The sequence below is a fragment of the Chaetodon trifascialis genome, chromosome 19 (assembly GCF_039877785.1).
Source record: "Chaetodon trifascialis isolate fChaTrf1 chromosome 19, fChaTrf1.hap1, whole genome shotgun sequence".
NCBI lineage: Eukaryota > Metazoa > Chordata > Actinopteri > Chaetodontiformes > Chaetodontidae > Chaetodon > Chaetodon trifascialis.
Genome location: NC_092074.1, coordinates 1735164 through 1807252, shown reverse-complemented (window position 1 = coordinate 1807252; position 72089 = coordinate 1735164). Strand labels below are relative to the sequence as shown.

Here is a 72089-nt window from a genome sequence, read left to right as displayed (position 1 = left end):
CATTGTACAGACTAGCTGTTCTTGATCAATGTATTATGAAGGGTTTATGACATGTGCTATTCCTGTTATTCCTACATATATCATTCAAATTGATTTATAGATTTATTTTTCTTTAGACTGCCTGTGAATATTCTCATTCATCCAGGTCATTGTAAGCTGTGAACGATTGAATGCCCTGAAGCTTTCTTTAGACTCTTCACTAATGCCCTGATGGCAAACTTCAACATGAAGGGCAAGGGGAAAAAGGGCAAAACAACCTTTGGAAAAAACAAAGGTTTACAGAGCAATACAAGGTAAGCCCATATTTCATGTTAAAGGGACGAAAATTTTGCTTGTGCCAATCTCTAAATAATGACTTGATTGGACAAAACATTTCCTTCCCTGTTGACATTTAAAATACAATGCCAACTGCCTACCATGGCTGATTTTGTATTAATACAGAATTGGTAGTTGCATATAGGCAACATATTTTTGCTTAGATATGCAGACTCGGTGTATGACTGCAGTTTGACATTGCGTATTTCTTATCATTTGTCTTTTTCTACTTGTGCAGATGGAGTCATGCAATTTGACAACACGGCAAGTGAGGACTTCATAAGGACACATGCTTCAGAGCATTTAAAGCATGCGCCACAAAGAAGTGGAGATGGGGGGTTCACAATCACTGAAGACTGACTTTTTGATTTTCATTTGTTTATTTGATTTGTTTGTTTATTTTAATTAGTCAGCCCTTTACTTTTTCTGTGTTCAGTTGGATTTTTTATATATATATATATATATATGTGTGTGTGTGTGTGTGTGTGTGTGTGTGTGTTTTTGCAATAAAGACAGGGAAAAAAACAGTCAGGACTTTATTGTGATTTATTGTAAATCTGACTGTAGTCCCATGTGTCAAGAAGGTGGGCCTGTTTCCTGTACCAGTTAATTTTCCTGTAGCTTCATTTGGCCCAGCAGCAGGTTTGAAGTGGAAATGTATAACGCCTGTATGCATTTCCAGTTAACATCTGCTGCTGAGAAAATCAAATGAAGCTATAGGAAAATGAATTGGAACAGTATGCCACCTTCTGAAATGGGGCTACAGTCATACACAAAAATTAGAACCAATGTAAAAACAATGTCTAAAATGAATTTTAATTTGACGTAGAAAAGACGTCCACAAAGACCACATTTGGACTACAACTAGCTCCTTTACGGAGGCACTGTGGACGTTATTAATGACCGTTCACTAGACGTCAGAAAAAAGATGTCGTCGGGAGTAACAGTCTTCACCTTCAATTCAATTCAATTCAATTCAATTTTATTTGTATAGCGCCAAATCACAACAGAAGTTGTCTCAGGACACTTTCCATATAGAGCTGGTACAGACCAAGCTCTTTTATCTACAAAGAAACCAACAATTCCCCCATGAGCAAGCACTTGGCGACAGTGGCGAGGAAAAACTTCCTTTTAACAGGCAGAAACCTTGAGCAGAACCAGACTCTGGGTGGGCGGCCATCTGCCTCGACCGGTTGGGTGAGAGAGGAAGAGCAAGAGAGGGAGAGTGAGACAGACAGACAGACAGACAGACAGACAGACAGACAGACAGACAGACAGACAGACAGACAGACAGACAGACAGACAGACAGAAATGCAGTCAGAGAGAGAGCGAGAGAGAGAGAGAGAGAGAGAGACAGAGAGACAGACATGCAGTCACAGTAACAGTGACAGTGGATGTAATAACAGCAGTAGCAGTTGCAGTGGATGTCAGGCAGGGCCAAGGCAGGAGATGCAGCTGAAATCCACAATCCAGATTCAGCCACTGTCCATGGGAACCTGCAAGATGACAAAGCACAGAGACTCCGGGGAAGGAGCTAAGTTAGTAACACGCCGTGGTAGGACATGAGAGCGTGCGGATGGAGAGGGACAGAAGGACAGAGGAGCTCGGTGTATCTTTGGATGTCCCCCGACAGTCTAATCCTATAGCAGCATAACTAGGGGCTGGTCCAGGACAAGCCTGAGCCAGCCCTAACTATAAGCTTTATCAAAAAGGAAAGTTTTAAGCCTACTCTTAAATGTAGAGACAGTGTCTGCCTCCCGGACAAAGACTGGAAGATGGTTCCACAGGAGAGGAGCTTGATAGCTAAATGCTCTGACTCCTGTTCTGCTTTTTGAGACTTTAGGAACCATAAGTAGACCTGCATTCTGGGAACGCAGTGTTCGAGTAGGGCAATAAGGTACTATGAGCTCTTTAAGATAAGAAGGTGCCTGGCCATTTATGGCTTTGTAAGTAAGGAGGAGAATTTTAAACTCTATTCTAAACTTTACAGGGAGCCAGTGCAAAGTGGCGAGTATTGGAGAAATATGATCTCGCTTCCTGGTTTTTGTCAGAACATGTGCAAAATTAGACGTGCAGAAATGACATTGAAAGACATTGTTTGAACGTGCCTTTGCGCAGTTGATTTGAGACTTGCATATCGGTACAAATTTTATTTAACTTTCTTATATTTACTTAATAAAACTCCAGGAAGATATTTATTTATTTAAATTTCCATTTAACTTTTTAAGACATGCTGCTGAGCCTGGGAGCTCCCTGCACTTTTTGTTAGAATTTTGAAACAAAGATGTCTATTGTCTAAGATAAAAAATCTTTAATATGTTGCAAATCTGAAAAGTTAAATAAACATATACTTAAAGGCATTTAAAAGAAGTTAAGTGTTGGAGTTCATATTAAACAAAATTTTGACGCCAATATTTTCACTTTTACTGCAAATGAATTTCGGCTCCAAATATCAGTTATCTGCCTTCTTTACTACTAGCAATCGGTATTGGTATCGGCCCTGAAAAAACCATATCGGTCAATCTCTAATTTGCACCAATATTAATATTGTCATTATAAACCAGTACAAACAAAATACAATTTTTCATTCATTCATGTATTCATTCATACATTTTTTTCCACTTTGAGACCTGAACCCTCAATATTGACTAAACATCATAACCTATGTTAACCTATGTTAACCCCCCCCCCCCCCCCCCCCCACACACACACACACACACACACATTAATACAGTAATAGCTGGTCACAAGTTTGATTCTTGGCTGAGAATTTACCCAACAGCAGCAGCAGACCTTAACACTAGACAACTAAAAGTACTGTCACATGTCCAGTAGATGGTGGTGTTTATCTATATAGCCAGGAAATCTTGGTTACCAGCTTGAGGCAGCAGGGGGCATATCCATCCTATAGTGTAGCTGCATTTGTCATAGTAGATCCATTAAGATGAAAGGCATAATTTATACGCTAATGTTATGCGTACCTCTATGCCAGAGGCTGCAATATGATTATGAGCTTTTAGGTATATTTCTGTGAAACAAAGACCTTCAGTGCTCTTTTCTTAAAAAGTATGATTGACCAATTGAAGATCCGCTATTCTTCCAAGGAATTATCTATCTGTGGTATTTATACAGTTCATTGTGGTGTCAGGTTATGGTAAATGGACTGTATTTATATGGTGCTTTTCTGGTCTGACAACCACACAAAGCACTTTTCCCAAAACCTCTGCATTCACCCATTCACACACATTCGTACAGCAGCCACCTCCTCATTATGAGTGTTATCCAATCACACACACTCACACACTGATGGCACAGGATAGGGAGCAATTTGGGGTTCAGGATCTTGTGTGTTATTTGATGACATGCTATGTCATCAAATTATCTAAAATTAACTGCTGTGTCAATAAAAGAGGAACAGCTTCATTTTTAGATTCAGATATGGAGGCATCACATCAATTTTGACAATAAGCAGTAACACATTTCTAACATTATTTGAAGTGTGTGTGTGTGTGTGTGTGTGTGTGTGTGTGTGTGTGTGTGTGTGTGAGTGACCAGGTATTCATCACGTGGTGGGGACAAAAATCTCTTTACACAGTCACGTTGTGGGGACTCACCTGCCTTATGAGGACAAAATGCAGGTCCCCTTGATGTAAATCATTAAATTTTAGGGTGAAGACTGAAGGTTAGGTTGAGTATAGGGTTAGGAATAGGCAAATAGTGGTTATGGTTAGGGTTAGGGTAAGTCTCCAGGAAATGAATGTAAGTCTATGTAACAAGTGATGAAAACACAACGTGTGTGTGTGTGTGTGTGTGTGTGTGTGTGTGTGTGTGTGTGTGTGTGTGTGTGTGTGTGTGTGTGTATTTACAAACACACAGAGCAGAAATGGTCACTGAGTCCAGGTTTTTGTTCTGAATTAACAATTAAAACATGATGAGAGACATAATGAATGAGCTGGCTCCTGTTCACAATGCCCGAGGGAATAAAAGACATGTATTGGTTTTCTGCCACTACAGTAAAGCCTATAAGCTGCACTTTATCAGTTAAAAGACCAGTGTCACTGACAATCTCTGAGATGTTTGCACACTGGATTTGTGTGGCAAAGAGGCAGTTATTGTATCTGTCCGCAGCAAACAGAATCCTTTCTGCTTCGCTTTAAGCACCTTTCCCTCACCCCTTTTTTTACTAACCCACACACACACACACACACACACACACACACACACACACACACACACACACACACACACACACATATCTATGTGTATATTAATAATATATTAATAATTTTATTAATACCAATGCAGTTTTTGGTATCAATACAATAATATCAATAATATCTTCTAATGACCAAAACTGCTTCTACCAGATCCCAACATGTAACATGATGAATCCTTTCAGCCTGCAGGTTGATTGGCTTCTCTGTAAAGAGAAGGAGAGCACTTTCTTTATAGAGCTGAAAGTGTCCAAGCCAAGCCTGGAAGTTTGGGGTAGGGTAGCAGAATGCTAGAAGGGTAGAGGAATTTGTCCAAACTAAACATGCCTTGAGGTTCACTGTCAGTGTAGGGAGTACTGTGTCCTATATGAAGTGAGGTAGAAAGTTTGGAAGTAGGGGTGAGAGTCTTTCCATAATCTTACCCAATTTTCTTTTTTGTAAGCTCGTGGCTGCAGTCAAATCAGTATCATGTGAGTATTTCACAGCGATTACAATGTCTGTATCTGCATACAGTATGTGACACACATGACAAGAAAATACACAATATGAGAGGGACAGAAGTTCTCCATCATCTCTACTCCTTTCCCTCTCTCTTACTCTCTCCTCCTGTAGCTCAGTCCCTGTTCCAGCGCGTCAAGTAAAATTTGGTCATCATTTTTGTTGTCGATAATTATCAAACGCAAACTCCGTGTAAACAGATGGAGCCGGCAGTTGCTGTGCCGCTGCAGACACGCGGATGAGACACAGGATATGTGAACAGGAACACGCGCAAGAGACGCAGCAGCTCAGCAACGCCATACACAAGCTCTAGGCGTGCTGTGTGGCCCCGACTTCACTCCACTTTTATGCTTATATTAACTGCCACTCATGTTTAGCTTAGTCCGTAAAAATGCTCCACCTAGCTTGCACTCTGTTGACAAATGACTGATGATGACGTGTTGGACGGTTGATGATGATTTTACCCAAAATACACTTGGAGACAATATCGGTGATCCACTTGTAAATTTGTACGTAATGAAGTTAAATGTGAGTGAAAATACAGCCAGTCATGCAGCACGTCATTTTATTCATATTTTACACCTAACTACATCACTAAAGTCAGTCTTGTAAAGTTTTTATTAACCATGACTCATCCTGACTGTGTCAACATATATAAGCCCACACATATCCCACAAACAAAAATGTTGTAGGGAAAAGGCCCGATGCCTCCTGCTTGGAACAGAGATCTTTCTTTTCCGCCCCGCCCCGGCCAAGGGCGCGTCGACCTCCCAGCCCCCCCGGAAGCTCTGCCCCTGGATGTATGGATGGATGTTTGTTGTACTGCATCAGGATTTACAACAATTTTAACCAATCATGACTGACTTCAGATCTCAGAAAGTTGAGGGCGTTCTGATGCCAACCACTCGTTAATTTGTTGTGGATAACTTATTTAAAGTTGTCTCCTCTCCGCATCAACAACAATTGAAATGCGCAATATAAAATGCAGGTGGCTTATATTTATATTAGGTTGCAGACAAACGCTCAAATGTGTGCCAATCAAGAGTGACATGCACACACACACACACACACACACACACACACACACACACACATACATACTGTAGTTTATTTTAAGTCAGTCTTACACACAGGCACACTGTCCTGCTGCCATCACTAGCACCAGACATTCATTCATCCACAGCAGAAAACAGCCCCAAACAAATTCTTTGAGCAATATTCTGTAAAAACTACAGCAAGCAGCTGTATAAAGAAATTACAGATTATTCTTTAAGAGTGAAAATATGCGTGTGTATGTGTATGTATGTGACGCTTCACAACTGCATGTCTGATGTGGTTGTTTGCAGCACGGAGGCTCCACAGGGGGCAGTGCTCTCCCCTTTCCTCTTCACCCTCTACACATCGGACCTCAGACACCAACAGCTGCGACATCCAGAAGTTCTCCGATGATACAGCCATCGTTGGATGTGTATCAGAGGGGAATGAATTGTAATACAGGGAGGTTGTCACCAACTTCGTCGACTGATGTGGACTGAACCATCTGCATAAAAACACCAGCAAGACAAAGGAAATGGTAATGGATTTCCAAAGAAATGTACCACAGACTACACCAGTGAACATCCAGGGCTCGGACATTGAAACCGTGGGGGATTATAAATACCTGGGTGTTCACCTCAACAACAAATTGGACAGGACAAATAACACAGATGCCCTGTAGGAGGGGCCAAAGTCGACTGCGCCTGCTCAGAAGACTGAGGTCCTTTGAAGTTTGTAGGACATTGTTAAAAACATTTTATGACTCTGTGGTGGCGTCTGCCGTTTTCTATGCAGTGGTCTGCTGGGGCTGTGGGAGCTCTGAGAGGGACAGGAAAAGACTTAAAAAACTGGTCAGGAGAGCTGGCTCTGTCCCGGACTGCCCTTTGGACATCAACGAGGAAGTGGGTGAGAAGAGGATGTTAGCCAAGCTGACATCGATCACGGAGAACCCATCCCACTCCCTGCATGAGACAGTGGGGGGCTTAAGCAGCTCCTTCAGTAGCAGACTGTTGCATCCAGTCTATAAGAAAGAACGCTACCACAGGTCCTCAGTCCTACATCTGTCAGACTATTTAACTCCAGCATCATGTGATGTAGCACTGTCCTTCTTTCTTAATTTCTTAATCCATTTCACCTGGTACAATCTCTAAATTTCTAAAGCTGGATACTTCTCTCAGCTGTGCAATAACACTATTTATTACCCATATCGGCAACTGTATAGTGTGTACTTATAAACTGTATATATTGTGCATTTACATAGACCCAGTATTTCCCAGGTGCAATATTATTTTAATCAGGTGCAATGGAATTCTCAATACTTTTTTATGGCAGTAGATTTCTTTTGGCATTTACTATTTTTAAGAACCTGTACAAATGTATATAGACATAGTTGCTTTTTTTTCTATCCTGTATTTTTGTGATCTTTTATATTTTTATTTTTTAACCTGTTATGCCACTGTGCCTGCTTTCTTTAACCTGCTTACTGTAACAACTAAATTTCCTATCTATCTATCTATCTATCTATCTATCTATCTATCTATCTATCTATCTATCTATCTATCTATCTATCTATCTATCTAGATGAGCGTCTTCAGTGCCACAGACAGGGTCAGATGGCGCTGAGAAATACAAGCCCTCTGTCCTCCCAACATGAAAAGTCCCTCTTCATTCTGCTAACATTTCGGCTACTTCTTACCGGGCTGACAGTAGCTATTCTGACCTCCTCAATCTGTCCCTGCTGGGTCATGTCTCTCTCCTCCTCCTCCGAATCAACCTGAATAGCTACTTCTCCTTCCTCTATTTTACGACTCTGTTGCACATTAGAGCTGTGTACCTCTCCGACAGCCTTTGCACCAGGGACTGCTTCTGCACTTCATGTCAGCGGCCCCACTGCTGCAGTGCACTGCTTATGGCCGCAAACATGTTTGTGATTTTGGCACATTTCGCTGCGTCCACTTGTAGGCTTTTGAGCCTCTTTTCTCGCACCTTCTCTGTGCCCCCCTTGCACGTTTGTGTTTTAGGCCTATCCATTTCCACAGACGGACACTCACTTCTCTCTAACTCCGGTCGAACTCCAATGGCAAAATTTGATAACCTTGCCTGAAGGGGAAGGGCAGGCGAAGGAGGGAGGGGAGGGCTGAGAAATTTCATTGGACTAACCCATTGTCCTTCAAGAAAATCAACCAATGGGCCACATTTCGTGTCTCAAATACCGTTGCGGCCAATAAAAAAGAGTATATATATACAGTCGTATGAAAAAGTTTCGGCACCCCTGATCATTTTCAAGATTTTCCTTTATAAATCATTGGTTGTTCGAATCAGCAATTTCAGTTAAGTATATCATATAGCAGAAAACCACAGTGATATTTGAGAAGTGAAATGACATTTATGGATATACAGAAAGTGTGCAATTATTACTTAAACAAAAGTAGGCAGTTGCATAAATTTGGGCACCCTTGTTGTTTTATTGATTTGAATACCTGTAGCACTAATTATTGGAACTCAAAATTTGTTTGGTAAGCTCATTGACCCTTGACCTACATACACAGGTGAAGCCAATCATGAGAAAGGGTATGTAAGGTGGCCAGTTGCAAGTTGTTCTCCTCTTTGCATCTTCTCTGAAGAGCGGCAACATGGGAGCCTCAAAACAACTGTCAAATGACCTGACAGCCCCAGCCCAAAAATGTGCGTCGGCCATTGTGTGTACCGGGCATGTCCATGTCCTGTCCATGCCTGGGCTGACAGCAAAGGTTTGAATAATAAAAGGAATTATTTTTACAAAAGAATGGAAAATGATCACTGGTAGATGTTCCGTGTAGACCCACAAAGGAGTTGGCAGGTAGGTAAAGTGAGTCAGCAGGTTCTAAAGGTGGTGGACTGAAGCTTGGCTGACTTGGCAAATTTGAGAAACAAGGAGCGCTGATCCTGAAACACAAGAGGAGCAGACTAAGTTACTTGAAAAGATGGCTGAAAGAGACTGGTTTTACTTGGGAGACATGGTAAGTGGGATGAACCCTCATGGATTTGGGTAATGGGAGTCTTACTGCTGACTGATTGATGATGCTGGGTGTAGAATCAAGCAAGAATTTTGAAAAAAGATGAGAAAAATGAGGAAGTTACGTACGCACCTAAATGAGGAAGTCACATACTGTAAGGTGTGATGAGTGGGCTGTACAAGCCCCACTCCTGTTGGTAGCACGAGGCGGTACCTGCATTCCAGTCATGTTGCACAGGTAGTACAGCTCGCAAGACAGTTTGCTTTGTCTTCCAGCACATCAACTCAGCAGCAAGACCCTGACCTCAGAGCAATTGTCAGACCTTATGCTGGTGCAGTGGGCCCTGGGTTCCCCTTGGTGCAAAACAAGTCCAGCCTCATGTGGCCAGAGTGTGTAGACAGTTCCTGGATGACGAAGGCATTGATGCCATTGACTGGCCTTCATGTTCCCCTGACCTAAATCCAATTGAGCACCAATGGGATGTTATGTATCGGTGCATCCAACACCACCAAGTACTGCCACAGACTGTCCAGGAGCTCAATGATGACCTGATCCATGTCTGGGAGGAAATCCCCCAGGACACCATCCGTTGACTCATCAGGAGCATGCCCAGACGTTGTCAGGAGTCCATACAGTTATGTGGGGGCCATGTATATTACTGAGTCACATTATGAGTTGCTGTGATGAAATTCATGCAAGTTGGATCACCCTGTGATTTCAATTTTTACTTTGAACTTCAGGCAGCACGGTGGAGCAGCAGGTAGTGTGCGTGCCTCGCAGCAAGAAGGTTGCCGGTTTGATCCCCGGGTCGGGCAGGGCCTTTCTGTGTGAAGTTTGCATGTTCTTCCCGTGCATGCATGGGTTCTCTCCAGGCACTCGGGCTTCCTCCCAAAGACCAAAAACATGCTCATTAGGTTAATTGGTGACTCCAAAACTGTCCTTTGGTGTGAATGTGAGCGTGAATGGTTGTTTGTTTGTATATGTTGCCCTGCGATCGGCTGGTGACCGGTTCAGGGTGTACCCCGCCTCTCGTCCGTTGACAGCTGGGATAGGCTCCAGCCCCCCCGCAACCCCGGAAAGGGATAGTCGGGTATATACAATGGATGGATGGACTTTGCTTTTCAATGTGATTTTGAATCGTGCCCTCAGTGGATTGATGATTTTGGTTTCCATTGACCATTGTTACATCATTTTGTTCTCAACAAATTATACAATGTACACCAGTAAAGATTTTCAAGTTGAGTAATTTGTTCATCATGATCTGATGTGTGATTTAAGTGTTCCCTTAATTTCTTTGAGCAGTGTATGTATGTACCTATCTATCTAGATACATATCTAGAACACAATCTTAATGTGGGACCAGGGATGACTAGGAACTCAATGTATGCCAGATTTTTGTGGTCTTAAACAGTTAATCTCCACCAACCTCACAAACTTTAATAGTTGGATGTTTACATATTATTTGCACTACTGCAACATTGCACATTACTGTTTATGGTTTACATTTATTTATCACTTGCGGTCTTAAACAGTTAATCTCCGCCAACCTCACAAACTTTAATAGTTCAATGTTTACATATTATTTGTACTACTACAACATTGCACATTACTGTTCATGGTTTACATTTATTTATCACTTGCAATTTGCACATATTTTTCTGGTACATTTTGTTATAACTCTTCTATACCGACTATCCCTTTTGGGGTTGCAGGGGGACTGGAGCCTATCCCAGCTGTCAACGTGCGAGAGGCGGGGTACACCCTGAACTGGTCGCCAGTCGATCACAGGGCAACATACAAGGCAGACAACCATTACGCTCACACTCACACCTAAAGGCAATTTTAGAGTCACCAATTAGCCTATTGAGCATGTTTTTGGTCTGTGGAAGGAAGCCGGAGTACATGGAGAGAACCCATGCAAGCACGGGAAGAACATGCAAACTTCCCACGGAAAGGCCCCGCCCGACCCGGGGATCGAACCTACTGCTCCACCCTGCCACCATGTATTATATATTATTATGCATATTATATGACTATATACTTCTTTATACCTAGTTATATTTTTAACAATTACTATTATTCTGTGTTTATATACTTAGTAATATTGATCCTGGGTCCAGTGCTTTCAAGCAAACCGCCACATTTCAGACAGGGAGCAGAGGAGGGCAGATTTGGTATCCTTCCAAACTCTCCTGCAGCATAGGAGGGGGGTTTGCACAGGTGGAACCGAGTTCTCACATACCTGGGACAGAACCTGCTCAGGATGGTATCCTAAGGAGGCATCAAAACTGGAGACAGCTGTAGCAGAACTGGTTAGAGTGTTATGGTTCATTCTGTTTGGGACAGATCTGGTGTATGCAGTCCAGTGCAGTGAGGAATATATTGGGGAAACAAAACAGCCACTGAGCAGACGCATGGCACAACACAGAAGAGCTAACTCTTCAGGTTTAGACTCAGCTGTTTACCTGCATCTCAAGGAGGAAGCACACTCCTTTGAGAGTAAAAATGTGCATATTCTGGACAGAGAAGACAGATGGTTTGAAAGAGGAGTGAGAGAAGCCATCCATGTCAAGGTTGAAAAACCATCTCTGAACAGAGGGGGAGGCCTGAGACACCACCTATCTCCCACATACAATGCTGTCCTTTCATCTCTTCCAAAGAGATTCAAAAACTTAGCCTCTGAAAATAAACAACAAAGCCATTCACACATGGCTCAAGGAGCCTCCCAATGACAAGAATGGGACGCTAACAAGGCAGACGACTGTCGCTGACACCCAAGGGTCGCACCCTACCCTGCCTTAATGGGGGATTGTTTGCCTCACAATAGAGTGATATCATCTTTGGTTTTGAGGGTTGGCCTCACTCAGAGGATAAATACTTGAACCTAACACCATTTCATTGGACTAGAGCTGTCCTATCTAGTCCGGTGCACATGAACTGATGAAGCCTGCTCAGATGAGAGGCGAAACGTCTTCCAAGACAAACTGACAAAGTCCAGTTGCAATCGATTGAATGCCCTGAAGCTTACAATGACCTGGATGAATGAGAATATTCACAGGCTACCTTGAGAGATGTAGACCAGTGACAGAATCCAGAGTGATGTGGGACCAGGGATGACTAGGAACTGGATGTATGTCAGGTTTATGTGGTCTGACCAGATTACAAAGGGGTGTTCTCCTCCTTCCAGCCAGTGCCTTCACTCCTCCAAGGCCAGCTTGATAGCAAGCAACTCACGGTTCCCCACATCATAATTCCATTATGCAGGAAAGAAATGCCGGGAGAAAAATGCAGAGGTGAAGTTCATGATCAGGGCCAGAACAATGAGACAGGACGGCTCTGACCCCAATATCAGAACCATTCACCTCAACAATAAATTGTCGAGAAGGATCATGCTGAACCAGGATGGGGGCAGTTATTAACAGTTTATTTAACTTGGCAAATGCATTTGTAACTTCAGAAGACCAGGTAAATGGAAGCGAGGGTGAGGTGTTTTTGGTTAGTGGAACAGCATCCTGACTGTAGTTCCAGATTAAAAAACTACTGAAGTTGTTTCTGGGTGGTCGGTGTAGGCCATTCTGTCATAGCTTGGATTTTCTCAAAATATGCCTGCTCTCAGTGATGTAGTGTAGAAATTTAACAGATGAGACATGAAACTTGCACTTCTCTGCATTCACAAATAGTTTGTTCTGCAAGATTCTGGGGAAAAAGAATAAAAAGATCATCCAGTTAGACAAAAATAACTCAGGAAGTCTCTGAGTACTACATTAACAAAAGCCTGAAATACAGCAGCTGCATTTGTGAGTCCAGTGTTGAAGGCTGTTTTCCATTTATCCTCTTCTCAGATTCAGATAGTATGCATTGCAGAGATCCAACTTAGTGAATATAGTAGGGAATGGAAGGGACAGCGAGTTTTGTCCTTCTTGGCCTCAAAAAAGAACTTAGCTCTTACAGGGTGATGAAGGGCAGATTAGACGGGCTGACACAGGGGAGACCATCCATCCATCCATCCATTATCTTCCGCTTATCCGGGGCCGGGTTGCGGGGGGAGCAGTCTGAGCAGGGACGCCCAGACTTCCCTCTCCCCGGACACTTCCTCCAACTCTTCCGGGGGGATCCCGAGGCGTTCCCAGGCCAGCCGAGTGACGTAGTCACCCCAGCGTGTCCTGGGTCTTCCCCGGGGCCTCCTCCCGGTGGGACATGCCTGGAACACCTCCCTAGGGAGGCGTCCAGGGGGCATCCGATAGAGATGCCCGAGCCACCTCAGCTGACTCCTCTCGATGCGGAGGAGCAGCGACTCTACTCTGAGCTCCTCCCGGGTGACAGAGCTCCTCACTCTATCTCTAAGGGAGCGCCCCGCCACCCTGCGGAGGAAACTCATTTCAGCCGCTTGTATCCGGGACCTCGTTCTTTCGGTCATGACCCAAAGTTCATGACCATAGGTGAGGGTAGGAACGTAGATTGACCGGTAAATCGAGAGCTTCGCCTTTTGGCTCAGCTCCTTCTTTACCACGACAGACCGATACAGCGACCGCATTACTGCAGCCGCTGCACCGATCCGCCTGTCAATCTCACGTTCCATCCTTCCCTCACTCGTGAACAGGATCCCAAGATACTTAAACTCCTCCACTTGAGGCAGGAACTCTCCCCCAACCTGAAGGGAGCAAGCCACCTTTTTCCGGTCGAGAACCATGGCCTCGGACTTGGAGGTGCTAACTCTCATCCCAGCTGCTTCACACTCGGCTGCAAACCGCCCCAGCGCATGCTGAAGGTCCTGGCTCGAGGAAGCCAACAAGACAACATCATCCGCGAAAAGCAGAGACGAAATCTGCCGGCCCCCGAACCGAACCCCCTCCGGCCCCTGGCTGCGCCTAGAAATCCTGTCCATAAAAATGATGAACAGAACCGGTGACATAGGGCAGCCCTGCCGGAGTCCAACATGCACTGGGAACAGGTCCGACTTACTGCCGGCAATGCGGACCAAGCTCCTGCTCCGGTTGTACAGGGACTGTACAGCCCTCAACAGAGGGCCTCCAACCCCATACTCCCGGAGCACCTCCCACAGAATGACGCGAGGGACACGGTCGAATGCCTTCTCCAAGTCCACGAAGCACATGTGGACTGGTTGGGCAAACTCCCATGAACCCTCAAGCACCCTGTGGAGGGTATAGAGCTGGTCCAGTGTTCCACGGCCAGGACGAAAACCGCATTGTTCCTCTTGAATCCGGGGTTCGACTATCGGCCGGATTCTCCTCTCCAGTACCCTGGAATAGAGTTTACCAGGGAGGCTGAGGAGTGTGATCCCCCGATAGTTGGAACACACCCTCCGGTCCCCCTTTTTAAAAAGAGGGACCACCACCCCAGTCTGCCAGTCCAGAGGCACTGTCCCCGTCTGCCACGCGATGCTGCAGAGGCGTGTCAACCAAGACAGTCCTACAACATCCAGAGACTTGAGGTACTCAGGGCGGATCTCATCCACCCCCGGCGCTTTGCCACCGAGGAGCTTGCGAACTGCCTCAGTGACTTCAGCCCCGGTGATGAATGAATCGACCTCCAAGTCCCCAGTCTCTGCTTCCTCTACGGAAGACATGACAGAGGGATTGAGGAGATCCTCGAAGTATTCCTTCCACCGCCCGACAATATCCCCAGTCGAGGTCAACAGCTCCCCACCTCCACTGTAAACAGTGTTGACAGAAAGCTGCTTCCCCCTCCTGAGGCGTCGAACGGTTTGTCAGAATTTCCTCGAGGCCAACCGGTAGTCCTCCTCCATGGCCTCCCCGAACTGCCGCACGCTTGGTCTGCCGGTACCCATCAGCTGCCTCAGGAGTCCTATGAGCCAACCAGGCCCGATAGGACTCAGCTTGACGGCATCCCTTACTTCCGGTGTCCACCACCGGGTTCGGGGGTTGCCGCCACGACAGGCACCGCCGACTTTACGGCCACAGCTATGGATGGCTGCATCAACAATGGAAGTGGAGAACATGGTCCATTCGGACTCAATGTCTCCAACCTCCCAAGGGATCTGGTTGAAGCTCTCCCGGAGGTGGGAGTTGAAAACTTCCCTGACAGCGGGTTCCGCCAGACGTTCCCAACAGACCCTCACGGTACGTTTGGGTCTGCCAAGTCTGTCCCGCTTCTTCCCCTGCCAGCGAATCCAACTCACCACCAGGTGGTGATCAGTTGACAGCTCAGCCCCTCTCTTTACCCGAGTGTCCAAGACATACCGCCGAAGGTCAGATGATATGACTACAAAGTCGATCATTGACCTCCGGCCTAGGGTGTCCTGGTGCCACGTGCACTGATGGACACCCTTATGCCTGAACATGGTGTTCGTTATGGACAAACTGTGACTAGCACAGAACACCACTCGGGTTCAGATCGGGGAGGCCGTTCCTCCCAGTCACTCCCCTCCAGGTGTCACTGTCGCTGCCCACGTGAGCATTGAAGTCTCCCAGCAGAACAATGGAGTCCCCGGTTGGAGCACTTTGCAGTACCCCTCCCAGGGACTCCAAGAAGGCCGGGTACTCTACGCTACTGTTCGGCCCGTAGGCCGAAACAATAGTGAGAGACCTATCCCCAACCCGAAGGCGCAGGGAAGCGACCCTCTCGCTCAGCGGGGAGAACTCCAACACATGGCGGCTGAGCTGGGGGGCTATAAGCAAGCCCACACCAGCTCGCCGCCTCTCACCGCGGGCAACTCCAGAGTAGAAGAGAGTCCAGCCTCTCTCAAGGAGTTGGGTTCCAGAGCCCAGACTGTGCGTGGAGGTGAGCCCGACTATCTCTAGCCGGTACCGCTCAACCTCCCGCACTAGCTCAGGCTCTTTCCCCCACAGTGAGGTGACATTCCATGTCCCCATAGCCAGAGTCGTTGTCCAGGGTTTGGGTCGTCAGGGCCCCCGCCCACGACTGCTACCCATTCCACATAGCACCGGCCCCTTCTGATCCTTCCTGCGGGTGGTGGGCCTACGGGAAGGCGGGCCCACGTCGCTCCTTCGGGCTGTGCCCGGCCGGGTCCCGTGGGCAAAGACCCGGCCACCAGGCGCTCGCCTGCGAGCCCCAACCCCAGGCCTGGCTCCAGGGCGGGGCCCCGGTGACGCCAATCCGGGCGACGTACGCTTCCTTGCTTTAATTTCTTTCATAGGGGCTTCTTGAACTGCTCTTAGTCTGACCCGTCACCTAGAACCTGTTTGCCTTGGGAGACCCTACCAGGGGCATTAAGCCCCGGACAACATAGCCTCTAGGATCATTCGGGTACTCAAACTCCTCCACCACGATAAGGTGGCAGTTCAAGGAGGAGACAGGGGAGACCGTTCAATTATACTACCCCTGGTCCAGTCAATGTATGGGTTGTGGTGTTTAACTGTGGTTGCCCTAAGAGATTTGTAGATGGTAGATGGTTTATTTGTCCTTATGGAAATTCATTTTGTGCAATGCAGCCATCAGGATACAGAAAAACACAACACATATACACACTACATATAACAGGACAGTATACACAATACATATAACAGGACAATATCCACAATACATATAACAGAGCTCACAGTACCCAGAAAGATTATGCCAGTCACACCTCCAAAAAAAAAAACAGCATTACATTCTATGCACAGAACTGAGATGGGGACTGTTTATTCATTAGACCTATACTTATAGGGACAAATGATCTTGAGGCCCTGGCCTGCAGCCTTGGTACAGTGTACCGTCGTCCTGATGGTAAAAGATGGTATTGACTGAATAACGGGTGTGTTCTATCCCTAGTAATGGCTCTCCCTTTCCTGAGTACCCGGGTCTCATACATTGACGTCATACTCTCAAGTTGTACCCCAGCTATCTTGCTGGATACATTAATGATTTTATGGAGTTTGTTCTTATTAGTCAATGATAGTGAGCCATACCAGGAAATAAAACAGAAGGTCAATGCACTCTCCACGAAGGATCGGTGGAAGAGTACCATTAGGCTTTTTTCCACATTATACTTCCTTAGTCTGCGCATAAAATGTAGCCTCTGCTGACCTTTCTTATAGATGGCATCAGTGTTGAAATTCCATATCAGCTTAGAGTCAATCATAGTGCCCAAGTACTTGTATTCCTCCACAGTCACAACCTGATCACCGTCAATAACTAATGGCTGGTGTGTTTGAACACCGGCCCTGAAATCAAATACAATTTCTTTAATTTTTTTAGTGTTCAACTGGAGGAAGTCACTCTTACACTTAATAGAGAACTCATCCACTGTTCTTCTATAGCTTATCTCATCATCCTCAATCAGACCCACAATAGCTGTGTCGTCGGCAAATGTAACTATACAGTTGTTATCTGAGTCACTCCTGAAATCGTTTTTATACAGAGTGAACAGCATAGGTGAAATGACCCCTGTGTTGGTCATAATAGGGAGAGATGTTACATTGTTCACTCTGACATGTTACACCCTTTCAATCTGAAATGACTCCACCCATCTGATGATGTTGGTGTTAACACCCATTTTATGCAATTTACTCATCAAAATATGAAGTCTCATTGTGTTAAATGCCGAGGAAAAGTGGGAGTATGTGGAGCAGACATGATCTGAAACTGAATCAGCTCATGATGTTTAGCAATGGCCAGGGACATGGGAATGGTACGGTGGGTGATACAGGCTAGTAATCTGCCATCTAAGGCTCCCACAAGGGGGAACCAAGGGGCTCAAGAGGGATTCCAGACTGGTGAGCTAAATGTTCATCCAGGAAATTTTCATCTGCACCAGGGTAAATGAATCAAGAGCATCAAAGTTCACAGGTTCACCTCAGGGAGCTAATTTGTCCTTCAACTGTTCACTTAACCCATCCCAGAAATTCCCTTGACCTTCTTGGTCATTGATCCATTTTGTGTTGGCAGTCACAATGCAGAACTCTAAGGAGTAGTTGGCTGCACTTCATAATGGAGGTTCCGCAGTTGCTTCACAGAGTCTCCGCCATGATTTAGGTGATCAAAAATGTATCCAGATTTCCATTGAATGTGTTTTGGTGTGGACCATGAGATTCTCTGAGAGGAAGGTGAACTGATGGCGTGGAGACCTTGGAAGATGAGCTGGCACAGGGAGTCTGGGAAGAGAGCTGGGTGAATAAACAAGGTATTTGGTGAGTTAACTGAATGAGTTGGGCATGGCCCAGTTATTAGACTAGAGGAGATGAAAACTCTGGAACACATAACAATGCACAAGGACAACAAAGTGGCTGAAACGTGTCACCAGGTGACTGGCTGGTTGGCATGGGAAGCAGGCGTAGGTGAGCCATGATTACAGGGAACAGCCCAGTACACACACACACACACGCACACACACACACACACACACACACACACACACACACACACACACACACACACACACACACACACACACACACACACACACACACATGTTGTGTTTATATCACTTGTGGGGACATTACATAGACTTACATTCATTTCCTGGAGCCTTGCCCTAACTTCATCTAAACCTAACCATAACCACTATTTGCCTGTTCCTAACAATGTACCTAATCTAACCTTACCTAACCCGTAACCCTATTCTCAGTCTGCACCCTAAAATTTAATGATTTACATTAAGGGGACCTGCATTTTGTCCCCATAAGGGAGGTCAGTCCCCACAATGTGACTGTATAAACAGATTTTTGTCCCCACAACGTGATAAATACCTGATCTCACAGACACACACACACACACACACACACACACACACACACACACACACACACACACACAGGACAGACACAAGGAGAGACCAACATGACAGAAAGGGACAGGGGGAAAACTCAGGTAATCACAAGGAAAGAGAGGAGGAAGGTTTCCTACCATGTCTTGGTCTAACCTAAACCACAATCTTTCCTTATACCTTAACCATACTATAGGTGCCTTGTGCAGATACTGTAGAAAGAAGTAATTTTAAATATTGAACATATGTTGGGGCTTTTCAGAAGAACATTGCATTTCCAGAAAAAACTCTTGTGTTATTTAAAAATACTGTTGCTGTTACCACTTGTAACCACAGTCATGACAAAATTAACAAGGATGGACATTTTAAGATTCATAACTTTCACAGCAACAGGACACATTGACATGTATTTTGTTATCTTAATAAATGTTAATAGCATATCAGTCTCTTTTTTAAAAGACTTTAAAAGTGTGGAATGGGAAGAATGGGAATCATTAAAGAATGTAATTATTTAATGCTTTTGGGAGACATTTTTCATGAATCAGGTCAGGCCATTATGCTGCCACTTCATATACTCTGCATGCTAGTATAGTCACAATCATTTCTCAGTTCTGTAAGTGTTTCTGTAGCTCCTGATAGGTGAGAACGATGAAAAGGCGGCATTGCTTGTGATCTTTTGTTCAGTCCACTCCAAGATTTCAGACTTCTGGCCCAGCATCAGATGTGATTAGTGATACACAGCTCAGTTACACACTAGGCATTGTGGTCAGTGACCCTGCTCCACCCTCAGTAAATCCTGTGAGTTTGTTGTGGTGACCATGATTATCACTCCTCAGCTAATAGACTGACCAAGCTAACAGGCCAAGGTTTCTCTAAGTTTTTGATCACAACAGGACAATCAGTGTGTCTATGTGTGTTACTCTTTTCCAATTTTCAGGATGTTAAATCATATTCAATTAGACAGTTAATTTTTTCTACCTCCATATACAAGATAAGGCTTTAGTATGAATATGAGATGATATTCTCTTTTGTCCAGTGATGCAGATTGGATGGTGCTCCTCTGCTTTCTGTGGTTGACTGCTACAGGGGTGATTAATGTGTTCATTTCCCATTATTAAAGACTAGAACAGTGCTGCAGGCTACAGATATAGGGCCTCGTCATAAATCTTAGCCAAATGAACAGTCAAATAATCGCTCATCGGAAATGAAATCTGGGCTCATTAATACTGATGCCCAGACTGGGGGAAGAGTACACACACACATATACACACACACTCATGCAGTCTGGGTGTTTCATTCTCATGCACTCGCATGAATAAACACATACAAAAGCACACAGAATGAGGATTTTAGGGGATTCTGGTCAGGTCTGTCACCTTGGTGCACCACTCAACAATAACAGACTAATTATTAGAGGAGAACATAAACATAGGCTCATTGTGGATTTTCTGTCATGTCTCAGATCCCACACAGTGAGCAGTGACCCAGTGACCCACAGACTCTGACTTGAGCAGTAAATAATAACCTCGGCACATTATTTGACTTCTCACCTCTTCCGACTCCCTTCACATGCTTTATTATGGATTCTTACTGATGGGTGTATTGCTTGTGATGTGTCAATACAAATGTTTTCTTTTTTATTGATTTGAATCTCAGCATAGAATGATGGGTATTTATAATCACAGTTAATTGCATGCAAGGTAATATACCATGCTTAAACCTATATGTTTTACAGTTTTGAAGACTGAATCTCCTTGAAATTCAAGGAATATATTTAAGTTGGGAAAATAAAATGAAAACGACAGTGTACATAATAATACAAGCTTTTAGTGTGACCCATAATAGGAACCAAAATTCAAGATATCTTGACTATTCTTTGTGTAATTTGTCTCGTGTGAGTCCTCCAACCTTATGGAAGTGTAATGATAAATCACATGGTTAGGCTGTAGCAAATATTGAGGACAGTGAGCACATGTGACATTGGACCATTATTACCATTATTATCGACACACAATATACATGGCAAGTTTATTGCTGTATTCATTAAGAGAGTCTGTATTGAAGTGCGATTTTTAATTAAAGCTTTGTTAAGTGACAGAAAAACTAAACATGGTAGATATAGAATAACAAGTTAGATTTTCAGTAGTGTAGACAACATGTACTCCAATGACTAATTGTATGCAGAGGACTGATTAGCAGAAAGATTAATGACATGTAGGGGCTACATTATAATAAGTAAGCTTTGATCTATGATTTGAGTAAATGATAAATGCTTTTCATCAAAGCACAACAATTACCGTCTTAAAGTTTTGAGAAGTTTACAGATGTACGTAGGGGAAAGCACATCTTAACTGGATAATGATCATCAGACTGTGTCAGGACTTGGGTACTGCTGTACATCCCAGTTTACAGAACTGTTTACGCTCCCTGCTGCAAAGGGACATTTTAAGGTGTGCTCACGTTCACATATACCTCAGAAAATCCTTCGAAAATATTATGTTTGTGTCTGTCACAAATGCTCCTATTGACCCATCAGACTTTGCTGCAGAGCTCTTCAGGGAATGTTGACCTGATCTAAAACAGACCCATGGAATATCTCCTTGCACAACAAGTTTTTAAAAATGATACTGGAATACTTTCCAGAATATTGGTACGTGGCAATTACAGTATAGTTAAAGCTGCAGTAGGCAAAACTTGTGCAAACCTACAGGCAAACCTATGTACTATGGTGACTTCAGGGTTATCAGAACTGATAACATTGTTATATATTGTCATGTTGTCATGCCGCCCAACCCCCCCGTCCACACACACACACACACACACACACACACGCACACTCATTGCCCTACAATTCCCTGTCTACACACCCTTCCCCTCCACCGTGAGCCACCCATGGTCTGGCTGGCTTTGTCACCCGTCATCCTGTGCCCCAGTGAGCATTATTAGCCTTGTCAGAACTGGCTGGCAAAGGAGGCCAGCAGAGACCTGGGTTGAGGTGTGTGTGTGTGTGTGTGTGTGTGTGTGTGTGTGTGTGTGTGTGTGTGTGTGTGTGTGTGTGTGTGTGTGTGTGTGTGTGTGTGTGTGTGTGTGGAAGGGGTGGGTGGCAGAAGATGAGGTCAAGGATGGTGGTGCACAGGCCCCTTCTCCAATGATGTGTCGGGAGGGATGCACCAATCCCCGGCTCGATGGTAATTTATTACATTTAAGACAGGGCCTGACACCCTGGATCAGCCTCCATTCAGATCACATTGGCTGTCTGAGTGGTGGGAGAGTGTGTGTGTGGAGGGAGGGGGAAATAAACACAAAGGTGGAGACAGCAGGGACAGGAGGAAACAGATAGAGACTACATGGAAATGATATGCGATGGGCAGAGTAGTAGCCTGGGGCATGGTGCATGTTTTGCCTGTTTCCTTACAGTTAATATTTATAATTAAAATATATGCCTTGAATAATTCACTGATGGAGCATATCAAAGGAAAATGTGTAAGATTTTTCTTCTGAAAAAAATAACATGCTGGAAATAATTTGACTTTTTAAGCACATGCTTCATCAGTGTGAATAAGAACAAAACAGAAACTGCTGATGAAGACACAGGACACTACAACTAGATGAAAAAAGAAAAGAAAAAAATAGTACACAATTAACATGACTGGATTTATTTCATTTTATTTATATTTGTCGTTTTAATTAATTTCAACAACTTTGGATTCCAAAATGTTGAATATGTTGACATCACTGAACTGCACTTTATTGTCTTCAAATGATCTGGTCTTTCTATATTTATAAAGTCTGGTAGACTTAGGATAGGCTCAGATGTTTTCAGGAGAAAATGATTTTTCTTTTTTCTTTTTTTCTTTTTTTTTTACTTCTGAACAGAAAAGATGTTTCACCAAAATATCTTAAGCAGTTTGTGCTGACAATGAAGATTTTACAACTCTGTCATAAAGAATTGTGTTTCAAATTCCTAAAGCAGTCTGCAACCCTGCCGCACAGGGTTTGTCAGCTCATTTTATGGCCAAAGATCTTCAAACCCTATGCTACAATTTGTTTGGGGCATTTTCACAAGTGTGTTTTTCAGGTAAGATCTACTGTCACCAGCCAGTACATCCTGTATATAATCATTCTTGTTTATAGATCTGTTTTTGCTTAAGTCTCCTTGCAAATTCACTTCACATCACTGATAACCACTTTCCAGAGTATATTGTTTTAGAGCTTTGAAGGTAGTTTCACTTGCAGTTTTTATTCCCTGAACAGCTTTTAGTTCATTGATAGAGGTGAACTTGCTTTGGTCAGTCAGGTGGCATAATCCATCACAGTAAACATCATGTCAAATGTCACTTTTGGGTTAAAGATCACATTATATGATTCAGTTTCAAGTTGAATTCATCAGGGACGTCAGCACTGCATTAATCATTTAACAATAACTTAACCATAAAAGTGAAATAAAATTCACTCTGTACTGTAGAATCACAAAATAAACTAAAACCACTGTATGTAAAGCATAAGTGATTTGAAAGTCTACAGTCTTGCATTTTGGTGTTTTTGTTTTGTAAATGAGCCATTGTGTATGTTGGCATCAGACAATGATAAATGCTTTCAAAACAGGCAACAGACCTTGCTCTTACTCATTTAAAATTAAGTTGGATAAAAGCATAAAATCACACTCTGGCTTTAGGTGTTTCTTTTGAAGTTTATATTCATATAGACTGCACATATTTAATCTCAAGGTTGGTAGCTATATGTACACACTTTCTGCTTTTGAAATTGAAGAGTATTTAATCACAGTAGCTGTTCAGAGCACTACAGCCTGCAGAGGATCTCAAACAAATTGCAATTGAAGTCTTTTTGTTCCAAATTCATTCCTTGCACAAATTCAATTATTTATTGAAATCATATAATAATTTCTGTGATATTTCAACTTGAAACATACTATTGTATTGTCTATGCTTTCATTCCTTCTCCATGATTTACAGCAAATCTTCTTCCTTGGATTAGTCCAGATAGGTATGGCGGCACGGTGGAGCACGTGAGTGCGCGTGCCTCACAGGCCGCCGGTTCGATCCCCGGGTCGAACAGGGCCTTTCTGTGTGAAGCTTCTGTGTGAGCGTGAATGATTGTGTGTCTATATATATATGTTGCCCTGCGATCGGCTGGCGACCGGTCCAGGGTGTACCCCGCCTCTCGCCCAATGACAGCTGGGATAGGCTCCCCCCGCAACCCCGAAAGGGATAGCCGGGCATAGACTATGGATGGATGGATGGATAGTCCAGATAGGCTTAGGGGGTTTTACTTTGAAAATCACGGCCGGAAAACAACGTTTAAAAATGCTGTGCTTTGTCAATAGGCAGAGGATGGTTGCACCCGCCCAGCGCCTCCGCTTTCCGTCAATAGCGTGCCCTGCTGATCACAGAGCGATCCTATAAACTGCTCTCCAGCCGACATGCGGACAGTGAGTGTGTCGGCGCGCAGAGACATGGACACAAGGACACACTGAGAACAGAGCGGACCGTCAGTATTTTCCTGTGACATGGACAACTCAGAACAAACATCAAACACTCAGGTATGACACAATATTAATAACCTCTTCGCTGAAGAACCACGGGAAATCAGTTTGCCAGTGCGCGTTTGGCACTCGAAAGTGAAGACAGATGATATTTGCCTTGATTTCAATAATTATTGACTTGCTCCATGCCAAAGAACACACCAGGATTATAACTCACTCTTGGATTTAAAAGTCATCGATTTAACTACTCCTCAACACTGAACTTCTCTTAGACGTCTGGAAATTGCGCACGGAGATGGCGCAAAGGGTACGTCTAATTTGACGGATTATTTTTTAATTTTACATTATTAAAATGCTTTGCACAAGTTCATTCGTTTTCACCATCATTTTACATCCTTAAGATGGGTTTCAGTGATTAACATAAGGTTAATACATGCATGAAAAATATGATGTGGACTTAAATGGTCTTAATAATTTACATGGAAAAGTTTGGTTTTGTCCCAACACTTTTTGTTCCGTCACATGCTCATGCCCTAATGTCACTCCTCAACTTTTACCCCAGTACGATGAGCTGGCTCATTACGGAGGTGCGATGGACGGAGTCGGAGTCCCCACCTCCATGTACGGAGACCCACACGCACCCCGGCCCCTGGCCCAGGTTCACCACTTGAATCACGGGCCGCCCCCGCACCCGACGCAGCACTATGGAACCCATGCGCCGCACAACATCATGCCCAGCAGCATGGGCAGCGCTGTCAACGATGCACTGAAGAGAGACAAGGACCAAATCTACGGGTGTGGATATAGTAGTAATAATAATAATAATAATAATAATAATAATACTCAGCAGATTGTTTTTATGAGCCAATAGAATGATTGATGGTTATTAACAGGCACAATTGCGCATTTATTTTATTATTTTGCAAGAATGACACGTTACATAAAGTCCGCATATATCTATTTTTTTAATCTTATACGGAATCCTGCAAATGAGAGAAAGTACTTTTGGATATAGTTACAATTTTGCGTATTTTGTGCTGTAACAAGAGGAAATGACGCACCTTATATCTCAGTCGCATCGAGAATTGCTTCAGATCTCCGAACAAGTTGTCTGCAATGGAAACATGAAATAATCTAACTCGATTGTAATATGAAATAATAAATAAACATTTGTTAAGTTACGACGCGGCTTTCTTTGGTTAGACTCACCAAGCTTAACAGTTCATGTACAGGCCCAACAACGGCTGTATAATGAAAGGGGCATGTCTTCACCTGTATTGTAGCCACCCTTTATTCCCTCTGCTGGCTCTGGTATTCGAGAAGTGTGAGCTGGCGACCTGCACGCCCAGGGAACCCGGTGTGGCGGGTGGTGACGTCTGCTCCTCCGACTCATTCAATGAAGACATAACCGTGTTTGCAAAACAGGTAGGAGCAGTGTGTACCGAATGTATTGAAATTAAGAGAGCGGTTGAAATAAGCAATTAAACGTGTCAAGAAAAACTCCAACATTCGGTTTTGTGCGGGAAAAAAAATTATGTCAAATTACTGATTGGTTTAAAATTTAGTATAATGAATGGTCAAAATCGGGCCGATTCTAAAGATGCAAACGAAATCCGTTTGACAGCACCAACTGACGCCTTTCATTTCTTTCCCTCTGCAGATACGCGCAGAGAAACCATTATTTTCTTCCAACCCAGAGCTGGATAACTTGGTGAGGACTTTCTTCTCTGTCTGTCGGTCTGCTTTGAGTATCAGCTGTTTTCTGCTGTGTGTTGCTCTCTGCATAGCGGAACTTCACAGACGTGCCCCTCTACACTGTTAGGACACATTTCTTTTCTTTTCTTTTTTTTTTTCCTTTTAGTAATAAAATAAAAATAATACTTATGTTTTGTTGGTAATTAGCGTATACATTTATCATGATTTAGGCACCTTGGGCATCTCTAAAGTCATGTCTTATTTTGTAGTGCATTTGAAATGTATGTATATGTTTGTTTGTTTTTTTTGTTTTTTGTTTTTTTAGATGATTCAAGCGATTCAAGTCTTACGATTTCATCTCCTGGAATTAGAGAAGGTAAATATTATCTCTATTCTGCCAGTGATGGCTTCAGATCTAATTCACACATTTAATAGAACATTTTATTATTTGTTCAGCTAAAACTCGGATAATCTAAATGAAAAACTGAATTTAACAGGTTCATGAGCTCTGTGATAACTTCTGCCACCGGTACATCAGCTGCCTGAAAGGCAAAATGCCCATCGATCTGGTCATAGAGGAGCGAGACGTCTGCAAGTCGGACTTCGACGACCTCTCAGGATCCTCCACTAACCTTGCAGATCATGTGAGTCAATCTGTCTGCTCTAAACTTACATTTGCTCTAAATTTCTGTCTACCCTTTCTTCTCGTAAATCTAGAGTAGCAACGGGTAGACGATCTCATTTTCTTTCTTTGATTTTTTTGAAGTGCTGTGTGAGTTGCTTGGAGAGACCTTCTTCTATTCTGTTATAATAACCTCTGGAAATTCTGTTTTCCCATTATTGAAAAGTTATCATAAAGCTGTTGATTTTCACAACTTGACAAATGTTGGGTTTGGTGAGTTTTTGGTTTCATAAATGAAACTAGGGGCTGCTCTTATTTGGTGCTTGATGGCCTGTTAGTCCTGCCTCAGAGTAAGATTTTGTACAAGAGAAACTGGTCTGCTAGGAATAATCACACTATGGACAGTTGAGATTTGTTGTTGAAATCATATTTTGTCTGTAAATGAGGCTTTGTAACTTTATCTGATATTTATAGTGAAAAGTAGTGAGACATGATAATGATGATGATGATCTAAACAGCAAAAAGTGCAGCTGCCAGTGTTGTGGGCTTCAGTTTCCCTCACAATCGTGTTTCTCAACCAATAGGATTATTATAGCTAGAGTAGAGGGGGTCTTTGTCAGGCACTCCTCCCCTGTTGTGTCCTTTACACAGCCTCTTCTTACCTTTGGCCCTTGTGTTCATTTACAAAGAAGCAAATTCAGATGTTGAGGGGATTCAGACCAACAATGTAGCAACAGTGATGGACAAAATTTGTTGACACATAGCTTCAAAAATTCATTTGGACTGTGAGCAGAAAACAGGTTTGCTCCGTACTTAAGTCTTCCATGAACAGCTAAAGTTTTACAGTCTAATTCATTCACATGCTTCAAGGGCATGACATGGATGATGTACACTTCTCAACATTTAGGAGCTCATAGTTGCTATTGATCAGGTCAAGGAAGATTTCAAAAAATTGATGAATAGAATATTTTAAGTAGATTTTTAATAGAAATAAATACAGGATGAAAATAAATCCTAATTTCAGTATAATCAATTTTAAGGCTGCCTCCATCCTCTTGAAAATAAAATACCAAAAGGTGCCTTATCCAAAAATGCATGGCATCTCATGGGGTCATGAGAAATGTACAACCAAATAATGGGATCATGGGCCAGAAAAGGCTGAGCATGATGTTTTTACAGTGTTTTTACAAGATCTTTAATATTTCAACTGTAAACTTTTCAAATGTGAATACAGACACAAAATGTTGTCTGTCTGCAGTTTCAGTGAAATAAAATCACTATTGATTTCAATTACTTCATGAATATACATTCTCTTTGTTCTTGAGAGTACAATTCTTAGTACACTTCCTTCTGCATCAAGCGGCAAAACACAATCTGTGCATGTTTGTTTGTGTGAGTTTGAGGCCACCAGTTGATGTGACAGGACACTCCCCTGCTGTAATGTCTTCCAATGGCTGCTGTGTAATGAAAGTGCTGCTTTCCTCTGAGTACAAAGATATGCACAGCTTTGTAATGTACATGCATACCATCAACTTACTGTAACACGATCTATTTATGATTCACAGGGGCCAAAAACAGTGTTTGTGAGTTTACAGATGTCAGTTTAAGCATTTTGTCTTTTGAGTCCCGACATTTTATTTTCTCAAGGTGAGTGAAAATCTGCCAGTACAATTTTATTTTTATCAGGTTCCTGTTTGATCAATATTCTTCAAGAATTTTATTGAAAGTGTCATTTTCGTCAGACCTGTGCTGTGATCTGTGAGAGACACTGACATTCATTCCGACAAAATTGTAGAATCAAAGGAAATTGCATTGTGAACAAATAGTCATTGCTATGATTTTTGAAAGAAAAAAAAAGACACGCACACACACACACACACACACACACACACACACACACACACACACACACACACACACATACACAATTTAAAGACCAATTATTGGATTTTTTTCTATTTTCTGATATTTGGTAAAGATATTTTAACCATTCACAGAGTTTGCAGTTTATTATACTTTGTTAAGGATGGAAACCTTTCACGCTGGTTCAGTAAAATCATTGTAAAACCTTCACTATCAGCATCAAGCAATACTCACACTATGCGTTTTATGCCTTTAATGGGGAACAGAAGATTGAGAGTTGATGTGAAAGAGATGAAATTAACAATACCAAACCCCAAAGCTAGTTTTGTAGAATTTTCTTCCATATTTTGAGTTTGATAATCTTGTCTAAATTTAAGATGTACACGGAAGTTAGATCAACATGTACCTGAAAAGTTTTAGTATCCGTTTGTCCATAGTCAGTTTTCCTAAATCTTCTTTAATCTGGACTGCCCTAGTTTCTGTGGAACAAATGCCATAAATTCATATTCGAATATGTGGTTTTTCTGATAACACAGAGCTACCTAGCCTTTATACGGTCATTTCCAGATACATATGTTAATTAATATTCAAACCATGTGTTTAATTTATATTCAAACTATGTGGTGTTTCATGAGTCTGTAGGAAATTGGCTTCTTTGTTGCTATAGCTCAACTGTCAGATTAATAATGATGTAATAATAACCAGTTTGACCTGATTGTGCTGAACATTTTGATGGCTGTCTTTACCCTATGCTTGCTGCTACTGGCCATTTTGTGTAGGAATTTAACCTGTCTTTACAATGACTCAACTGGATAACTATGTGAGGCAAACAAGTACTATAAAAGGTAAACAGAAGCATGAATTTTGGGTAGAATTATCTTCATTTGTGTATGAATCTGCACACTATCCTCCATTTCAGTTAATTGGATTTTAACAGATGGGGCTTAGAAAATAAGACCCTCATTAGCTTAATAAATTTGCAAGCACATGGTGCCTCTTTGAGTAGCTGTGTGCATTGAGGAGTTGTAATTGTTGGGCGACTGGACAAGAAAAGAGGGGCCATCATTAAGAGGCCTCATTCACACTGCACCATTGTCCTCATGCTTCTTGTTGTCATCTGCCGAGCTCTTCATCTGATCACCATCCGGCAAGCAGCTGACGCGTCGACTGAAGAGAGAGATCTGCTGTTTGGTTTGGGCTTATGGCTGTCTGAGTGGCCAAGCCAGTCAGTTCAATAAATACAGGGTTTCTCCCTAATGTTGGTCACAGAAAGAGCCAGGAAACAGGACAGCCACATGCTGCAGAGTTACCAAACTGTCCTCTAAATTCTTGCTCTTACTCTTTCTGCAACTGTATTTCAATATCCCTCCTGGACAGAATGGTAATGCTGTTCTGGTCTCACATTTTTGACAACTTTGTTGCTACCTTACTATGTCAATCATGACAGGCAGCTGTCTTTGTGACTTTGGGAAACTGCATAATGGACCTCATACTGGACCTATTGGATCTTCCTCACCTTTTTTCCACTCTCCTCTCCTCTTCTCTATTTCCTTATCTCCTGTCCCCTGGTGTGCGGACCTCTCCCTGACCTCTCAGAACTCAGCGTCCTGGAGAGACATGGATGATGCCCACTCCACACCCTCTGTGGGCACTCCGGGACCATCCAGTGGGGGACACATCTCCCACAGTGGAGACAACACCAGTGAACTTGGTAAGAGTGTCTGCAGGCCTCCTGCATCCTCCTTTATATCAAAGCTCTAACTTTCCTGTGACCTCTTCCAGAGGCCTGGGCACTGCTGCCTGGTGATTTGGGGGAATTTGAAGAAAGTGCATGCACTTAGCTCATCTAATCAATTTGTCTTAATTGCATTAATAAATGGATGGAGGATATTTTGAAATAGCACTTAGACAGCATTTGTGATAGTAAATTGTATCTACAAAAAATATAATTGAATAGGATTTCATTAATGACCAAGTATTTCTAAAACAAGAAGAAACACACATTGTTGGCTTTGGTCTGTCATGGGATTTGTTGACAAAATTACACAGTGGAGTTTTAACAGATGTTAATAATCTGAACTTAAACTTCAAGTAAGAAAATTTAAATAGCAAGTAATGTTGAATTTTCCATTTAATTGTGACTCCTTTTTTCAATCAGTGGGAGTTCTCAATTTCAGTTCAGTTACTGCTGATGAAGAGATTTTCTGAGTATACTATTGTTGTTTGCTGTTATTATCTCCTGCTATCTCCCTCTGAAGCCCTGGCCCTTCTTGTGTTGCACTGGTGTTCCTGCACTTTATGCAATTTCTGATGTGCTAATTGGAGGCTATATGAGTTATATGGCTTGTTTTTGTTTTCTCCCCTTTGGGCACAGTAAAGATAGAATAGACTTTAAAGCAACTTTCCACCCTCTGCCCATCAGGCATCAGGGAGTAGAGCATTGATGAGAACAATAGGAGGATGCTTTGCAAGACAAAACAAACTCAAAAGATTAAGAGACAATCAAAAACAGATCAAGATTCTTCCTTTGATTTTGCACCCTACACTTTTGAAAATCATCTTATTCTTTCACATGCACCTAAGACGCACTGATAGTGTGACATGTTTGTTTTGGTAAATCTCAATTCACCTATTCAGTATCCAGAAATTGATGCCAAGGCAAGCTGAGAACACCCCTGTATGAATAGCTTCTTTCCTTTAGGCTTTTTTTAAAATAACAGTGGGGGGGAAACCAAAGGTCTACACCCTTTTGACCTGGGAGAGAATGCATAGAGGATGGGGGTGGAGACTGTCCCCATAGGGATGTAAGGACACAGCACTTTATATATCAGGAACAAAGGAAAAGAAAAGGACAGAATGATCATCAATCTGTGGTTGCTGCAGCAGGATCTACTGGATACTACCCGCTGTGTTACCCTGGTCCTCTTTGTTGCTTCCAGGCTGTTTTCATATCAGGAAAGAGTCAAGCACACAACCAGAAAGGATATAAAGGACAGTTAGAGGCATATAATTATAATCTCATTTGGAGCAGGTAGATGGCTTTCATAGAGTTGTAATACTGTTGTCATACAGATTAGGTACTTGGAAAAGATGGTTCAGATGCAACTTGCTTCTTTAGTGATTATAGTCTAATGAATGGATTTATGGATTGAATGTTTGCTTTCAGCATCAACCTGCAAGGTTTGTGTCCCTTCTTATTCTAGTAGTCAGTGTTGCATATTATTGTACAGATGCACTGACTCCAGTGGTGGTGGTTGAGGAGTGTGGTTTGGCATGTAATGCTTGGCTTTGCTTCCTATGTTTCAGATGTTGTTAGATTTAGGCAACTATTACACTTGGTTAAAGTTAGACAAAGATGGTGATTTAGGGCAAATATTCTAAAAAGTCAGTGCGCTCCATGTCATATCCCAAGTCAGCAATGGCTTTTTCCCAAGGAATAATGTTCATTTGGCACCAAATTGCAGGGCACAAATTACTTTCAGAGCTAATGTTCATTGCCAGTGCTGGAAATACTGAGTTCATTAGTGAAGTGGAAAGTAAAGGTGGTGGATGAATGTATAACATATCCAACTTTAATGCTGAAGACCAGATCTTTTGTCACATCATAGATCTTCAGATTTTTGTCAGTCATAACCACAACCTTTTCCTACCTTCAATTTCCCAGTCCTGACTCAAATGTTTGTAACAACATTCTTGTATTTTCTGTAACTTAAAGCTCATCATGCAAACTATAACAGATTCTGCTTGTACACGTCTCATCGAATGTAATACAAGTCTATATCTTTCCAAAAAATCCAATAATTCTTACTATCCCCTTTGCCTCAAGTATATCTGTTCTGTGGCCTGCAGCTAAAGCAGTTAAACTATAAAAAGATCGATCTGCTTCATAAGAAAAAAAACATCTACCCTGTCCCTATGTGGTAGAATCAAGGGTTTAAAATTTGCCATTGAAACACAAGTCATAAGTCCTGCCCCCAAAATAGACAAAATTATGCTTGTGCAGTCAAAAACACGTTAACTCTTATTCTTGATTCTTTCCTCCCAGTATAGTATAGTATAGTATAGTATAGTATAGTATAGTATAGTATAGTATAGTATAGTATAGTAGTAGTAGTAGTATAGTGCCTGCACTGAAATAACTTGCAGTTGGAGTCAGATATATGTGGATTGCAACAGGTTGTAAATTACTGTCATCCATAAGCTCCCAAGTGTCAGTACAAGTGTCTATTTATCACAGTTTACTGATCATCATAAGTCATAAAATCAGTAATAAGGAGCTTGTATTGGGTCTTATCAACCTGGACTGGAATCACAGCTCATCAAAATCATTGAAAAACAATGAAATAAATTTTGATCTTTGTCAATTAATCAAGGAACCCACTTAAATCTGTAACACTAGTAGTTCACTCCTTGACATTACTGTATATTTACAAACCAACCTTCAAAAATGTACTGTCTATCACAATATCAGATCATAGACATTTATGCTGCCAAGAACTCTGTTTTTCTATCTTACCCTCGGGCTGGACAAATCACCCAAAATTTTAAATATGAGGATCCAGCTCTTGTTTCGAACTATAGGCCAATATCCATTCTCCCAGTATAATCAAAATTAATTGAAAATCAGACCATCTCACCCATCCATACTGGCACATACCTACATCCAATCACTTTGGTCCTTCACCACAAAGGAAATCACTGAACTAATAGCAAGGCTATATAATAGAGCTTATGACGTCCATGGCAACCTCTCCTCTTGGATTTGCCACTGCAGTGCACTTTCAAATTCTAATGCCCTGACTTTTCAGAACTACACAAATAATCAAATATTATTTTCAGTTCCAGAACAACCCCTCCCCTTCAACACTGCTCTCCCTCTTATACACAACACAAAACAGAAATGAATCACATATGCTTATTCCAGTAGCGGGTTGCAAAAACAACTTTGATCAGAGATCATTATTTGCTCACAGACACTAAAATCCGTAATGAGAGCACATATTACATTACATCAGTAATTTATTACATCTTTATTACACAAGACATACCTGCAAATACTGATTCAAATCACATATACCATCTTCACCCAAGGCTGTCTTCTCTTAAGTGTCTATGTAGCTGTTTATGTTTTGATGTTGTCTTGCTTTATTTTATTTTTATTCTATTTTATTTTTATGTAAGTCAGTTTTAACTGAGTCAGGCTCAGTTTTATTGTAAAACTCTCTTACATCCTTTTTTTGTTGAAATGACATGATATGCAATTGGGAAAAATAGATATTCAGGGACACAATCCTTCACAACGCTTAAAGTAACTGTTGAATCAGTATCACCATAAATGATTAATACATGATTTTCACTCCTACAAAGTGATTTTGCATTTATTTTTTACCTGTGTTATCTTATTGAACACGCAGTTATTTTAAGCCTTTTTTTTAGTTAGAAATGCATTCATTGCATTAATTTATATCAATCTACCCCATACACATCGACCCCAAATTTCCATTTGAAATCTTTAAGTCAACTCCAGGCTGTGCTACAGAGAGAACACCATAAAGAGTCGCAGAGACTTTAACATTGTCATTGAGTGCAACAACAGAAATTTAGCTTAAGCATAAATCAAACTAAAATCATGGTTTTTCAAAGTTACAAATGGCAAAGGGAAATGAAATATTCCTTAAGCAGAATGAGTGTGATGAAGATTAAAATTTAATTACAATCCAACAGAAGACAGGAAGTGATTGTGTAGTCTTTGTGTAGTAGAATGTCATTGGTCCTGCCTACATGGTCGACGAAGCCTTTTATCCACTGTCATTTGGGAATACTAAACTGGTGGTGATGTGTCTTCCAGCCCTGACTAACCACAGGTAGATGATCCATCCATTAGATGGCTGGTGGTTGGCTGCCCGCACCTCTGTAAGCTCCCAGGTTTTGGTTGTTGACTTGTTAGCTGTGTGACATTCAGAGAGGGCTGTCTTTGATACATCAACCTGCAGGGTGACTGCTGTTGACCACAGCCAAACAGGCTTAGTTCTCTCAGGAATGTTAGTAAGGGGTCTGGAGGAGAGCACCACGGAGGAGGCTTGAAATGTCCACCACAAAGACTCAACTAAAACAAAAGGCAGTGGAAGTGACTCAAAAAGACCCTGCACACTTGTGTTGATGAATAGAATCTCAGGAAAAGGATGTTACATCTTTTTGTCACATCCAGAGCCTGGAGTCAGGAGGCAGGAATGTGGCAATATGGAGGCTCTGACATGCCAGCGAAGTCGCAGCTTCACTCAGACCGCAAGCTAATGTCCCTTTAACATTTGTCATGCCATTGATCTCAGAAATGTTGTAAAAAGAGGGGAGAAGACAGTGACTGTGAAAGAGGGGGGGCAGAAAGAAAGAGATAAATGCTGGATGCAGAGGGAAAGGAAAGTATACATTGTTGTGTCTGCTCTCACAGAAAATGATTTGCTTGAAAACAAATGACCAATTCTAGTATTTTACGTCCTAACAATTGTACATATTTTATTCCTAAAGAGTCGGTTTACCTGGATTATAAAAATCCTAGAGGTATGAAATGAAATGAAGATATGAATGAAAAGACCGTACTGTGAACAGTGAGAGTGAGAGGCTTTTTTTTGATGACTGGCTCCAGGGTTAGACCAGTAGTTGTATTCAGCTACTTGTCACATACAGCATGTTGAACATGATCTTGATATGCCTGCTATAGCAAATGTGAAAAACAAATGACAAAATTCTGTTCACCTCATGATTTAATTGAGAAAATGGGATTTTTTAAAATTTGCCTGTCTTATTTGAAACCAAATAAAAGATAATTTGTTATATAAAACCACAGCAGGCTTGTCAGCTTTCAGCACTCATCCCTTGTCACACCTGTAAATTATCCCTGTTCAGCCAAATGAAACTTATGTGCTTTGGTCATCTTTGCACCTTGCCCATCAGTTAAAGGTCCAATGTATAGGATTTAGGGGGATCTCTGGGGGAAATTAATAAAGCAATCATAGGCTTTCATAAGTGTATAATTACTAGAAAATAAAAATCTTTGTGTTTTGTTACCTTAGAATGAGTGCCATCCGCACACAGGAAAGACGCTCAAAATAAAAGGGGTCATTTCGTGTAACAACGTGATTTACATGATAAAGTGCCCTTGCGGTCTTGCTTATATTGGTAAGACCACATGCTGCATAAAAACATGCATTGCAGAACACAGGAGCAGTATAAAATTAAATGACCAACAAAACCCAGTAGCGGTCCATTTTAATGCAATGAAACATAATTTGTCTACCTTAAGATATATCGGAATTGAACATGTTCCTACTCCCAGACGTGGAAGAGACATAGATAATCTTCTCCTTAGAAGGGAGGCATTTTATATATACATGCTAAATACCCTGTCTCCTAAGGGCCTCAATATGGAGTTTGATCTCAAACCTCTTCTTTGATTGCTCATGCCTGATAAATCCAAAAGGTCACATCTGTTTTGGTCTGTATGTGAGTGTATCAATTTGTATTGAGTTAAAAATCTTTTCTGATTATTTGATATATATGTCTGATGATTGTTGTGGCTTTATGCAATGCATAAAAGCCAGTGCCTTCGGGCGGAAGTTACGCCAACTGTCACCTTTCGGGGCGCTCTGATGTTTGGACAGGTGCCGTGATTGGGGCCATGTGATATAAGCTGACACATTCATTGTTTCAATGCCTGATGAAGATCCCACAGGATCGAAATGTTGCCTATTTAAGTAAATACATTTTGGAGCATATGCAGTGTGCAGACCACCTTCTTCTATTACTTTAGAATGAGCCATGCAGATCTACACAGGGAGCAAGTTCTCTTCCATGGAGATCGCCATGTTGCAATGCCGTGTTTCCACAGTTGCCCAGAACAGACAAACCCAAAACTGGTTCCAGAGAGGGCCTTTTGCATTTTTAGCCATTGCTTATTTTCCTACATGCTTGAGGGGCAGCATAGATGAGGAGTACTCAGTTGTTTGTATCATGTCTAATACAGGGAAGAGCAACAAGGTGTCACTGATGATGGATCAGGGCCCTGCTGAGCTCATTAGGCAGGCCACTACTGATGCAGCTTTGTGTTGCAATCAGTTCTGCTAGCTACTCCACACTTTGTCTTATGGACACATCGTCCACCAACTTCTTCACCCAGCATTAACACCCCCTAAGCTACAGAGAGCATAAACTGGGGAGGAGGAGATGAAAGAAAAAAATACAAAATTTTAAAAAGATACACTTTCCAATGTCAAGAATATCTGACGTGACATTTTTTTCTGTCATTGCCTATGAGCCTTGCTTTCTTAAAACAAGTAAGTCGTTACAAAAACTCATTCAGAGATTAATGATCCAAACAAAAAGTGACTATGAAAACTCACAGTGACAAGTAGAACAGTTCAAGAGAACATTGGAGGCAGGAGGAGCGAGACTAGAGATAAGAGAATTACTCGGCAGCGAGCTGCATGCAAAGGGAATAGTCCGGCACAGGAGATGAGCATGAGGTGCCTTATGAAGCCGAGCTGATTAACTGATGAGATGCAGGTATATCTCATGAAGCTCGCACCCAGAGCAATTCGGCCCCGCCTCTCTACCGCTCCAACCTGCTGAGTAAGCCTAAGTTTACACGTAGCAGGGTATTTTGGAAAACGGATGTTTTGACCCCTCCGTTTTCAAAAATAACATCGTGCACACAACACCGTTTTCAAAATGTTGTCGTGTATATGAACCCGGATAAATACGCCGTCAAGCCGTCATAACTTTGCCAAGCCTATGGGCGCGAGCATAGACATAATATACGTAGACGCCTCATTACGTGCTGGAGCGTAATCCAGCGTCGCCGCCATATTGGGTGGGTCACCGCTAGCACCAGAGCCAACCGAAGTCAACGTAAAGAGCGCAACAATGAAGGAAAAACTGTACTGAGCAGGATGGGAGCTTTGTATGTATACATGTGTTAAAATCAGTGTATATCACAAACATCAGCAGTTTCAGTACAGGCTATTATGGAATCTTTGTCATCCTGAAGCTGTGAACAGTTGTTTAAATATAGACACGTCAGGCCAGACGGTGTGTGTGTGTGTGTGTGTGTGTGTGTGTGTGTGTACGTGTGTGTGTTTGAAAGCAGCAGTGGACTGTGGGCCGACACACATGATGATCCTCGTTTCGACAGTTTGTTTTGGTGAAGTTTTATTCCAACACAAATGAGTATAAAAACTTACTCAACGTTTAATACGCATGTCAACAGGTTATGCGAGATGTCTGGTTTTTGTGCGTGTGTTGTGTGCGTGCGCACGCGTGCATGTGCCTGTGCTTAACTTTACATTAAATAAACTCAGTGCACAAAAACAAAAATGAAGAAATTCTTGTGTTATTGGTGTGTACAGAAGGGCCATGATTGTGTGTGTGTGTGTGTGTGTGTGTGTGTGTGTGTGTGAGTGTGTGTGTGTGTGTGTGTGTGTGTGTGTGTGTGTGTGTGTGTGTGTGTGTGAGAGAGAGAGAGAGAGAGAGAGAGAGAGAGAAATCAAATGAACAAACTGTTTCTTTATTAAAATCTAAAATTAATTCATTCATACATTTATTAATGGGCCATACCATATGTCTGTATTATGCTCTTTAACAAAGACAAAGTAATTCAGCATGAAAGCATTTGTTTTTAATGTGTGACACCGTCCTGTATCATAACTACATCTCTGACGTTTGTAGCAAACCAAACCGTGTGAAAATCGGGTAAAAATTAGAGGAGTTATGATGATAATTGTAGCTGGACATACACCTTCCTCCATAGAAATAAATGCACTGGGGACGCATGGGAGACCCATCCAAGATGGCGGCCGCGCTGAACGTCAGCTCCAATAGGAAGCAGCAGTCAATGAGGCATCTACGTATATGTCTATGGGCGCGAGTGTAAACACACGTCGCTCACATGACGTTAAGCATTCGGTCGCATGTTGTGACGTTTCGGAACCTAAACTGCCGTTTTACACGTGGAAAACGTGGTTAATGACGCCATATATCACACCTTCAACAAGACGGCAACGTGGTTTTAACGGTGTTTTCAGCAGTGCTCGGTCAGTCATCGAACGCACACTGCGATCAATAATTAGCAACATTCAATGCAACTATCTGAGTCAGCACATACAGTCAGACCTAAATTTATACATTTTGATGCGTATCTCATCTGACCACATCGAAAGCACGTTCAGCACGCATAATGGTCACTCACCCTGACCGAATGTGCACAGGTGAAACAGGGATGTGAACTAATCAAGTAAAGTCGCTGTGCCAACCAGAAACAGCAGTGACATCCTACAGAGCATATATACTGCATCTATCTCAGAGCACTCGAGAGACAGAGAGAGACAGACACATGGAAAAACATAAGTGATGATCGTTGTCCACTATTACCCACGTTGTTTCATTGCAAATACAAATGTTATCGTTGTAGTGCTTAACGTTATCTACAAAGATGGAGTACATCATTGCTTTGCGGAGGATGAGGAGGAGGATGAGGAGACCGAGGATTTACCATTTAAGGACCTCATATTTAGACATGAGTGACGTCAGTCTCCTCCTGGGAGAACTTTAGGCATCGGACACTTTCCTGCGCGGGCTCAGTCATCCTTGAAACTTGCCATGTGCCTCGCCAGCGGCGTTTTTAAAGGTGAGGCGAGGAGCTGGTGTGATTGGTGAAGATTTAACTCGGCTGTGTCAAACCCACTTTTCTGAGAGGTGGGAAAAAATTTAAAGAGAACAGCAGCACAGAAGGATAAAATATGGAAAATGGATTGATAGGTCTGATAGTATTTGTTCTAGTGTCCATTATTATTCTACTGATTTTCTGCAGAATATAAAAGCCATCATTCATTAACAAACTGCATGTTGTAAAGTAATATGGAGATTTCTGCAGAAGAAAAGAAAATGTCAATTAAAGAGAGATAAATCTATAAAAGCACAGGGTTAACAGAACTGAGTGTATGAGAGCAGTAATGGTAGAATGTGGTAGAAGGGATAGGAAGACTTCTCTTCATATCTTGGGGTGCTGTTTTTTTTATGTTTTTCTTCTTAGCCCTGGGGCAATACTCCAGCCATCCCTCCAGTAATGCCCACCCCTCCAACTACACCCCCCTTACCCACTCCCTCTGGGGTCACGCATGCAGGCACGGGCAGGCAGGGAAGGAGCAGGGGGCATGTGAGACTTGCACGGCTTTACGACTTTGAGACTGCATCGTCACATGCTGGTTAGAATGGCTGAGTTGCTGGGGAACAGTCAGAAGCGATTAGTGTAGCAAAGGGTCTGCCCCGCGGCTTTCCCCCTCTCTGGAGCAGACGAGAGAGGGATGAGGAGAGGAGAGAAGAGGAGATGGACCAGAGTGGGGTGTCGAGGGTGGGTGGAGGGGAGAACAGCATGCCTTCCTTAGAGCGGGTCTACTTTCTTTACCAATTTATGGTGTTTATGGTTTCCTCATATGAACTTTATATATATAAAACTGAAGTCATCATTAGTCCGCTGTTTATTACTGAGACTTATACAATTATGTATTGAATGGACTTGGCCTTTTTCTTCAAGAGATAGAGGTGCCATTTTATTTCTCTTCATTGATTCAACTCGACATTGTATTCATCTTAGCTGATTTCTTGATTGGAGTGAACACTGTACCCTGTTTTTGACTCAGAGCTGGACACCATCCATCAAAATTCCCATAATCCCCAGAGCCCCCATCCATACAATAGAACAGCTTCAATGTCAGTACTCATAATTTGAAATATTTATGCATGAATATGGCTCATTTAGGTGCCTTTGATTGATGCATTTCTAAAAACAAAAAGACACGCTCCGGCAAATCTTAAGAAAAGTTGGGTTTCTGTCCTGCCTCAGGGGAGGAGTCTCTCAGATGCATTATTCACATGCCCTCCAGGCAGGCTTTCAAGGCTTCTCTGCCCTGAGGGCAAGAAAAATAACCACCACGGTTAAAAGCAAATCATCTTGGCTGATGCACAATTAATGGCAGAGAGGGAAAGGGAGCAGAGTACCCCTTGTGTTGCGAGATGGAGTGAGTTATCTAGCAGGGGTGGAAATTTCAGCATAAACGAAGCCTCCTGCCTCAATCCACACCAGTTTCCTGCTGAAATCAAACAAGGATGCTGCTAATGGCAGGATCCAGAGCCTGGCATGATGGTGCGCTGCAGACAATCCAACACAGACGTTGTCAGTGGGTATGAGTCAGGGAGTTGGTTGGCTGACAAGACTGCAATGATGATGGCTTCACACCTTACTTACCCACCTACCCACAACCACCTCATTCTGTTTCAGTGCCCCAAAAGAACTCCAAACAGCAAAGGGTTTGATGTTTTTGTATTCATTCACAGACTAGACTTTTGCTTTTGTTTTGTTTTGTTTTTGGTTTTTTTTCATATTATTACAAGGAAATCTTTAGTCTTATTTCTAACAGAGGTCACATACCATATAAATATGAGCACATAATAGTGAGTCTGACTGCAGTTTGAACGTTCATTATTTCATGCCAGGCACACAGTTCCTGCAGTCATTACCTCATGTCAAAAGCGTGACTTAGATTGAATTAATAGCTTTTGGTTTTATTGAACTCCAACACTACAAACTCCTCTTCATTATCCAGTGACCGGGGAGTCAAGCAGAGGTGAGAGGAAGAATCTTGGAGTACTGTAATCTTCCTCTGTCTGCCCTCTCGTGGTATGTTTTTGTCAAGGATGAAGGCCACATGAAAGCTCCCTCATAACTTCACCTCTCATCTCTCATCACAGGAGACGGTCTCGACAATAGCCTGGCATCACCGGGTACGGGAGATGAGGATGATCAGGACAAGAAGAGGCAGAAGAAACGAGGCATCTTTCCCAAAGTGGCCACAAATATAATGAGAGCATGGCTCTTCCAGCACCTTACAGTAGGGGAATTTATCCTGGATCCAGTTAAATTACTTTTGTTCATACAAGCCACATCCAGCAGAGCCTTTTATAGATTTCAAACGCTATCAATTTTTCTTTGTCTCTGGTTTAGCAAACCTACATTGACTACTTCATACTAGAAACAACTATTTTCCAACCCCAGTCACTCCATTAGGCAACAGTTGTTTGAAATGATGGCTTTTCGCCCAAGAATGAGCCCAGACTAGATTTTCCCTAGACATATAGAAACTAAGTTCATCGTTCTAGTGTAAGAGAATGAGGCAAAGATGTATTCACATCTAAAGGTCCTTTTTGAAATACCAGTCCAGGGTTTGTACAGAAATCAATATCAGAATAGCAGAAGCCTTTTGTTCAGAGATCTGTATAAGGAGGTGAGTAAGTCCCCACGAGGAGAGCTTTACCATTTATCCAAGGTCCAAAAGATACTACTCCTGCCGTCTCCTCAGTTTTTCTACCTCTCTCTTTCTTAGATGTGTTATAACCCCTCATTTGTTTAGTTTGTAAAAGGCCCATACAGAGCCTGTGCTGAGTAATCCCCTCCTTTCCAAAGCCCACCTTTAGATTTTCCAGATAAGAAAAGGAGGATAATTGAATTATCCCCTCTCTGTTCCCCATGCCCTTTCAGGCCTAATTTGTTAAGCACAAGTGTTTGCCATGGCAGGATGTACCTATGAAAAGTGTGCAAGGGGACTTTGGCCTCTGAAAAGCCTATTGCAACACCAAAGCAAGCAAGCATTCATCAGTTGTTGAGGTTGTGAAAGGAGCAGGATTATGTTTTGTCAGACGTTCCAGTGGGGGGGGGGGGGGGGGGGTCCTGTCCACTGCTCCTTCTTTTGTTGTCCATTCTGAAGACCCTTAAAAGATCCCCTTCTGAGGAAGCTTATAGAGAAAGCAGCTGTGAAAAGTTTCGATTCATTATATTGCTATATTCATTATCGGCCCATTAGCCTGTCCACAGTTGTTGGTTTCCATGCAACCCTGCATTTTTCCTCAAAGATTGATGGCAAAGGTTGAGTTTGGGTAGCAAACCTGATACCCACTGAAGGTCATAAGGGTCTGTCAGAGTCTACTGCAATTTGATTGTTTTCTCAGTGAGATAAAATTTGATTATTTTTGTGTATCTGTGACACCTTAATTATGTAAATCACCCACAATTAGAAACCCAAATCATTCTACTCCCAGTCGTACCCCTTCTTTTCGGGATTGTACATATTCTGCTGGAATCGGCAGAATTTGAAGTTTCTCTGCAATATCCATTCCAGACGAATGTCCATGAATCTGCTTACAAATGCAAATTATGAATTATGCAAAACCACACATTGCCTCATCAGTATCAAAAATAACCCAGTGATTGTACATTGATGGCTAAAATACAGTGTACATTGGGAGGGGTAGGGGGTGGTGAGTCTGGTTAATATTGCTGATTTGTTGATTGGGGAAATTAAACTTTCCTAATGTGTGTGCAAGGTGTTAAATCTGTCCAAATAATAATGACCAGAAACTTTACTCATACAATACATTTGTTAACAGTATAAAGGCTCAAAGTGTCCTATCAACATGATCTTTTTATTTCTTGAACACTGACAATCTCCTCTGTCCATTCATCCATTCATGTTGAAACCCCATGGACAAACAAAAAGCCCAAACAACTCTAAATTGTGTAAAAATATATATTTTTTTTAAAACAGCTCGAGAACATGTATAGTGCCACTCACACCAACTAATGGTATTTCTGACAAGTGTGAGTGTATCCTGGAAAAAAAAAAAAAAACCCTAGTCAAGACATTGAGTTTTCCATAACCCTGTTACTTTGGAGTTAAGATGGAGAAAAATATTCCAGGGGTTAATGGGAAACTATATTACAATATGAAAAAAAAAAAAAGTTTGTTTGTTTGTTTGTTTTGGATTTTGATTTGAGGGTAGAGCTGAGAGTAATCTGTCACTCGACTGCCAGTCACCTAGCTCACAGGGATGCTTGCAGTTGCTGCAAAATATTCACTCTGGACAAGTGTGTGTATGTATAGCAATATCAGCAAATTTTGCCCCTGTTTTTACCATTGTTATTTGTGTAATTTTTTGTGTGTTGTATTTGAATTTATGTATATATGCTTGTGCACAAAAATTAAGTTGCTGCAAGCTCATCCTTTCCGATGACTGCAGGAGGCGGCTGCTGGCCTGACAGCAGCAGAATGGGTACTGGCCTGCAACCCTGTTCTCAGTACAAGGGTCACCTCTGCCTACCATCTGCTGCCTTCCTCCCACTTTTTTTTCACACACACACACACACACACACACACACACACACACACACACACACACACACACACACACACACACACACACACACACACACACAGAGAGAGCCAGTGGAAGGACTGGGGCTGGAAAACAGGGGGATAAAACAGAGCAGGGAGAGATTGGGAGCGATGGGGGTCCTAACTTTATTGCGGCCCCAAACAAAAGCCACTATTGTGCCTGTTTATATCTCACCCGATCATTTGTCAAGCAATGTCAAATACTGTCACACGGTGGCACGTGCTTTTAGCCTCAAGTGTTCATGAGGCCAAACTGTGGTCAGCCTCTGTTTTTCCAGTGTCCACTCACTTCCAGAAATTACTGTGCATGGGAGAGACTGGCGCAAAATTTGATTAAACTCACTGGGCTCTATTTTCGATTCCGCCACTGGCATGGTGGAGGCGCGGCACAAAGTCAGGTCCACTTCGCCGATGGGGCATTGCAGTGCAGACTTTGGTATTTTCGTGCACTGCGCTGCTGGCGCAACTACTCCCCCTTCTCATCTCAGTTCCACCCAGCGGGACAACTCGGAAGGAGGGAGGGGAGAAAACGTGGAGTGGGTTTGACACAGCCGAGTCCAATCTTCACCAATCACACCATCTCCTCGCCTCACCTTTAAAAACGCTGCTGGCAAGGCGCATGACAAGTTTCTGGTCCGGGAGGTCCAGGCTCACAGTGGCTGTATCTACTGCCTCGGGAATTTTTTTTCAATACTGTCTATCTGTTTAGAGTGGAAAGTTATTGATCGTCAGATGTTTTTTGAACTGATGTAACCGCAAATACTCACTTAATGACAAAGCTGAAAGCTGAGCAAATCAATCATGTTTTCAGTGGATAGCCGTTATCACCTAGCAGCCACCCATCCAGAGGGGTGTCCCCCTGAAAGACTGTAGGGATGCTAGAATTCGTCAGGATGAACGAGTCATGCGCCAACCCGGGGAAAGTGGCATACACGTTTGTCACCAGGCAATTTGAGCCACAGATCACCAGACATCCCTGTTTCACCTGTGTACATTCGATCAGGTTGAGTGCTTAATACGCGTGCCGAATGTGCTTGCGATGTGGTCAGATGATATACTGATCAAAATATATAAATTTAGGTCTGACTGTATGTGCTGACTCAGATAGTTGCATTGAGTCGTGGCTGTTGCTAATTATGATCGCAGTGAAATGCCAGAATCTGTGGAAACCTGCCTGTGAGGTATTGGTGACGTGGGCGCATGACTCCACCGGTTTACAAAAATCCACTTGCCCAGCGGTGCGCCACTGGCACACAGAGTTGATGCTTTCAGCACACTTTTATGCCGCCGGCGTGGACCGAAATGGACCAAAAATCCAAATCCGCTGGCTGATTATGCCGACACCTCCCCCTACTGCGCCGCAACACCCATCCTGGCGCACCTCTGTGCGCCTCGATTTACCAAAACACCAAGTGCCCTGCGAGCCCGTCAGCGCTGCACGAAAATATTACTGCGTGAGGTGTGTACCCTGCGCCCCACCAGCAGCGGGGACGAAAATAGAGCCCACTAAGTGGGCCCACAAGAGACTGCACTTGATGTGAAATCAGCTCTATGCGGGGAGTCCTAAAAATGACTTCAAGTTGTTTTGGGCTGTAGCCTTGATGTTTATTTTATTTTATTTTTTTTATCCTTTTATCACTCACAGCACCCGTACCCCTCAGAGGAGCAGAAAAAGCAGCTAGCACAAGACACAGGCCTCACCATCCTTCAAGTGAACAACTGGTAAGTCAATCTAAAACCAGATCTGTACATATGCATTGTCACATAACATGTGGCTGCTCTGATATCTGCTCACACATGCATGTCAAATCTGTGTCTTTGGGTTTTGAAAAGCATTATATCAATATATTTGACTTGACTATAGACTGCATATTCTATCTTCATAATTTAGTCAAACAGAAAACGCAGGTGTCATACACACATTTCTAGAATTAGTGTGAATTACTCTATAAATTGAAATATCTCTGATGCCAGGGTGTACCACGCCTCTCGCCCATTGACAGCTGGGATAGGCTCCAGCGCCCCGCAACTCCGAAAGGCATAGGCGGGTATAGAAGATGAATGAATGAATGAATGAATGAATTCCTAAATAATTTCCTCAAAAGAGTTTTTTTGGAAAGTATTATGTATGTAATAATATGTAATTTTGTACTAGTTATAGAAAACATAGATTACTTTATTCCAGTTATTTATTTGTTGAGTTTATTGAGATATTAATTCAAGAAAATATTAATTCATTTTCAGTTTTTGGAAACTTTATCCTTTATTTCTTTTGAATTTGTTATACACTGAAACTCTCTAGGTTACATGTGAAATTTATTGGAATTAAATAATTGGAGATGTATTAACCATTGTATCTATTTGCCTATTAATCTCTCCTAGAGCATGTAGTTGCTGTTGACATGCTAAATGATACAATTTAAAATACATCTTATCCTGAAAATGATATAGAACAAAATATGGCATACCTGGCAAATACACGGAGTTGCTATAGCCCATTGAATAAATTGAGTGAAAAGCAGTTGAAGGTTCAAGAAGTTAAAGACAAGACATCCCACCTCTTCCTCACAGCCTCATTTTTTCTTGCATCACAGGATTTAAGCTTATTAATGTCGAACTGCCTTTGTGGACAGTTTAGCTACAGATAGGTCCAATCAAACAATCACACATTCTGGAAGTAGTTTGAGACTATACCGTTCTACATGTCATAATTTTGCCAGCTGCCTGCACAGGTTTCAAGTGAAAGGAGCTGGCATTGCTTCATTGTTCTAATCCTCCTCAAAAATCCACCAAAGATTTTGCTTTTAAGTGCATCAGCAGTCCAACAGACCTATTTACATAGATGCTAAAGGACTAGATCCACACCAATATATGTATATTTTTTTTAAAGATTCTTGACATTTTACTAGTTATCTAGTTGATACATATCAAGGTCACAGGATGACACCTGAGAAAAGTCCATTAATTGAAAATGGCTGTGGGATACAGGGAAAAGCCTGGAAATAAGCAAGAAAGTAAACGGAAAGTTAACAAGATTTCATCACATCCATATATTTCAAGGTCAAGAATGTCAAACATTAAAATTGATTGATGATTGATTCAGAAACAAGCTACATTCATAAGCTTTCAAGATTTTATTTATTTATTTATTTTTTTTCAGTAATGCTTTAGTGGCTTTATTGCCACTCAAGATTGAGTGACTTTATATGTCCATCAAAGAGTTAACACAATATTATTCTTTTTATTCAGGTTTATCAATGCAAGGAGGCGAATAGTCCAACCTATGATTGACCAGTCCAACAGAGCAGGTAATGCTGTAGTTCACTGATTGTTCAGTGTCCTACATAATTCCTTACATTCAATAGACTATTCAGGTGAATTCAAATGCGAATTGTGCTGTCTTACTGACATCACTTATTACTGTAAATCCAATACAGGTATAGAGTGGGGGAGATGAGTTAAGATAGTATGAAAAGTGACATAGGAGCCAGTTTAGGTTTGAAGCAGAGTGATTGTAGAACTCTGGTTTGGTCACTCTTACAGACTTCTTTCTCCTCTTATAGTGAGTCAGGGTACAGCTTACAGTCCAGATGGCCAGCCAATGGGAGGCTTTGTTCTTGATGGGCAGCAGCACATGGGTCTCCGACCTGGAGGTGAGCATTCTCCCATACAATTGTCAATCCATAAAAAACACAGTAAAATGCCATGTAGGTTTCATGTATTGTTTTGTATGCCTGGTAGCACCATTTCAGAGATGATCATTCTATAGCATCACTTGAAACTGTTTATTTCAAACGTTGATCATAATCATGTTGCTCATACTTATGAAATTAGTTGCTCTTGCAGCCCACTGTCACTGTTGTGTGTACAAGCACACTAGACCAGAAGGAGGAACTCACAGTCACGGCAACAGAGAGATAACAGGAGAGCAGGCTGGTGTCAAACACACAAAAAAGGTTTATTAACAAAAGGTGTCCACAAAAATGGGGATAACAAAAGGCGAGAGCAGAAACACTCTGGAAAATAACTAAAGGTGTCCTCCAAAACGGGAATCAACAAAAGGCGAGAGTAGAAAAACACTCTGAACAAGAAGAGCTCCAACTCCTCTCACAGGCAAGGCTGGACTGGGCTGAGGGCTTGCAGGCAGGTAAGCCTCCTGGAAAAAAGGAAACACGGTTCAGGTAAGTCATGGCAAAGTAAGGCAGGAAGACCAATACTGGCAGAGGAACGGCCGGAGTACCACGGAAAGCAGACAATCCAACGAATACTGGGAGACTGAGCTGGGTTTAAATACAACTGCTGATTGACGGTAAATGAGGTGATGGTTTGCAGGTGTGAGAGGAGGCGGGACTGGAGGAGCTGAGTGGCAGGTGCAGCCCACAGCGCGGACTTGGACAGACAAGGGAAGACAGACAAGACACAAGAGGGCTGGGAAACACAGGGAAAACCCAGGGAAACAGGAGGAAAACTAGTGCTGCCTAACAATCACGAAGAATTCCGATGATGATAATGATAATAATGATGATGATCACGCATGTCATGCTCTACATTTACGGACAACATTCGGTTGTGTGTAGGTGGAGTTGGTGGATGAGGGTGTAGCATGTCCAACTGGAGTTTGCCTCCTGTCCAGACCAGCAATTAATAGCTGTGTTGTTATTCACAAGAACCACAATCTTTCCCAAACCTCAACCTTACCACAGTTGTGAGAGATAAGTAAGTTGGTCTTGGATATACAATGATTTTGCTTTTTGTTATGTTGACATAACATAATGTCGTTACCCTCTTGAATCAAGTAATATGCCAAGATCACATAGCATGTACTATTGTATTAGGATTTTTGCTGCTTTTAAACTGTCTGCACCGTCAGCACATTGGAGTTACTGGCTAATGTTGATTTATGCTCTCCTGTACGGTGCCAGCAGCCATATCCATGAGTGCGGTCACTACGAATGCCGTTATGTCAGCTGGAGACTCTTACCATATGATTCAGAGGTCTCCTTACCCAGGTACAGGTGGTGGAGCTGTAGGTCTCTGGTTCTACCAGGGCACAACCTTTGCAGGCCCCATGTACATCCAGGGTATTATGGAGATTCTTAGGTCATACTAGTTGTCTCTACAGCAGGTTCCAATTTGAACATACACACACACACACACACACACACACACACACACACACACACACACACACACACACACACACACACACAGGCAACTGGAGTTCCACCAAGTCCAGAGCAATCTGTCATGTTGGACTTTTTTTTACTCCTCATTTCAGGACCAATGGGTGGCATGGGTATGAATATGGGCATGGACGGGCAGTGGCACTACATGTAAATCCACTGTACTGAGGCGAGCCTGGAAAAAAGGGTGAAGTAAGTAGTGCAGTCCTTATCTCCCTTCATTTATAATAGAGGTATCAAACTCAAATACACAGTGGGCCAAAATTTAAAAAAAAAATGTTCAAGGTCGAGGGCCAGACTGGTTTAATGTTTATTGAAAACTGTTTATTGAAAATTACCTTATTGCACATATTGATCGTGGAACTAACACAGCCTATTGGTTAATGCCTATAAAACAACATTAATCATTAAATAAATGAAAAATCAGTTGCATTCATTTCTTATGGCTTTATCTGCAACTTTTCATAGTAATTTCAAATGAAAACATTTTCCCACAGGCCAACAACAGCCAAAAAATAATTTCCTTCAAAGAAAAATCAAACATGCCCAGTGGTAGCAAGAAAAGAGTGCAAAAAGTAAACATAATTTTAACCTGGCGGGCTAGCTCTAATAATAATCAGACATTATCTTGTGGGCCAATTCCATTGCGGGCAATGAGTTTGACATATATGATTTATAACAAAGAATTTCACCATCCCCCCAGTCACCTGTCCTCCACTAATTTCTCTCATATTTCTACTCCACCTTTCCCATTCCTTACCAATCTCATTACACTGGAAAAAAGACTTTGCCACCTGAAAGTTTGCTGGAATGATTTTCATGTTAATGGATACAACATACTCATTGTAGTCTTTTAGCAATATTAATGTTTTCTTTTCTCTTTCTAGTTTTATCTTAAAGCAACATAGCCTTCAGCACCCTGCTTTTTAGCATTTTAAATAGCAGCAAGACATTTGTGATGTTAGATTTTATTTCTAAGAAATGCAGTTGGTCAGTTGTCAGCTACTTTTCTCTTTTAGAGACTGTCTGGGTAGAATTTCCTATGGTCCCAGTACAAAGTTATAACTAACTGATAGAAATGGTGGACAAAAGTAAAACTAACTTAAAGTTTGAAATAAATGCTAAGATTCCTTTAAGAGTCCTTTAAGACTATGTCTGAGATAATTCAAATCAGTTTTATTTATACAGTGCCAAATCACAACACAAGTTATCTCATGACACTTTCCACATAGAGCAAGACTAGAAGTTCAAAGGTCCACATCTGTCAAGATCAGAAATCCAGACAAGTGGCAATAAAAAAATAATTAGTTAATTAATCAAAGTCACATCACGTGATTGTGCCAGCATAAAATCGAAATTAGATTCGATTTAGGAGCTGTTATCAAATTTTCTGGCATGACATTAATTTGTAAACTCAGCAGCAACAACACACAACAATCTAACTACTGGAATAACAGTAGTTACTGTTTTCATGTCACCATGACAACAGTGTCGATCATTTGGAAATCAGCCATATTAAAACTGCTTTCATCTGGGGACAGGATCACTGCTGAGGAATTCTTGGTGAAATTGTACATTCAGCATCACTAATGCTCCAGGCCTTGTTGATAAGGCTGACAGCAGACAGGAAAAAACTGTTCTTGTGGTGTGGGATGGCGGGGGATGGTTGCTAGACTCTCCCTTTGTCTTTCAAAGCGGCAGTAGAACTCGTTCAGGTTGTTGGCTAGGCGTCGGCCGTTGATGGAGTGGGGGGCTTTAGGCTTGTATTTGGTGATCTGCCTGAGCCCTTTCCAGACAGATGCAGAGTCGTTAGCTGAGAGCTGGTGTTGGAGCTTCTCAGAGTACAATCGTTTAGCCTTCTTTGAATCTGTCTTTGTCCCCACTCCTGAAGGCCTCTTCCGTTGCCAACCTTAGCTGTCTGAGTTTGGCTGTGAACCAGGGGTTGTCATTGTTGTAACTCACCCTGGTGTGTGATGGAACACAGCAGTCCTCACAGAAGCTGATGTAGGACATCACAGCCTCTGTGTACTCATCCAGACTGTTGGTAGCAGTACTGAACACATCCCAGTCTGTAGAGTCCAAACACGCCTGGAGATCCTCCACTGCCTCCCTGGTCCACTTCCTTGATGTCCTCACTACAGGTGTGCAGTGCTTTAGTGTCTGCCTGTACGCAGGAATCAGGTGGACCATGACGTGGTCAGGGTGGCCCAGTGCAGCACAGGGGACAGCGTGATAAGCATCCCTGACTGTGGTGTAACAGTGATCCAGAACATTCTCCTCTCTGGTCGGGCATTTAATAAACTGTCTGTATTTCGTGAGTGCGTGAGTGAGGTTACCTTTGTTAAAGTCACCAAGGACAATAACTAAAGAGTTTGGGTTGGTCCGCTCCACGCACAGTATCTGGTCGGCGAGCATACGCTGTGTGTCCTGCACGTCTTGCACAAGGATGCAACCAGAGCTCAGGACAACACAGTTCAACTACTAAGGAATGAGTCCTTAGCTCAACAACAACGACAACCCCCCCCTCAAGCTTAGTGATTCCTGGACAAGTCTGGAGTTACCTCGTGTATTCCACCAGTGCACTGCTGTCAGTTCCAATGAATGATTAGCCAGGGAGCTGAGTGGTTTGATGGGTCCATGACTAGAGTGGACAGAGTTGGACAATAATACGTTTCTATAGAATGGATAAACTATGAATTAAGGGCATTTTGTCTTGTGGAAATCTTCCACCTGTGAGTAACTGTGACGACAACAGAACCACTCTCCACACCACCTCCTTTGCTTTCCATCACTCTCTCCCCTTCTTCCTCCATTTTTCTTTTACTCCACCTCTTCGCCCCCAGCAATCTGATTAAGAGTCAACGTAATATTCTACCACCTCCTTCTGCCTCTATCAGCTCCCACCACTGCTGATAGTTCTCAAATCAAGACATATCACCTGCCAGAGGCACCCTAGCGCAGAGAGTTTTTTTTAACACCCACTCTCCACTGCTCAATGAGCCACGCTGTAATGACACTTGCCTTGATTAATAGAGCTCTTTATATGTAAATAGGAGCTACATTTGGTGCTACATTTTTTCTTCACTGGTGCCCATTTTAGCCAACACAGCCCCCTCTTCCCCATCTGATAATTCCCCTGACTTCGCTAATGAAGTTCAAAGAGCATAGTGTGAAGCTTCATCTAAAAAAAACAAACAAAAAAATCTGGATCTGCATAGAGACATGAGCTCTCAACCTGAATAAACCTACATATTTTTGGATAGTATTCAATCAAATTATGTCTCATTGGATGATCATTGACTAGTTACCTTAATAGCTCAGCAGGGATGGGTGTTTTTGCTCCCTTAATTTGATCTGTGAAAAATATTGTGGGTGGTGTTAGCTATGTGATTTGGGAGAGTTCAAAGTTAGTCCCATTTTCTTCTGTATTGTGCAAAATATGATGACTTAACACTTTTTCACAAAACGGCTTGACAAAACCCTGTAATTTTCTTCCATACAGTCAATCAAAATTTTAAATGGTGAATTAATTTGATCGTATTAACTCTCAAAAATGCTGAAAAAGGTGAAGACAGACTTTATTTACTCTTTACTTTGATGTCTCTGGATGTGTTGTTCACAAAGTGTAGGAAAGATAGACAATAGAAAGATAAATCTGAGAGTCTTGAAAAGATAGAAAACATTTCTGCTACCAGAGGTGTAGTACTGTTTGTTTAAGTACCACAGTGCACCTGTGACACATGCCTGCACATACACTGTTTTGAATGTGTGGCTGTTTCAAAGGTCGCTTTCACATCAGAGCTGTTTGGGCCGCTTTAAACGGACCAGAGTTTGTTTCCTTGAATAGTCCGCTTCGTTTGGGCAGGTGTGAAAGCTCATCTGAACTCTGGTGCAGACCAAACAAGCGAACTCTGGTTCGCCTGAAAACGTGGGTCTCGGTTCGCTTGCAAGTGAACCCTGGTTCGGTTCGTATGCAGTGTGAAAGCTCACCGGACCAAACACAGGACCAAATGTACGAAGTGACGCTATACGCAGTGCATACGCAGTTATAGGTTTACTAAAATCATATATTCTGTGCTAAAATACAACGTATCTCATCTGTATTTATAATATAGCTTGATTCTGCAACTCTATTTACAGCTCATTAGTCCTTACGTGAATGTTTACTGTTGCGATGGCAACAAGTGACTGCTGACATTAGCAGTTGCTAGCTAGCTTAGCTCAATTGTCTGAACAACAATAACCCATAAATTCACAATTTGGCATATTAAACAAAATCACAACTACCAACAGTCACAGTCCTTAAACTCTGAGCTCATATGCTGTCACATGTTAGATCGTCAAAGTTAGAAAAATAACAGAATCAATCCCTGACAAGCTACGATAGCATTATAGGAACAGTTGCGTTCACTGTCGTTTTTCCGGGTCGGGAGGGAAGGATTTCCCCTCCTACTTTGTCCAATCGACGAGCGCCCCTTCCAACCACGTGATGCTGCTCAGAAAGTTTGGTGCGCTTTAGAAATCACAGTGTGAAAGCAGAACTGAAACTAGTGATAAATGCAACAATGTTGTGACATTCAGCTCCCCAATCGAACCGAGTCCGCTTGGTCAGGTGTGAAAACGACCAAAGATTATTATAGCCACTGGTCCTGCAGTGCCAGGTTTACAATATAGATGAATGAACACAGGCAGTTAGTTTGTGTTTTGAATTATTTTTGTAACACTTTCCTGGCTCTAACGACTTAATTTCCCCAGCATGGGATCAATAAAGTTTTATCTTATCTTATTTCATTAACTTAGCTGAGCAAATAAAGCCACCTTTGAAACATCCGTTCTGAGGAAATGTTGCAGTGCAGGCAGAGGTCAAGCTAATTTAATAGGCTTGGCTATAAAAAAAAATGCAGCTAAGCAAGCTTTCATTTGATATGGGTGCTGGTGGAGCAGCACAAGGTAGTCAAGTTTAACAGGCTAGCTTTGTACTGTTTCTTTGCAAATGCATCACAGTTAAATAAATTGTTCTTATATGTTACTCAATGCAGGAGTTGACATCCTGAATTACACACCTTAAATATCAATATGACAACTTTGGCCATTCCATTTGTTTTTGTTGGCTGACTAGCATGACAGTGATGATTGGATCTTCAGGAGCTTAAAAGGTGTTTATGAATTTCAGATGGATTGTGCTAAGAGGCCTATTCTATTTATTTATCTCTTTGTTTACCAATCTATCCATTTATTTGCTATTAAGTTTCCTTCCTAGTTTATGTGCGTTCAACAAAATGTAATTCACTATTTTTGGGGTGTATTGGGGACTTGGACCAGGCCTGGACTCATGTGCCCTAACCCTACAATGTATGTCCTCTGCACGTTCAGGCCTCCATGGTTGGCTCAGGGATCTTCTTCAATCTGGTTGTGGAGCTCAGTACTGGAGCTGCCTCAGCCACCACGTCAAACTCACCTGAACATACACCCACCTGACCAGTCCCACTTCACCTTGTCCAAACCCACACGTGTAGGGGATCACCATGGAAACGCCTACCCTCCCCACGAGAGGCCACCTACAAGCTTTGGCTTTAAACTGGAAAGAGCCTCGGTATGAGCCTCGGAGCTTGACAGCTGCACAGAAAATAAGAAGACCAAGGACTTATGTGTGAAGAGATGCAGTTTGAGATATGCCCTCAATTTCTTTTTAAATTATTTATTTATTTTTCTTTAACAGTGGATATTGACTTTTTCTTCTTTAAGTACAACTTTACCCCCCAATCCCTAGTATGCACATCCCATCCAAATGAAACTGTACAAAGAACACACACACACCCTGTCCTTTATAGGACAAAACAAAAACACTGTGGAATATCTTTAAAAATATATATATGAGGACTAACTATTGTGTTTTATAGATTTATGTTCTTTATTTGACTGTTTTTATCAATGTTTGCGCTTGTGATGACTAGAATAGAGCGAGCTTTTAAATGTTTTCTTTTTTCAACCAAAACCAAGCTTTTTTAAATTTTCTCTGAATGTCTGTTTTTGTTCTCCGTGAACTGCATCTCTTTCTTACACTTCTTTTACTCAACTTGTGTTCTTATAGATTGGAACTAAAAACACTTGCTGAGGGAACATGACTTGAAGGCAGATTGAGCTCCATTTTTTGACTATGTTTGAAATAATTTTACAGCACCAAAACACAGAGAAGTCTGCACTAAAATTAAAAAAACAAACAAACAACAACAACAACAAAAAACAACTAAAGAATTAATTGAGGAAGAGAAAAAAAGGATGCAGCAGAGTGTTTAATGTGCAGACTGGCTGGAATGAATTCTGTTATGTTCCTGCAAGCTGAGCTCATTTAAAATTTTGAAGGAGAAAGGCCAGGAGTTGAAGAATGCTTTAAGCAACAGCATTAGTTGGTGGAGCAGGTCACGTAGCTTACTCTAGTTCGATAAAAGGTGGGATTGCAGTTGTCTGGTGTTATGCGATTGATGGTGACAGGAATGATGGATGGTCCGGCTGTGAAAATCAAGAAACCAGGACGAAGTCGGAGACTGCAGGCGGTCAGCTTTTATTAAATGTTGTTATTTCTATAACTTGTTCGCGCGCGCGCGCGCGCACACACACACACACACACACACACACACACACACACACACACACGTGACACGTGTGTGACAGTAAAATCCGTAGCAAAATGAAAAAATGTGAAAACACGGGGGTCGAGTCACTTTTTTGTCTCTTTTAAAAATTGAATAATTTCCTTCATTTTCAATAAAAATAGGCCTACTAATTACTTTTCATCATCTCATCTGCATCATAGGAGACAATAAATACATACAGAACCACGAATAATAAATAAATAAATAAATAAATAAATAAATAAATAAATAAAGGGACCTAAGCACCGAGGTGCTCATTTATCACTGTCAACTTTCCTCTGTGGTTTGTACTGACGATGAAAGCAAGAGCCAGAGCAGATTGCTGGAGAGTTGGAGAAGGCCTAAATGCGATTTTATAATTTTTGATAAATATTCATTTTATTCGGCAGCAATCTTCCGATAAAATTACGTGTTCCATTAAAACCCCAACGGATTTAATAAAAAAAACAAAAACAAAAACAACAACAAAATAAATACTTGATTATTCTTATTCTTCGTATCATTAGTATTTTTGTTTTCATCCGAAAGGTGGCTCTTGCAGATAACGACAATTTGTCCGATAAAAGGCGCCGTCTGTCTTCAAATGAAACAACCTCTCCCGTTTTTTTCCAGCCATATTAACTTTTTTAATTGCCACTTGGAGCAAACAAATAATTGCTGCCTTAAATTGACTAAGATGGAATAATGTTTACAACTAAATACGTCTGAGCTGCGGGCTTGGTCTCTGTGTGAAGTCTGCCTGTTTCAAATCCGACTCTACTTTGGCTCATTACATAGTAAATTATTCAAACGAATAAAAAGATCCAAATAATACCAGACCGATATTTCTAGAGTGGAAGAAAATATGAAACATATATAATGCAATGGAGTACAACACCAGCAAGACCACTCAACCAACTCTCAACAACAATAACATTCATTGAATGGTAGGATTTCACAAGACCAAGGCGTATCCGTTAATGCAACTAATGAACGATTATTTTAAAACAACCTTCATCTGTGCTACGGTCTAAATAGAACATAGCTCAGAGAAAAAAACAAAACAAAAAACAAAACAGTGGAATGATTTGTTGTATCGTCTCCTCCAGAATAAATGAGCGCCGCTCTAAGAGGCCTAATTTATTTAGCCCTGCCGACTGTGGTGACGATAAATGCATTTTGAAGGCTGCCGGAAACAAGCGCGTATCTGTATGAAATATGGGTCAGAGCTCCAGCAGAACGCTGTATCACGTGATGCAAACAAACACAAACTCAGCAGTTTAACAGAAAACACAGGCAGTTAAAGAATAGAATTCTGTTTGAAACCAAACAGCAGGAATATTGAGCTCTGTGTTAATGTTACAAAGTACAATCCATTCAAATGCATTTGACTTCTTATGACATCTGTACTTTGTGATATTAGAGGGGCATTCTACCATGACTATGGTACAATAAGGTTAACTCCACAAAGTGTGATATTGTATAAATATTATAAAGAAGCTGACCATGAAGTGACACTCATGCATACAATGAATAACAAGAGTACCTATAAATTATATTCACTATAAACTCATAAGGGCCACAGACACACAAATGACTGGAATATTTGAATTATAACACAATAATCATATATTCTTTCAGAGCTCACATATTTACATTTTAATGTGACCCTCAAAATACATGAGAAAGAATAATTTTGTTTTATTACCACTTGGGCTTTATTTTAGATTTAGATTCTTATAGATTTGTTGCTCATTTTATCATAAAAACACTGCACTCACCAAACGGGAACATGGTGACATCCTGCAACAAAGTTCAATGGGACAAGTAGCACAGTTGTCAGATGGATAGTAAATGCTGTTTATGTGGCTAAACTAAACCACTTGATTATGAGGTCAAACTGAAAGTGAGTATAAATGTCTAATAATACCTCATTGCACAGGAAAATGGTGTCAGCACAATTACAATAAGTACAATAGGTCAATGTTGATGTGATACACAGTTCGTCATAATTTCACAGTTCAAGACTGTGGACACTGGGGTTATGTTTTTTGTAATTCCATCTAATTTGCTGATTCAAGTAAAGACTCACTATTTTTTAGATTTCACTTCTTTTGAAAGTGAATTCAGGATACACTTTTTACAGAAATAGAAAGAGCAATTGAATAAATGAAATCTGAAAGATTTGATGCCAATGAGTATCTAATTACAATGCAATTGAATGTGAGAGTGAAGAAAATTGAAAATGACACAGTAGTAAAAGTACAAGTTTAAATAATAAAATGAACGATTGCTGAATTCTATTCTCCTGGTACAGGCTCCTGGTCTTGTTCATAATGGGTCATTGTTACATTGTCATGACTTACTGGAACAACAATGCAACCATTGCTAAAGTGGCAATTATAGTACTTTCTGCATCTATCTATCTATCTATCTATCTATCTATCTATCTATCTATCTATCTATCTATCTATCTATCTATCTATCTATCTATCTATCTATCTATCTATCTATCTGCACACCCCTCACATTTTTGTTAATATTTTATTGTATCTTTTCATGGGACAACACTGAAGATATGCCACTTTGATACAATGTTAACTAGTCAGTGTACAGCTTGTATAACAGTATAAATTTGCTGTGCCCTCAAAATAACTCAACACACAGGCATTAACGTCTAAACCACTGGCAACAAAAGTGAGTACACCCCTAAGTAAAAATGGCCTAATTGTGCCCAAAGTGTCAATATTTAGTGTGGCCACCATTATTTTCCAGAACTGCCTTAACGCTCTTGGGCATAGAGTTCACTAGAGCATCACAGATTGCCACTGGAATCCTCTTCCACTCCTCCCTGACAACATAGCTGGTGGATGTTAGACCTTGCGTTCCTCCACCTTCCATTTGAGGATGCCCCACAGATGCTCAATAGGATTTAGTTCTAGAGACATGCTTGGCCAGTCCATCACCTTTACCCTCAGCTTCTTTAGCAAGGCAGTGGTCACCTTGGAGGTGTGTTTGGGGTCGTTACCATGTTGGAATACTGCCCTGTGGCCCAGTTTCCAAAGGGAGGGGATCATGCTCTGCTTCAGTATGTCACAGTACATGTTGGCATTCATGGTTCCTCAATGAACTGTAGCTCCCCACAGCTGGCAGCACTTATGCAGCCCCAAACCATGACACTCCCACCTCCATGCTTGACTGTAGGCAAGACACACTTGTCTTTGTACTCCTCACTAGGGATCGACCAATTATCGGCCTGGCCGATAATTTTGCCGCTATTCGGCATTTCTTCGATAATCGGCATCAGCTGTTTTTTCCACCGATAACCTATAAAATTAATTAATATATTTTACAACACACTCCTTTGGCTCTAATGCAGCTGTCTCTCCACCTGAAGTCACCAGTCTTGGCTGTGTAACAATGTCCCGCCCACAGCCCTCACTGATTGTCTACATGGCACAAGTGAGTCAGTGACAGCCAATCAACACTGAAGCCTCTACATGCAGTGCCACAGACAAGGAGAAGCAGATGACTTCTCCAGTGATCCAGCAGAGATAAGGCAACAGAGTCAGTCGAAGTTGCAATAAAAACTCTCTATGATGAAGTTTTAAAAATACCACAACTTTATGATCAATTTCAGTGATAACATGCAAGCCGAGAGTTGACATTTCACCGACCTACTTGTCTAATCACATCAAGCATACGACTTTTCATGATAAATAGCGTCACGCACCCCCCCCCCCAAAAAAGATGTAACCAAGTGAACATGACCTGAAGCTTCTTATTTAATTAAAAAAAAAGAAGAAGAAGAAGAAGACGTAACAACATACCGGTAGGTAGACTATAGCAAGTATAAGGGAGGAAAACCTGCTGAATTCCGCTGTTTGGTTCTGGAGATGAAATTGTTCACAACTTCAACAAGGCTTATTTCATGATGACCCATCGCTACATTAGAATTGCCGCAACCGCTTTATACCTGGGGCCAGATGCACAATAATAATATAGGCCCTTCAGTTACCATTACTTTGTGGGAATAATAAACCTCCTAATGTGTCTCAGCCTGTGGGGCGGCTCCTGGTTTATCAATAAACAACACCGGAGGTGATGATAGCCTATAAGTTAACAGTACTACACGCTAACGTGCCCTCGTTTCACTATATGAAAGCTTGCCATATAAACTCCTCTGTAAATTTGAGCAAAAAATAAGTAAACAATAAAACATTTCAAAATTTATATTCCTTATGTGTCATGTAACATAAAAACAAATAAAATGAACTTTGCTTTTTGTTTGAAAGGAATTTTAAACACTTCTGTGTGAAGCATCTTGCAAAAAAAGGAAAAAATACCTGTCCCTCACTAAGATTGTTCTACTTCCACCAGCTATTAAGGCCAAAAAAAAGCCAAATTAGAACATAAAAACTTAAACTAATATCAAGGCACAAGTGTTGTTTCCCTACTCATGAACGGATTTAAAAAAAAAAAATGCTGCAAATTTGAAAAAAAAAAAACTTTTAAGTTGTGTCCCCTTGTTGATGTCAACCCTGTTACTTTGGATGAAAACACCCCTCCAGAGATAATGGACTGTTCTGCAAGTTACACCTTGCCCAGGAAGTGACATCATCTTCTTTTTCTAAAGATTGTGGAGAAAAGTTAAATTGTGTGCTCCTCTTTTCATGCAATCTCTTCAAGTTATGTCATTTCAAACAGTGGGGGACGATCTTGTTGTGTCAGCACTGTTCCATAAATTCATATGTTAAAAAGTTATTTGTTTGAAATTGTGAGTATACATATTTAACACTATTTAGATGTTAATGAATAGACACCATGTGGCACCATATGCTAACAAGACTGTTAGCATATGGCTAGTAATGGCTGCTAGTTGCCTTTTTCATCAGCCCTGTTACCTTTCAGTGGGTAACAGAGTAGACTGAATGGTAACAGGGCTGACGAAATTTTGTGTATACATGAAAATCCATGGGCTGCACAGTGGCGCAGCAGGTAGTGCGCGTGCCTCACAGCAAGAAGGTCGCAGGTTCGATTCCCAGGGTCGGGCCTTTCTGTGTAAAGTTTGCATGTTCTTCCCGTGCATGCGTTCTCTCCGGGCACTCCGGCTTCCTCCCACAGACCAAAAACATGCTCATTAGGTTGATTGGTGACTCTAAATTGCCCCTAGGTGTGAGCGTGAGTGTGAATGGTGTGTGTATGTGCCCTGCGATCGGCTGGCGACCGTTGACAGTCGAGATAGGCTTGCGACCCCGAAAGGGATAAGCGGCATAGAAAATGGATGGATGGATGAAAATCCATGAAAATGTGTTGTATGTTGGTGAAGATACACGCCCTCTCTGCTTCTGCACCATCTCAGAATCCAAGCAAAAAGGTCCCCCCACAAACTGGCAACACCTTGAGCCAGTACTGGACTATGTACAAGCCAATCATCCATCTGTGTCTGTGGTCCACTTCAGCGACGGCCCTTGTACTCAATACAGGCAGAAGGGTAATTTCTTCCTGTTCAGTACTGAATTGCGCAAGAGAGGCTTTGAAGGTGGCACGTGGAGTGGAATTTTTTTGAAGCAAGCCATGGAAAGGGAGTGCCTGATGGTGTTGGAGGAGTGCTAAAAAGACTAGCCGATCAACTTGTGAGTACAGGGTGTGACATTCTTGATGCCATTACAGGAGTGTCTCAGAAAATTAGAATATCGTGATAAAGTCCTTTATTTTCTGTAATGCAACTAAAAACATGAAAATGTCACACATTCTGGATTCATTACACATCAACTGAAATATGGACAGCCTTTTATTGTTTTAATATTGCTGATTATGGCATACAGCTTAAGAAAACTCAAAAATCCTATCTCAAATTATTAGAATATCTAGGCTAACTAGGCTAACCAGTAGGCTAACCAATCACTTGAATCATCTAATTAACTCGAAACACCTGCAAGGGTTTCCTGAGACTAAAAGAAATTTCTAAAAGAGCAGGCTGTTCACAGAGTGCAGTTTCAAAGCACATTAACAAAAAGTCTGTTGGAACGAGGAAATGTGGCAGGAAACGCTGCACAAACAAGAGAGATGACCGCAGCCTTAACAGCATTGTGAAGAAGAGCTGCTTCCAGAATTTGGGGGAGTTTCAAAAACAGTGGACTGAAGCTGGAGTCCAGGTATCAAAAGCCACTGTTCACAGACGTGTCCGGGAAATGGGCTACAATAGCCGTATTCCCATGGTCAAGCCACTCCTGAACTCAAGACAACGGAAGAAGCGTCTGACTTGGGCTATGGAAAAGAAGCACTGGACAGTTGCAGATTGGTCCAAAGTCCTCTTTTCAGACGAAAGCAAGTTTTGTATTTCATTTGGAAGTCAAGGCGCCAGAGTCTGGAGGAAGGCTGGAGAGAAGCAAAATGCAAGTTACTTGAAATCCAGTGAGAAGTTCCCACAGTCAGTGATGGTTTGGGGAGCCATGTCAGCTGCTGGTGTTGGTCCACTGTGTTTCATCAAGTCCAGAGTCAATGCAACTGTATACCAAGAGATTTTAGAGCACTACATGCTTCCGTCTGCTGAACAGCTCTATGGAGATGATGATTTCATCTTCCAGCATGATCTGGCACCTGCCCACAGTGCCAAAACCACCTGTAACTGGTGTGCTGACCATGGCATTACTATCCTTGATTGGCCTGCCAACTCCCCTGACCTGAACCCCATAGAGAATTTGTGGGGTATTGTGAAGAAGAAGATGAAAGACACCAGACCCACCAATGCAAATGAGCTAAAGGCCGCTATTGAAGCATCCTGGGCATCCGTAACACCGCAGCAATGCCACAGGCTGATTGCCTCCATGCCACGCCGCACTGATGCAGTAATCCGTGCAAAAGGATTCCCAACCAAGTACTGAGTGCTGAGTCCTCAAAGCTTCAATAGTTCTACTGGAATTATTAATCATGTGAATTATGTCTGGCCAGCGGGAATATGCATCCATAGCAACCAGAAACATCTGCTTATTTACCTCTGCAAAATCAAGGTGTATTCTCTCCCAAGGACCTGCAGCCCATTTCCAAGTATGTACAGGTGCTGTGGCAGGCATGTTACGCTGCTGTTTACATATGTCATACAGATTTACCTCACTTTCAATATCCTCATCAAGTGTGGGCCACCGAAACAAGCTTCTGGAGAGGGACTTCATCTTTACCATACCCCAGTGACTGTCATGCAGCTCTGACAGTAACCTGCTTTGTAGTTTTTCTGGAATAACCACCCTGAATCCCCAAAGAAGACAATCATCTTCAACTGTGAGTTCAAACTTTTGTTTAACATATGGCTGTAGGGCCTCTTCTGGTACATACTTTGGCCATCCTGACATAACATACTGTTTCACTTTTGTCAGTACCAGGTCTCTCTGTGTTTCATGTGCAATATCTTTTGCAGTGATTGGCAGACTGTCTAAATATGACACTCTGAACACTGGGTTTGTTTTTGGAAACCTGTCATCCAGTATTGGAAATCTGGATAATGCATCAGCATTTCCATGTTGCTCAGATGGTTTGTACTGGATCTCATAGGTATATGCTGCTAAAATCAGGGACCATCTCTGCATCCTAGCTGCGGCTAAGGGAGGTACCCCTGTTTTAGGACCTAGGATCTTCAGTAGCGGTTTGTGGTCTGTTATCAATGTAAACTTACAACCAAACAAGTACTCATGGAATTTCATCACTCCAAAAACTAAGCCTAATGCTTCTTTTTCTATCTGAGAGTAGTTCTTCTCAGCTTTTGTGAGCATCCGAGAAGCAAAAGCTATAGGTTTTTCACTCCCATCTGGCATTCTGTGAGAGATCACAGCACCTACCCCTACTGGTGACGCATCACACGCTAGTATGAGGGGTAGATCTGAGTTGTAATGCACAAGAACTTTGTTAGAGAGAAGCTGCTTCTTAGCTTCTTCAAATGCCTTTTGGCATGCATCTGACCACTCCCACTTAGCCTCTTTCTGAAGTAACCCTGTCATAGGTGCTATCAGGGTACAGAGGTTAGGTATGAACTTTCCATAGTAACTCAGCAGTGAAAGAAACAACTTCAGTTCAGTGGTAGTAGTAGGAACTGCTGCTTTAGCAATGGCCTCACACTTCTCTTGCATGGGGTGAATGCCTTCTGCATCAATGACATGCCCCAAATATGACACACCACGCTGGAAAAAGGCACATTTTTCTCTGTTAACCCTAAGGTTATGGCTTTTGAGTCTTTTTAGCACTTTTTCCAGGTTTGTCATATGCGTTTCTGTGTCCTGTCCTGTGATCAATATGTCGTCCAAATAGCAGATTACCCCATCTATGCCCTGGAGAACTTGATCCATTAACTTTTGGAATATTGCAGGTGCGCTCGCAACACCATAGGGAAGTCTGTTTACTTGATACAGCCCTTTATGGGTGTTGATGGTCAAGTACTGTTTTGAGTTTTCGTCTAACTCTACTTGCTGATAAGCTTGTGATAAATCAAGCTTAGTGAATTTCTCACCAGCCGCTCTGGAAATGGCGTTAGCTTTGAAAGACTTGTGTGACAGCTGCTGGGCATTTTGCTTTGTCACTTCGTGTGCCAGTCCCAACTCATAAGCTCCTGCCAGCGTTAAGTCTTTTGTGTGGGCTGCATTCAACATTCGGTCTCGGAGCTCTGCACTTCTAACTCCGCACACAAATCTGTCTCGTAGAGCATCATCTAGAAATGTCCCAAACTTACAAGTGGATGCTAGCTTTCTCAAACTAGCCATGTATTCACTTATGGACTCGTCGTCCCTTTGGTCTCTAGAGTTAAATTTGTACCTCTCTGCGATGAAGTTTGTCTTGGGGACAAAATGTGTGCGCAGCAGGTCAGTTAACTCCGCTAGCTTCTTTTCTGACGGTTTCAGTGGCGCACATAAATCCATCAACAGGGTGTGGTTCTTTTTGCCCACAGTAGTCAGAAAAGTGGCTTTGACTTTTCATCTCCATAAGTCAGCCCGTTGGCTACAAAGAATTGTTCTAACCTTTCCAAATAGGCTTCGAATCCTTCTTCGTTTTCCTCAAAGTGCAAGTCTTCACTTTTTCCGAATGTAGCCGCCATTGTTGCCGTTTTCCTCCCGCCTCAACAGAGTTTCTAGTTGCAAAAACTCTTTTCACTCGGAGGACATCCCATCCTCGTCGCCAGAAGTCTGTTGTGTCTCAGACCAAAGTGGGAAAATTATGTCTCCAGTGAAAAACGACAGAGAGGATGACATGGCGCAACATGATGGCTTCTTTATTGAGGAGCAGGTAAAAAACAGTGTCTGCTCACTTGGGCAGCTCCTGGTGCACCACCAGAAAGCTCTCTAGTGCCTCCTATTGACAGCAACAAAACACAACCTTGGCGCCCTAACTCAGTACCAGCATTATAACAGTACATTTTTCTCAAGCATTATTACACATTTTTTCTTTCAAACACCACAGTACGTGTATGGGGAATTTGGTACCGTCTCTGTGCAGCAGCACATTTTTCTTCTCACTGAAGGTCACAGTGGCAGCTTTCACAGAAAAGATATCCTGTGGGTACGTTGGGATGTATAAGGCACCCCTCAGCGTTGTCCGGAAGCTCCTGCCCCCGCTGTCGATGAGCCACACCTCCGCGTCACCTCAACGCTTGGCCACTCCTTTGCACCTGGAGCCGTCTGCCAGCTCCACGTAGTGGGTCCCGGCTTGGAAACTGCTGTCAAACTTCTTGAACTTTGCGATGTCAGTGATAATGTGAGACGTCGCACCTGGTTCCACCATCAGGCCCTTCCTCTTGACATCCAGCACTGGTTCCTCAGAGTCGCATATTTTGGCTTCAGCCTCGCTCTGGGTTACATGTATGGCAAAAGGTTTAAATGTCTCTGGTAACCCTTTCAGCACCATTGCTATTAAAAGTCCATCACTGAGTGCTTCACCTGCGTTTCTCAGGGCTGTAATCGCAGTCTCTGCTGTGATGACATACTCTGTGACATCCTCGGTAGGCGACTTTTGCAGTGAGGTTAACTCTGTGTACAAGTTAATTATTCTGGGCTTTCCTTTTCCAGCATAGTACTCACGGAGAATCTTCAGCGCACCGCGTCCATCATCTGCGGCTTCGCGCATCACCAGTGACAGGCTTTTGTCATCCAAAAACTGAATGAGCTCCGCGTAGGCCTCTGCGTTTTTCCCATCGTCTTCATCATCTTCATCGTCTGCATCGTCGGGCTCGTTCAGGATTGTGTCTTTTAATCCTTGAAGACACAGATGGTCCAAAAACTTGGTTTCCCATATCTCGTAATTCTCGTCACCATCAAAAACGAGCCTCGCCCAGCGGCTACTTGTTGTCTCCCTTTCCTTTCTGCTCATACTTTCAGCTCTCAGGTGCACGCAGTACAAGTTGCGACTTTCACCTGGCAGGTCACTCAAACTTTGTGTTATGGGATTATCCTGGGCCCATAACCTGTTAGCAGAGTAGTTCTACACAATGTTAAACGTGGCACATAACACACGACCAAGTTGTTCAATGCTGAGCGAATACCCGCACGCACGGGCTCACCTGTTTTATTAATTAGAGACACCGCATACCTGTGGGCAGTTCCCTAATCAGGGTCACGTGACGTGAAATGCCAAAATGAACAAAAAAAAATCACAACATATTTTTAACAAACAAAATAAAATGAGAGCACATCAACACTTGCTTTGCTACTTTTCTTTTCCCTTTTCTTCAGTTGGCTCGGTGCGGAGAGGCGGGGCCGTCAGCTCGGGGGCGAAGCACACAAGTCGCACCTGCAGCGCATCGGCAATTAGCCGGCTTCATATGCTCCACTCACACTCATTCCTGTGCCAGACTATTCTTCAGTCCAGCCGTGTTCTCTCGTGTCTCTCGCTCTCGAGCCTCCCTCTAGCCTGCTGTTTTTGTAGTGTGTGATTTGAACGTATTTGTGTCATCCGCCAGTTTTTGTATTGGGCGTGTTTTCTGTTACAAGCATTAGTAAGTCTTGTCTCTCCCTTTTGGAATATTTTCAGTTTTATTTGTTGTTCTTTGAGTTTCCCGTCATGGCGATTTTTGGTTGCACTTTGTATTCTAAGAAAGATTTGAGACTCTTCATCTTTGGATTCAGGCGTTAATTTTTCACTCACAACACAGTCATTCACATTTGAAACAAAATCTCACACAATTTAAGGCTGTCAATAAACAGATGACAAAAAAATAAATACTTGGTTTCAAAAAAGCCCCTTCAACAACCCTTTCTAAGGGATCAAAACAGGGTGATACAAGATAAAGTTACAAAGTGCACATCATTGTAAACTAGGACTCAGGCTATAGTGCAGTTAAACCATGGCTTAAACTTTCCTTTCTTAAGTTTCCTTTGAACATACAAGCAGTCAGAGTATAATGCTCTTCTGTTTATTCACCAGAGGCTTGTCAACCCAGCCTCTTATTTCTCTCCAGAAAGAATGAACATTACTTGTCTATGGCTGCAGTAAGCTTGTTCTTAGTCGTGGTATCCATATGCCTCTGTTGAAAGCCATCCATTGTCGCCTGGTTTTGACAAGGAGGCGGCGGAGAATTTGCATTCGCCGTGTGTTTGGCCATCAAGTGGCATTTCAAACTGGATGTGCTCCGGTGATAACTCAGTTCATACCAACAATACACACAGATAACTTTGGTCTTGTCAGTCGACCCATCTGGCAACTTTTTGAGACTAAACTTTCCATTCAGAATCTTATTCACATCCATTTTGGTGTTTTGTGCTTGACATCCACACAAACCGGTAGCCTACTCTTTTACAGCTAGCGAGCAGGCAAGACACCAAAGACATAAGTGATTTGCATTAACGCGATATTTTTGACAGCACTATATATGTGTGTATGTGTGTGTGTATATATACATACATAAACTGTATATGTACATATATAAATGAAGAGTATGTGGTGAAAATATTTACAATTATTGTAAAGAATGTTAAAATAAATAGCAGAATAATTTGTCTATACAGTGCATAAATAAACAGTAGAATATAGGTTGAGTTAAAAAATAGCAGCAGGGATGTGTGGTAAGTGAAGAAACCGTGAAGAAACAAGCAGCACAAATATACAATCAAGTTATTTTAAAGTGCATTTGAGAGAATGACCTGAGGTGACAACAGTGGTGCAAGTGATGCTCATTTAGAGTTCAGCAGTCTGATGGCCTAAGGGAAAAAACTGTTGCAGAACCTGGTGGTCCTGCACTGAATGCTGCAGAACCTCTTTCCAGAGGCCAGCAGGGAGAACAGACCATGGTGGGGATGTGAAGAGTCCCTGATGATGTTAACAGCACGGGACATGCAACGTTTAGGTGCAATGTCCTGAATGGAGGGGAGAGAAGTCCCAATGATTTTCTCTGCTGTCCTCACCACTCTCCTCACGTTCTTCCAGTCAGCGGCCCTGCAGCCTCCACACCACACGGAAATGCAGCTAGTCAAGATACTCTCTATGGTGCTTCTGTAGAATGTAGTGAGGATGGGCAGGGGCAGGTGGGTTCTCCTCATCCTGCACAGAAAGTGCAGGCATTGCTGTGACGCAGTGTTCACAGACCAGGTCCCGTAAACTGTGGTAAAATGTGGTTTTTCATGCAGTGGTAGCAGCTAGGGTCCTTAGGATGTGGGGTCTTTGGCACAGGTACCACGCAGGATGTCTTCCAAAGGCGTGGCACCCTTCCCAGCCTCAGACTCAGGTTGAACCGATGTCCAATGAACCCGCTCAGCTGATCAGAGCAGGATTTGAGGAGCCTGGGACTGATGCCGTCCGGTCGTGCAGCCTTTCTGGTCTTTAACCTCCTGAGCTGATTTGTCACCTGGAGAGGTGTGAGGGACAAGTTGGAGCAGGGGGGCTGAGTGTCTTGTGAAGTGGATGGGGGGCTGGGAGGAACAGTGGGGGGTGGCGTTGGTGGCGGTGAGCTGAATACTGTGTGTGTGTGTGGGGGGGGGGTCAGTGGGGTACTTGGGCAGAGTGCTGGCACACAGAAGTAGGTGTTCAGCTCATCTGCCCACTTTGAATCCCCAGCTGCCTGAGAATTTGGCTTCTGGTGGCCTGAAATGGTTTTCAGGCCTCTCCAGACTCCCCTGGTGTTGTTCTCCTGCAGCTGTTCCTCCATTCTCCCCCTGTATCCGTCCTCTTCTTCTCCTTTAGAAGATCCTTAATATCAGGATTAATCCAGGGTTTGTTGCTGGTGGGTACAGTGTTCTCCACACAAAAGTTTATGTAGTCCGTGATGCTGTCTGTCAAACTGTCGATGTCCACCTCCTGAGAGTCACTGAATATATCCCACATGGTTGTATCAAAGCAGTCCTTCAGACCCTCTTCAGACCACCTCTTCACTCTGCGGGACACAGCTTGTTGCCTGTTGACAAGGGGCTTGTAGACAGGCAGGAGATGAACCAGGTTGTGATCAGCTCTTCCCAGAGGAGGGAGGGGTGATTCGTATGCCTCCTTGGTGTTGGCATAGAATAAGTCCAGTGTTTTATTGTCTCTGGTGGCACATATGACATACTGGATGAATTTGGGCAGAGTGGAGGACAGAGAGGCATGATTAAAATCCCCAGAGATCAGTAAGAGGGCCTGTGGTTTCTAAGTCTGCAGCCTCCTGATCACGGTGTTGATGACGTCGCATGCTGCATCGGCGTTAGCAGAGGGAGGAATATACGCAGCCACCACTATGGCGTGTGAGAACTCCCGCGGCAGATAATATGGCCTCAGACTAACAGCCAACAGTTCAATGTCTGGGCAGCAGTGCTGCTCTTTGATAGTGATGTGCCTGAATTCATTCAGTGCTACAGTTGTGTTGCACGGGTTTTAAAAGTGATCAAGAAGTAGCGCCAAAGTTAGCGTGTTTAATGTTTCTGATGCGCCAGATATTTACAAACACGTAGAACTAAAATGAATAAAAAAGATGTACAAGAAAAACAGAAAAGATAAGAAAAACTCCTAAGAGAGCTGCTGTAACAGGCAGCTGCTCGTACGCCGCCCGAAGACTCATTAAGTAACATGTCAGTTGCTAATTTCAAAGTACATTATATACTACTACAGTATATACAGTATACTAATAGTGCAGTATTCCAAACTATCGGTAAGTTGCTTGTCAATCAGTAATTGAAATAATGTATAAAAGAGCCATTTTACACAACTTACAATCTTGTTATAAAGCAGGCCTTATTGGGATGATACCTTACCTTAGCTAGTCACAAGAAACAATTCCAAGTTCAAATGGTTTTTCATTCAACAAAGCGAGTTTAATTATGTTTACACAAGGAGTTAGACCACTCATACACTTGTTCTGTATGAGTCTGCCATTTGTACCACCTTCATTGGATTTGAAATTGTACGTACATAACAGCTAAGAAAGAACAATGACCAACAACATAAATCAAAGCTCTATGTACAAGTCAAGTGTTTTATAATCCTTTACGACACTCACATTGGGGAAATTTGCAGACTGTTGGGATACAAATAATGCAAAGAAACAAATACTTAATGAATAATACAAGGAGTGGATGTTTATGTACACTACATGTTAGGCAGAATGCCTAAATGATTTTCTGAGGACCCAAAGATGCAGACCAGAGAGGGAATTAGTAAAATAAAAATAATTTATTTTACACAAGAAATGATCAACAAAAGACACTTATAAGGAGTGGACAAAATAACACAAAGCACACTCAAAAGGAGTGGAAAAGAACACAATAAAGCACACTCAAAATGTGGGTGGAATTAAACAAAGGGAGAACCTACAAATCGGGTTTTCTGAGGCAAGACACACACTGACGCAGCAGGCACACAAACTGAAAAAACAGAGCACACTATAAGTGGCAGTCCAAACAAACTAAACATTAGCACAACTCACAAGGAGAGGAGATAGCAAACGTAGTACTCTCACTGATTGAACAAAGACAATACCAGGGGCCTGCTGCACAAAAGTAGGATTAAGACATCCAGGATAAGTGATTGAGCTGAGTTCAACCAATCCAAAACATGAGCATCCAGGCTTAATCGATTGCACAAAGACCAAGCTAGGATAAGCAGACACAGATTCAACAAGCCAGGTGAAACCTATCCTGGAAAAGTATGTGCGCACGGCTTCCTCAAATAGACCCCGCCATCAATCACAGATTTACCGATTCACCATGGCAACTAGAACTAGTACTTCTCCCCATCGGAGGCAGAATTCCTCATGGAGGCTTACGAGGAGGCGAAGGACCAAATTAAAAAAAAAGGCAAAACCGCCACAGTTATAAAACAAGAGAAAGCGTGGCAAAGTATTGACCGCCTGAATGCGTAAGTAACGCACAAATACCCACTCACTGTTCCGCTGAAACCATCACAATTACAACCCAAATAGTTAAAAACGTAGTTGTACTCTGATTATGAATCAGTTGAAATTGTACATGAAATTGACTGCAGATGTGAGTGAAATTGTGTAAATGTAACTCCATCAGACTGTGTGTGTGTGCGCGCGTGTGTGTGTATATATATGTGTATATATATAGCTGTGTCAAGAATGTCACTCTATTTATGAGGTTGTGATGATGAGATTTTGTATTGACAGGTAAATTCTGTGGTGTCTTGCTGGGGGACAGGGGGTAAGCCTGCCAGCCAGACCCCCAGGAGGCTTAGCAGGCCTACAATCATGCCCATGCCAGGACAAGGACCAGGATTGAAATGACCTTTGGCCTCCTGAAGGCACGCTTTCACTGGCTGTGTCTCAATTCAGGGGCTGCATCCTTCGGAGGATGCATTTGATAGCGCTGCGCGAAGACTGTCCCAATTCGTCCAAATTCAAAGGGTCCTCCAAATGCAGCCGACAAATGTGTCCTCCTTTTCCCTGTTTTCGGAGGATGTATCGCTACTATCCTTCGTGGCCTCACATATCCCAAAATGCACCGATTGTTTTTTTTAACAATAGCAACCAACAGTACCAGCAGCACTATTATTATTGTTATTGTCGTTATTATATCGAACAATAATTTTGTCTGTTGACAGAACAGAAAATATGGTTTGCATGTCATTTTGTGAGCAAGGAGCAGACGGAGGAGTTTATTAAATTCCACCTATTTACAGGGGCCAAAAACACGGCCACACTCGGGTGGAGGTAACTGTTGAGGCATAAATGAATAGCCCATTTGTTCTCTATACATACTGTATTTGTATGTGAAAGTTACATAAAGGAACAAATATAATCTTTGGATCACATCAAATGAATGTTGTTTTTGGGTGGGGGTGGAAATTTTATGTCTGTCCTGATGTCACTTTTTGTGAATCTGTACATATCTGTGAAAATGTGATCTTGTGTGTTTGCCTTCTGTCATGCTTCACTAATGTTTAGAACAATCCAGCAGAAAATGGGATTGACAAAAAATGACTGACAGGTGCTGATGTTTTTTTTATGTTTTTTTTTTTCTGTTTGATTACGTTCTGTGTTGTTAGATTTAAATTCTTAATAAAAAATATTGTGTTCTAAATTTAAATCTTATAACCTTGTTACATTATCTATTCCATTTCTTATTTACAATATAAGTAGACTTTTGAACTACTCTTCAGTGACAACAC

General features: G+C 42.2%; 1 protein-coding gene across 2 annotated transcripts; it reads left to right on the top strand.

Annotated features, from left to right (window-relative positions):
* The first annotated feature begins 24407 nt into the window (after positions 1-24407).
* On the top strand, positions 24408-54699 carry meis2b (Meis homeobox 2b). Of its 2 annotated transcripts, none has more exons than XM_070987273.1 (13): positions 24408-24557; positions 24813-25045; positions 25534-25675; positions 25911-25961; positions 26271-26321; positions 26443-26589; positions 30027-30141; positions 41232-41368; positions 45351-45427; positions 46955-47013; positions 47269-47358; positions 48984-49080; positions 54262-54699. In XM_070987273.1, the coding sequence occupies exons 1-12, from the start codon at positions 24546-24548 to the stop codon at positions 49040-49042; spliced, it is 1173 nt and encodes a 390-aa protein (XP_070843374.1). In that variant the 5' UTR covers positions 24408-24545; the 3' UTR covers positions 49043-49080; positions 54262-54699. The 2 variants fall into 2 exon arrangements, with proteins under 2 accessions (XP_070843374.1, XP_070843373.1); XM_070987272.1 differs by having other exon boundaries at positions 41229-41368.
* The last annotated feature ends 17390 nt before the right edge of the window (positions 54700-72089 follow it).

Excerpts from the sequence above, each read along its gene's own strand:
- meis2b (XM_070987272.1), top strand. Across the intron at positions 26,322-26,442 it reads ATCTCCTGGAATTAGAGAAG|GTTCATGAGCTCTGTGATAA; the intron begins GTAAATATTATC and ends TGAATTTAACAG. Across the intron at positions 26,590-30,026 it reads CCACTAACCTTGCAGATCAT|AACTCAGCGTCCTGGAGAGA; the intron begins GTGAGTCAATCT and ends CTGACCTCTCAG.